General features: G+C 35.3%; 7 protein-coding genes across 11 annotated transcripts; 3 read left to right on the forward strand and 4 right to left on the reverse strand.

Moving 5' to 3' along the window:
* The first annotated feature begins 18,331 nt into the window (after window positions 1–18,331).
* On the forward strand, window positions 18,332–23,323 carry LOC140863219 (homeobox-leucine zipper protein GLABRA 2). Of its 2 annotated transcripts, none has more exons than XM_073266496.1 (11): window positions 18,332–18,625; window positions 18,744–19,018; window positions 20,111–20,228; window positions 20,430–20,627; window positions 20,718–21,101; window positions 21,185–21,286; window positions 21,449–21,661; window positions 21,830–22,004; window positions 22,088–22,359; window positions 22,557–22,643; window positions 22,735–23,323. In XM_073266496.1, the coding sequence occupies exons 1-11, from the start codon at window positions 18,557–18,559 to the stop codon at window positions 23,110–23,112; spliced, it is 2,271 nt and encodes a 756-aa protein (XP_073122597.1). In that variant the 5' UTR covers window positions 18,332–18,556; the 3' UTR covers window positions 23,113–23,323. The 2 variants fall into 2 exon arrangements, with proteins under 2 accessions (XP_073122597.1, XP_073122598.1); XM_073266497.1 differs by having other exon boundaries at window positions 18,334–18,625; window positions 21,452–21,661.
* A 738-nt stretch (window positions 23,324–24,061) lies between these two features.
* Window positions 24,062–24,709, reverse strand: LOC140866661 (small ribosomal subunit protein uS17c). The gene has a single exon (XM_073271693.1). It carries the CDS (start codon window positions 24,658–24,660, stop codon window positions 24,208–24,210), a length of 453 nt encoding a protein of 150 aa, XP_073127794.1. The 5' UTR covers window positions 24,661–24,709; the 3' UTR covers window positions 24,062–24,207.
* A 588-nt stretch (window positions 24,710–25,297) lies between these two features.
* On the forward strand, window positions 25,298–26,091 carry LOC140867776 (photosystem I reaction center subunit VI, chloroplastic-like). Its single transcript, XM_073272836.1, has 3 exons — window positions 25,298–25,487; window positions 25,603–25,729; window positions 25,796–26,091. Exons 1-3 carry the CDS (start codon window positions 25,360–25,362, stop codon window positions 25,973–25,975), a joined length of 435 nt encoding a protein of 144 aa, XP_073128937.1. The 5' UTR covers window positions 25,298–25,359; the 3' UTR covers window positions 25,976–26,091.
* Window positions 26,092–26,155: 64 nt separating this feature from the next.
* LOC140867773 (rop guanine nucleotide exchange factor 12) lies at window positions 26,156–28,896 on the reverse strand. The gene is made up of 7 exons (XM_073272833.1): window positions 28,422–28,896; window positions 28,218–28,334; window positions 27,854–28,008; window positions 27,694–27,768; window positions 27,322–27,585; window positions 26,906–27,226; window positions 26,156–26,812 (listed from the first exon to the last, which is right to left on the reverse strand). The coding sequence occupies exons 1-7, from the start codon at window positions 28,726–28,728 to the stop codon at window positions 26,396–26,398; spliced, it is 1,656 nt and encodes a 551-aa protein (XP_073128934.1). The 5' UTR covers window positions 28,729–28,896; the 3' UTR covers window positions 26,156–26,395.
* Window positions 28,897–29,503: 607 nt separating this feature from the next.
* Window positions 29,504–31,723, forward strand: LOC140867775 (hydroxyphenylpyruvate reductase). Its single transcript, XM_073272835.1, has 2 exons — window positions 29,504–30,076; window positions 30,987–31,723. Exons 1-2 carry the CDS (start codon window positions 29,654–29,656, stop codon window positions 31,503–31,505), a joined length of 942 nt encoding a protein of 313 aa, XP_073128936.1. The 5' UTR covers window positions 29,504–29,653; the 3' UTR covers window positions 31,506–31,723.
* A 223-nt stretch (window positions 31,724–31,946) lies between these two features.
* LOC140867777 (dynein light chain 1, cytoplasmic-like) lies at window positions 31,947–33,000 on the reverse strand. The gene is made up of 2 exons (XM_073272837.1): window positions 32,626–33,000; window positions 31,947–32,260 (listed from the first exon to the last, which is right to left on the reverse strand). The coding sequence occupies exons 1-2, from the start codon at window positions 32,761–32,763 to the stop codon at window positions 32,105–32,107; spliced, it is 294 nt and encodes a 97-aa protein (XP_073128938.1). The 5' UTR covers window positions 32,764–33,000; the 3' UTR covers window positions 31,947–32,104.
* A 1,754-nt stretch (window positions 33,001–34,754) lies between these two features.
* LOC140863797 (sulfite exporter TauE/SafE family protein 3-like) lies at window positions 34,755–37,763 on the reverse strand. Of its 4 annotated transcripts, none has more exons than XM_073267473.1 (13): window positions 37,623–37,763; window positions 37,148–37,370; window positions 36,875–37,034; window positions 36,503–36,703; window positions 36,363–36,427; window positions 36,234–36,264; window positions 36,053–36,144; window positions 35,890–35,976; window positions 35,764–35,814; window positions 35,453–35,674; window positions 35,268–35,361; window positions 35,027–35,167; window positions 34,755–34,915 (listed from the first exon to the last, which is right to left on the reverse strand). In XM_073267473.1, the coding sequence occupies exons 2-13, from the start codon at window positions 37,334–37,336 to the stop codon at window positions 34,830–34,832; spliced, it is 1,419 nt and encodes a 472-aa protein (XP_073123574.1). In that variant the 5' UTR covers window positions 37,337–37,370; window positions 37,623–37,763; the 3' UTR covers window positions 34,755–34,829. The 4 variants fall into 4 exon arrangements, with proteins under 4 accessions (XP_073123574.1, XP_073123572.1, XP_073123571.1 ...); XM_073267471.1 differs by having other exon boundaries at window positions 37,490–37,763; XM_073267470.1 differs by having other exon boundaries at window positions 37,148–37,387; window positions 37,490–37,763.
* Window positions 37,764–54,174: the final 16,411 nt, after the last annotated feature.

Raw genomic sequence — 54,174 nt, forward strand, 5'->3', positions numbered from 1 at the left:
GATGGACAGTCAGAGCGAGCTATCCAGACGTTAGAGGATATGCTGCGAGCGGTAGTGCTAGACTTTGGCACTAGTTGGCAGGATTCTTTGCCTCTTGTCGAGTTTTCTTACAACAACAGCTTCCAAGCGAGTATCGGTATGGCGCCTTTTGAGGCTTTGTATGGTAGAAAGTGCCGATCTCCGTTGTTTTGTGATGATTTGTCTGAGTCACCAGATTTGGGACCAAAGATGCTTAGAGATATGGCAGAGCAGGTTAAGATCATTCAGACCAGAATGAAGTCAGCTCAAGATAGACAGGCAAAGTATGCGAATGTCAGGCGTAGACCTCTGAGTTTTGATCAGGGAGACCGAGTCTTTCTGATGATTTCTCCGTTCAGAGGCACTGTCAGATTCGGTAAGAGAGGGAAGTTATCTCCGAGATTCATCGGGCCGTACGAGATTCTCGAGAAGATAGGCGATCTTGCCTACAGACTTGCACTTCCTCCATCTTTATCTGGTATTCACGACGTTTTTCACGTCTCTATGCTGCGAAAGTATCATCCAGATCCTTCTCATATTCTTCAGCCTGACGAAGCCGAGTTAGACGAGACTCTGAGCTACTTTGAGCGACCGATTCAGATCCTTGATCGGAAGGAGAAACAACTCAGAACCAAGTTGATTTCATTGGTGAAAGTGCAGTGGAGCCGTCACGGTATCGAGGAAGCGACTTGGGAGACAGAATCTGACATGAGACAGCGATTTCCGGAGTTATTCGGATGACGTGAGTTCTTCTTACTGTCTTTAGTTCTTTATTCTATCTTATGAGTTGTGGTTCTCGTTGATTTCGAGGACGAAATCTCTTATTAGTGGGGGAGAATTGTAACGCCCCATTTTTATCTTAAATGAGTTTATTTGAGTTAATCGGAGATTGCAGAGTTCAAGAGCCGAATTGATTTTGATCAGGGTCCTTTTTGCAAATTTTGGAATTTCAGGGACTAAAACGCAATTTTGGAGTTTAATATATTATCTACACTTGAGACTAGTCTTCATTTCTCCTCATATTCTCCCTTGGGCGTGAACCTCCATTGTAGACGCCACTTTGAGCTTTTGAGCTTTGGGATTTTAGTCCGAGCTCGATCCAGCCGTTGAAATTTATTTCTGAAGGCAGTTTAGCGATCACTGCAGCGAGAGCTCCGTTATATCGTAAGTTTTTCTACGATCAGATGCATTCTAATTTTTGGATGTTGTTAGAATCGTTCGAGATTCGAGTATGTTGTTCTAGACAGAATTCTGATCGTTTATTATCTGTCGATTTTGAATTAGAGCGACGTTCGGATTTGTTATGATTTTTGGAAGCCATTTTTGAAAACTTGGATTTTTGAGATTGATGGGTTTGCTTTGTTATTGTTGTTTTGGGCATTGATATGAGGTTATATCGGTATTGAACTGCTGTCTGCATTTTCGATTTGTTCAGTTTATAGCCGTTATGCCGTCGGTTTGAGTTTTGGAGATTTCAAACCATTTTTGTATTGATTGAAGCTTTGGCTTGTGAGTGATCATGGTTGTTGATCAAATCTTGTATTCGTACAGATTCGTTGGAGTTGTCGAGCCCTGTGTTAGCAGCATTGTTCGTCGAGAGTTGGACGAAAAACGGTAAAGAGATTTCCTTGAACCGTTGTTTGTTGTTTAGGTTGTATAGTTGTTGATACAATATTTTGTTGTAGCTTGTCCGGAGTTGGATCTACGACATTGAAAGGTAAAAGCAGTCATCGTAGCGGGATAGCATACTCGGGACAGTTGGTTCTCGAGTTTCCCTTTCAAATCACATATTGCATCTACACTTGTTCTAGCCTGAGGAACTTGTGTCTTGTTGATTGATTTTGCTTTTGACTATGTGGCTTATGTTTTATGTTTCTGTTATGCATTTATCTTGAGCCTACGTTGATTCAGCGGGCAGAACCGCCCTTTTTGTTTGGACGTTTGGGAACTATGATTAAGTGGCCTAGGTCGTAGTCGTATCGCCTAGTGCTAGCATACTCATTATGGTTTCTCAAAGTCTAGAGGAGTGAGATATGTGGCATCACCTCGATTGGGAGAGTCGGTGAGTCGTCACATGATCTCATCCTCGGGATCCCAAAAGCACAGCAGCAATCCTTCGTTTATCAGATTTGATATCCCGGTTTAAAGACATGCATTTCATTACGTTGCTATTGATTGTGTTGTTGTCTTGAAAGCATGTTTATTGTTGTATTACTTGATATGTTGCTTTTACTGGGATTATCATTCTCACCGGTTTATCCGGCTGTTGCTTTGTTTTGTATGTGTACTTGGCAACAGGAAGGGCAGGATCAAGTCAGCATAGACCTGGTTAGCGTCAAGAGAAAGAGATAGAAGTGAGACTCGTTTAGAAGTCGAATCAGCATGTCAACCTAGTTATATTTTGCGAACATGTTTAGTCATTCAAACTTCTCGTATTTGTTTTGTAAGCAAGAAATGATGTAGGTACTACCGAATTGAATGTTTCTCTTTCCTAAACCTTACTTGTATTGTTATTGGCATGTCAAATACTTTTAATGCAAGTGTTTAGGTTTTGTTGAGTTTATTTCGGTGCCTTAATTTTTCTGGGCGAGAAGACGGCGCTGGCGCGGGCGCGCGGCCTCTTTGCGAGGTAAGGGCGCGGGCACTCTTACTTAGAGCGCGGGCGCGCTGGTTTTTGCGCAGCATCGGCGCGGGCGCGTTGCCTTAGGCGCGGGCGCGCTAGTTTTAGCGAAGCTTAGGCGCGGGCGCGCGAGACTTCTTTTTAAAAAAAATATATATAATTGGTTGCTTCTAATCTTGGTTTTTTGTTTACTTATCGGTTGTTTGTCCGAGATTAGTTGATTAGAAACGAGGTCTCGCACTTAATGTGAGACCCCGTTTTCTAATCATCTATTCAGCGACTAATCAAACAAAGCATCATAAACAAAAGCCAAAAGAAAGGAAATTTTTTTTTTTGATGAACAGTGCTGCGATCGATCGCACGCCAAAAGCCAAAGTTCTGCCCGAGAACATGAGGGCTGCGCTCGATCGCACTAAACTCGTGCGATCGATCCACAGAACCGAAAAGAGGCTAAACAAAACTATTCCATTCAAAGCTTCATTACAAATACATGCACTACGAATTCCACATGCATAATACAATACAGTACAAGTCGAAATACAAACTAAGTTCGACGATAGGGTTCGTTCGACTAATCAAAACAATACAAGTTCAACGACACGACCCTACAAAACATGGTGTTTCACTTCTATCAATTTTCACCCCGAGCTAACCCAAACGACTCGATCCAGCTCCTGATCCTCCTGTTGTCAAGTACACATACAAACAAAAACAACAGCCGGATAAACCGATTAGAAATATAATTTCTAAGTAAAAGGGACAGGCATACAATACCAGTTAAACATCTCATATCGAAATGTAACAATCATCAATAACTCAAAAGAGAGTGAATGTATGCATGACTTCAAAAGCTCGGGACTATCAAGTCAGATAATCGAAATATCAATCGGTACTCAGTTGGGATCCCGGGGCCAAGTCTTCACAACAACTCACCGACACACCCATTCAGGGTGGATGTCGTTCAACTCAACCCCTAGACATTCAGAGCAACTATAAGAAGTATTCTGGCACTTGGAAAATCTCGAAATCCAAGACCACTTCAATATAGCTCACTAAATCGTCTAAATTCAAAACGAATCGAATAGTAGGCTCAATATGAATGCAAGTGTAAATAAAATATCAATCAAATTCACACAAGAAAATAAACATGCTGTAACGCCCATAAATTCGTCACGTAAATTCGCATGCATAACTAGGGGATTTTATAATTTTATAATAATGTGAAAATGTGTTAAATTATTTTTATGAGTGATTATTTAAATTAATTGATTTATTTGCATGTTTTAAATATTGTTTCGGCATTTAAATCTGTATGATGTGATTTATGAATTTATTTGAGAAAGTTTATTTTATGATCGCGTAGGCGGGACCGTGGACGGACGAGATGTTGTTTTCACCCAAAATGTTTTATGAGATTTTTAAGAGCCTTAAAATATTATTTTAAGGTTAGATTTTAATAAAATTATGGTATTTATATATATGTGAATTTATGTGTCCATTTTTATCCAAAATAAGTCATTTTAATGACTTTTAATAACTTTTAAAATTACATTTAATTATTATTACGGGATTTTCATTATGTTACCTAATCTATATTTTTATTTATGAGTTTTAAATATATTTTATGGTATAATTATCTACTTAGCTTAATTAGTGTAATTTAATTTATTCTAACCTAAAAACTCACCCTATCTCACGCCAAAACTCTCTTAGCCGCCTCCATAAATCTTTTGAAAATTTTCCATCGTCAAGAACGCATCACACAATTTTCTCGAGGTTTTTGGGCAAGGATTTTCAAGTCGTTCGTCCCGGCGAGCCCGATACGCGTTGATTTCTTTGTTTTGGTCCAAATCTTCAACAAGGCACATTTCGAATCCATTCTTGGCCACCATTTAAATCATATAAACTGTTTTTAAGCATGATTGATCTGTTTATGCATGAGTTTTTCAGATTTGAAGGAGATTTTTCATTGTGCATGCATGTTTCACGATTTTGAGTTAGATACCCCAAGTTTGATGTGATTTCTGTTCATGGCTTGTTCGAGTCTGCTGCCAATCGATTCTTGGTTCTAAGAGGGTCCCTTAGGGTCGTTTTGGGATGATGGTTAGGTCCTAGGAGTGGCTGGTCATGGCTAGAACCCCTGCTGTTGCATGGGTGATGGGCTGCACATTGTTTGAGTAAGATGGGATCGGGTGCAGCATCAGGGAGTTTATGGCTGAGCCAAGCCGGGTCCTATGGTTGTATTGGGACCCTGGGGTGGTTCAGGTGTCGGAGCTCCGTCCATTGGTGGCCGGAGCTGGGCGAAAAGTGCATGAGTTCAGGGGCTGCTCATGGGGGAGGGTTGCGCAGGTTGGAAGGGGGGAAAAACCAGCCATGGCCGAGCCATGCACTTCATGGTTCGAACCATGGATGGACCAGGAAGGACCCACAGGACCATGGGGTGGTCCTGTGGGCGGGGCTCCAGCTAGGGGCGGCCGGAGCAGGGCGGTCTAAGGCTAAAGTGAGGAGCTGCCGCATGGGGTTGGGGATTAGTGTAGGATCGGCAGTTTCGGGATTCCCGAATCGTGTGTCGCTAGGGCGGTGTAGGGATCGGTTCAAGGTGAGGCTTGGCTCGTTGGAACCACCCAGACGTGGGTTACGTTTGGGTGGTGAAGTTTTGGTCATTCGGCGGCCGGAGCTGGCCGGCAGAAGGCCATAAAGCCTGCTGCTACATGGCCGAGAACTTAGGGGGGGAAGTCTGTACGTGGGTTGGAAAATTGGGTTTATGTTTTTTTTATTATTATTATTTCGGGTTATGGGTTTTTAGGTGGGCCGGGCTTGGGTTTTGGGTCTTGGGTCTTGGGTCCGGGTCCGGGTCCGGTCACGTCACGTCTTGATGGATCAAATTAATTTTAGTCCGGGTCTAAATTTTTAATAATTAGGCTTGTATATTTTATTTTAATTAATTAAGAGTTCAAGTTAATAAATTATGGGTTGGGCTTGACTAATCAATTGGACTAAATTAATGGGCTTTAATAATTATATTGAGGTGAGCCCACTAATTTGTCATGGCCATGTGATCCATGAGAATTATTGGGCCAAGTTGAGTCGGGTTAATAATTTTATCGGTCTAATTTATAGTAATGGTTAGTTAATAATTTTATTAATTTAACTTTAAATTAATGAGTTAATGGGCCTAAATTATGTTTTAAGCGAGCTCATTAGTTTTCATGGGTCTGGGGCCCATGAAACTTAATGGGCCAGGTCAGGTTTGGGCTTTTGAGTTTTTAAGTCAGTCTAGGAATTTTTGGGTTTAAGTGAAGTGGTCAGCAGCTCGAACAAATCCTTGAAAAAATAAATGTCCGTAAATATATATTTAATTCATGCATGCATTTTTATTAGATATATAAGTATGATTTTTTTAAGAAAATAAATTAAATATATATTTACGGGCGAATTTTCATGAAAATAAAGAAATATGTGAGAATTTTCAAGTTCATGCATCATGTAAGAATTTTTATGATAAGTTTAAATGTATGTTAAAAAAATATTTTTTTTTTTTATGGAAGTTGAAGTGAAGGTGGAAAGTGATGTGGTTGGAGGCCGGGATACCTGGGCCCGGTAACCTTTCTAATGATGTATAAGTATGATGAGCTTATGGATCCAGCTGAGAGGGCTGGTGAAGTGGCAGCACAGAGGTGGAAACCCCACCGCCGCGTATGTTGGTTTATAGATTGATCAATCGCTTAGTATGATGCCACCGACATGGATACGACCTATTGAGAACTAAGAAATCATGATAAGTTATTTTATGAGATTTATTAAGTATGATGATATATGTTTAGCATTATGATAATTCAGTATAATTATTTTATTTCAAGTTTATATGCATATAATTTTAAGATCATGCACGTATAATTATTATTCACGTATTTTATATGATGTGTGCTTGTGTGTGGTTTTATTTTGTTATGTAAGGATAGAACGTGCTGAGCCTCTAGGCTCACTAGATTTAAATGGTGCAGGTGAGAAAAATGTCAATAAGGATAATGTGTTCCCGACCGGCGGCGGGGGCGTATGAGTATCCAGGCGGCTAGTGCCCGTGACCATCGCTCTATTATGAATTTTATGTTGAGACTAGAACATTTATTTCCGCATAGGTTTTATTATTATAGATTTTTAGTATATGCATGGATTTTAGATTTAAGTACTTATTTTCTAAGTTTTTATGAATTTTTGTGAAAGAAATATTATTTAGGAGTTTTATTATGGCATTCTTATAAATTATTATTTAGTAATTATTTTTAAGTATTTAATTGCATGCGTGTACTTTTATTGTATCTTTTGTGTATTTGTATTTTAAATTAAGTAAAGTTATTTTTAAGTACGATATATATATGTATGGACATATATATATTTATATTCATTATTTCATCGTTAGAGAGTTTTAAAAAAAAAATTCCAGTAGAAGTTCTAGGACGTTTCACATGCAGTATGTGAATTTCGGGGCTCGAGAGTCAATCGAACTCGAGTATTCAACCCCATTAGAATCAATGTCATCTTTTACCTTTCAAGTCCGTTGAGGATTCAAATCTGAAAATAACAACGAACTCAAATAAATAATCAATCGAATCACAACAAATCGAAACAAAGAAATTCAATCAATATACCGTCTCCAACTCTCGATTCGATTCAACTTCCAAGTTCAATCCAAACCCGAAACTCCAATCCAAATCTAAAAATGAAGAATATATGGATTCGATATCAATCTACCAAGTCAATCAAACCCGGAAATCAAACCGAAACTAAACAACCGATAATCCAAACTCGATTTCGACGGCATAACGGCTATAAACGGTCAAACCAAAAATCTCCAACAACAACAAATAATCCCAAACCATCCATATCATCTTCTAAACCAACAAAACAATCCAAAATCAATCAAATCCATCAAAATCCAACAACCCCATTTTCGAATTAATACTCCAAAAATCATATAAAATCCAAACTTCGATTTTTTTCCAAACCGACTTCGAATACACGATCTAAGCTAGCTCAAGAATAACATACTCCAAGATTATCAAATTTTGACAACCCAACAAAAATCAAAGTTCGAGGATCGTAGCAAAACTTACGTCAAAACAAAGCCTTCATTGCAGTGATCGTGAATCTCAACTCGGAATGAAAATCTAACGGTCGGATCTTGCGAATCGGACGGAAAAAAAGCTTAAGATGTCGTCTTCCATGGCTTCTGATCGGTACGCACGGATGGAGAAGAGAAGGAGAGGGAGTGATGTGATGTAGGAGCCAACTTGCATGATATAATATATATAAAATCCCATTTTTGCATTTCGGTTCCTCAATTCTTCAAAGTTTACAAAATGACCCCCTGCGAATTATCAAACGGCCCTCAAATACTGAAAATCCTGATTATCTCAATTAAACTCAAATATCATAAAATCGGGGCATTACACCTTGATTGAATGAGTCTTGGTTTTGAGCAGAGGCCAAATCTTTGCTTTCTCTTAACGATCACTTGATCAACTGGTACTTGCTCTATGGATTTTCAGGTTTACTCTAACCATGAATCTTCAATGGTTGGCTTCCAACCTTATTCTCCTTACGCCCTGCTTGTTTAGTTATTAGCCATAAGGCTTAATTTTGTTTCTGATTTTATGTTTCTTAGTTTCTGATAGTTTTCATACGTCTTGTATGAACCAGATTGTAAGAAACTTAAGAAGAGAGAGATACTCAAACTTCACCTGTTCATTTACAACACAAACGTCTCCTTTTATGGGCGTGGAGAAACGCATACAAACTTTTAAAATAAAGGAAGAGGGGGACCACCCGACACTACATAATGGAAAACAGCTCATTTTACATCTGAGTGGATGCCTTTCACATGTGGTGTGGTCCACGATTTCTTTTGTTTTTACATTGTGTCACTATCTGAATCACTGTCATATTCAGACCATTTTTTTATTGATTTGTCCTCTTTGACAGCTGCTTCTTTTGTCTGAATTGGTTGGCAATGTCCACATTTGTGAGTGGAAATTATTGTTTTTAGTCTTTGACATAGCATTTGTTGAGTTTCTCTGGTCATGTCAACTCTTGCTTCGTAGATCGGAGCTTTGAATTGAGCTAACAGGGCTTGATCTTTCTTTTGGATTGTCTCCTTGTGTCCAGTGGTTAATAAAATTTTACTGGTTGCAAAATTTATTTTAACCTTTGAGTTTCCATCAATCTTTCCCGTCTTTGAGATCATGTCAATCAATGTCTTTATTCTTATCTCAGGAAGTGTTGAGATATCCATTACTGGTTTTTCTTCATTTGATCCTTCGAATAAGAACTTGTCTTTTTGTTTTCGACATTGAATATATACCATTGGTTGATAGAATTTGTTATTATCCCAATCTGGAAGGGTTGAGTGAATACTCAATGTTAATACTGGATCGTCCTTAAAGACTGCTTTCTTGAACTGGATGATACTATTTCTTAATTGATATGGAAATAGTTCTATTTCTTGATTGTTGGGACTGACTTCCAATCCGCTTAATAATCCATTTGAAAAGAATCTTGCGACTTCATGCGCTGGAACACCTTGCAGTGTTCTTGCTCTCGATATGCTCTATGTGTCACAAGTTTGTAGCCAGGATCCTGCAGATGGTTTGACCATTCTCAAATAGTTTAATGTTTTAAAGAATTCAGTCCTGTATTTTTCTGAAAAATTTGTTTTTTCAAAAATTGGATTTTGTGGTCGTAAATTGACCATCTTTCTTTCTTTTTTTTCAAGGGAGCTTTTAAAAGTCCTTTCTTATTTTTTATTTTTCTCGGTGCTGGCTGTGACCACCGATTCTTTTCCATTTTCTTTTTCTTTTTCTTTTTCAGTGTTGGCTGTGACCACTGACTGCTTTTCTTTTATCTTTATTATTTTGTCGAATGGAGTTGCCATTTTGATTGGTGTTCTTGGTCAGGATGATGATGATGAAGTTGTCATCTTTTCTTCTGTCCTTTGAATTTTTCTACTCAAATTCTTTTCTTTGAGTTGAAGAATTTGAATTTCTTCCTGTAATTCAATCAATTGTTCTTTTAATTGACTTAGTTGCTCCATCTTGATTATATTCTGCACAAGAAAACATATTTATATATATAATGGTTAGTAAAATAACTCTTTTCGTAAGTAATTCGGATAATTTTATTATGCGTATCATTGCTTTTATAGATTCTTTTACAAGAATCGAATCTTTACTCATAGAGTAATTTATGTATCTGAATATAAATCTCATCTCATCAATTTATATTCCCCATGTTTTCTGAGGCATGTTCGGATGACTTTATAGTCATAAAATAATTCATGTTTCTGAATATAAATCTCTTTTCATCAATTTATATTCCCCATGCTTTCTAAGGCATGTTCGGATGACTCAAGGTCATTGTCTGGATCTCTTAGGATCTCTTTTATTATTCCGTTACTACGGATAGTATAATTTGGATGAAGTTATCTGGTTAATGCGTCGGGTAATGAATTATCCGTTCCTTTGACATGCTGGATCTCGAACTGATAATGGTTCAATTCCAATTTCCATCTAATTAACCTTGATGCATTTCTCCCTGCATTTCTTGATATTTTTCTTGTCTTGAAATATGTTAAATTCATATTATCCGTTCTTACTAAAAACGGTTTAGAAATAAGATAAATTTCATAAGTCCTAATTGTGAATATTAAAGCTAAAAATTCTTTTTCATTTGAATGATAATGTAATTGTGCACCTTGAAAAGTTCCTGATGTATAATTACATAATTCTTCATTATTCCTTGTAGCTTTTTTAGTAAGTTCTTCTAAATTTCTTTCTCCTGTATAAGCTTTCAAACATGCTCCCAAGTATTCATCTGAAGCGTCTGTTTCAATTATTATTATGTCTTTATTTGAAGGAAAATATAATTCGGGAAGATTATTAATTATCTTCTTTTTAATAGTGTCAATATAATTAGTATCTTCTTTAGACCATTTCCACTTATAGTCTTATTTAAGTTTTACTTGTAGAGGTTTTCTTAACTCTGCAAGTTTCTTAATATAATTTCCAGAATATGTTAATAATCCTAGAAATCTTTTTAATTGATCTTTATCTTTGATTTCACTAGGAAAGTCATGAATTTTCTTGAGTATATGTTGTTGTAAACAATGTTTTTCGTTTTCTATTTGTAATCCTAGATAATTTATTTTTGTTTTAAACAATTGTGCTTTCTTTTCAGAAAGTATAATTCCATCCTTATGACATATATCTAATACTGTCATGAGGTCTTTATAATGCTGATCCAATGTTTTTGAGTAAATTAATATGTCATCTATGCAAACACAACAAAAATCTACATAAAGTTTAAAAGATTCATCCATGTATCTTTGGAAAATACCTGGAGCTTGTTTAAGTCCGAAATGTAATACAGTCCATTGATATTGTCTTTTTGGACAACTGAATGCTGTAAGTAATTGTGTTTGTGATTCTAGCTGAATTTGCCAGAATCCTGATTTACAATCTAGACGGGAGAAATATTTCATTCCTCCTATATATAAGATAGTAAATCATTCTTGTTTGGGATATAGTATCCATCCATAATTGTTGCATTATTCATTTTTCGATAATCAATTACCATTTTTTTCTTATCAATATCTTTCTTACTGACATAAAAGGCTGGTGAAGAGTGTGGACTTTTACTAGGGATGATTATCTTAAGTTTTAATAACTCTTGAACCTCTTTTTCAAATATTTTTACATCATCCATATTACATCTTCTTGGTGCTTCACGAATTGTGATATTAGGGTCATTGAGTTTTATTGAAGCAATGAATTATTTTCTTTTCTTAATTTTGTCCTGAGGATTTTCAGAACAAATATCATGAAATTTTTTCATGATTTTTTTTTCAAGATTAATCATTAAAATATTTTCTATTTTTAGTTCTATTGGATTTGTTTTGTTTTTAGATTCCATTCTCTCATCCTTTTTTTATTTTATTATTATTATTATTATTGGATTTTGTATTTTAATAGTGATTAGAGTGAAAGATAATGAAAAAGGGTAAAAGTGGTATTTTTAAACAAAATTTTCTCTCTCCAGGGAATAAAAAATAAGTTTTAATGTAGTAGGTATTAAAATGTAAGTGAATAATAAGTTTAGGTATTGATTTGAAATTTACCCAATTTCTAATATGGCCTATGTTTAGTTTAATTTTTATTGGTTATCATACCATACTGGTGAATCCAATCCGTGCAAACAACTTTAGCATTTATTCATAAAAGTTAAATGAATGAAATGTGCATACTCTAAATAGCATCCTTCTAAATAATGGACCCGGTTACCCTTTCATTTCATTTATTTCTTGACCATATATGTCCCATTTAGTTCTTTTCACCTAATTTATTGATATTCCCAATTTTCAAGAAGTTGACAAGAGACCAATTCTAAAATATTAAAAATTTATATGTATAAAAACACATCCAATTTCATACAATTTAAATAATTATATCAATATATAAGGGGATACCATTTTTTCGATAAAAATATTAGATGAAAAATGAAATTTCATTTATCGGTTAATTAATCACGACCTATTGCCTTCTATTTTTCCGACTATTCTCGTAATAATTGAAGCGATTTCACTATCTTTCAGTAACATTTGATTGGTGAGCCGTGAGATAAAATAATAATAACATAAAACAAGTATGATAAATTAAATATATGAATAAAAAATTATGTATAAAGTAAATTGTTATTGAATTCGAGTCAATTATATTGATTGGAACAAGGATATACACAAATTCAATGATTTATAATCTGGCTATAAAATAGATAATACATAAATGTAATAAAAACAAAATAGCATCCCAGTATAATTTTTAGAATCTCAATTTATTTTCCTTTTTTCATGAAAAAAATCCATTTATGTAAGAAAAAAATCTAAAAAACTTATTAAAAATATAAAATTTTAAATTTTCATTTTTTTAATAAGACTACATATATATATATATATATATATATATAAATAAAGTTATAACTAGCATATTCACAACGCATGAATGTTTTTTTATGACGTGGAAACCCGCAACCGCTATCTTTCGGTGCGCATTGGGTAAACCCCTGAATTAACGCAAGAACCTGCACACATACTGGGCCTGGAAAAAAAACATACATATATATATACATATACACAAAAATTGGACAAAAAAATAAACAAATTGTTTTTCTTTATAATTTTTAGACAAAAATTTTAGACTGTAATTATTACTACCAGATACACAGTCTATAATCTTTTTGCACAATGTTTTCTTTTCACGAATCATTCATATTCTCTATGAATAACTATTCAAATTCATATTATTTATGTTTCATATTTCCTATTCTCTACAAAATCCAAATTTTCACCAAATTTTTAAGTTCACCTTTTTTCTTTCAATGTTCGTTGATCATTCAATTATTTTTATATTGTGTGCCTTCTTTGTAATCAGGAATTAATTCATGCTTATTTTTCGAATGTAGAATTTATATTTTTTGTTTGATTACTGATATTTTATATGCATTGTTCTTCGTCATTTTTTGAAGTTTTTCCGTCAATATTTAACAAGTGCCTCTGGCCGTGTAGCTTATGTTCGAATCTTAGAACAAATTATTTCTGTCGGTTTACTAACTTGTGGCTTTTTTTTCGCTTGATTAATTATAGTACATCGCTGCCTATACTAAACCGAGATCCTATATCCGTCTCTGTTTTTTACACAAAAAATATCAATGTTTATCGCAAATATAAGCCGCAAATATAAGCCGAGTTGATCAATCTCATCTCATGAATATAAACATGCCAGATAAGACTTATTTCGTGTAATATACAGTAAAATGTCACTTGTCCAAGTAGCTGTGCTCTAATGCTCCACCGCTGCACCGCCGTACACCACCGGCCTCCTCCACCACACAAACAGCGGTCCTCTGCCTACCAAAGTCGTACTCCTCAATTTGCATGCAAACAACAAAGCTTTACAACTCATTCTTCATCACTCTTGTACGTTCAATGGCCCCCACCAATTATTTATATATTTATATATATATATATATATATATATATATATATATATATAGTTTTTTTATGGTTCTCAACATTATATTCCCACTTCATGCCCACCATGTATAATAGATGAGTTGACCGGTACAATAGATGAGTTGACTTGTACATGGTGGGCATGAAGTGGGCATATAGTGTTGGGCACCATAAAAAAACTCTATATACATATATATATATATATAACATTAATTATTTCCAATTTTTCTATTTTGTTTCATTGTTATTGTTTCCAACTTTATATACATTGATAGCTAGAATATGATTGATCGATGTCTATTTTTATATTAAATTCCAAATTAAATACGTACAATACCGTTTATCCATAAAAGGAGAAACATTCTTGAAATTACGAGGCACTCGATGGGTACGGGCTGAGATTTTGATTTATATAAGAATTATTCAACCAGGAATATATATAACATAAAATTATATTATCGAAATCTCGTTTTTTATCATGAAAAAAAAAATATCCTAATGATATATCTAAGGCGAGTTTCATCACTCTCTCGATCGAGTCGAAAAGGCCACCGGCTGCCAATGCTGTGGGTGATATTCTAGTGGTCACCGAAGCTATAGAATGAGTCTTCAAAAGTTCGGAATTACTAGGGTACCACATTGGAGTTTGGTAATACATTATATATGTAAAGAAAGAAAAAATAATAATAACGATAATTGGCCTTATACATGCATTTCTCGTGGTGCAAATAAAAATTATTTAAATCGAATACATAGATTAATAATTCATATAATTTAATTTCCTCTCATTGTCAATACGTCATGCATTATTCTCAAGAAGTAAACACCGCAAATACAAAATCGACGAAATGTTTCAATATATCATTTCTCTCTTCGATGCACACAAAACCTAAGTTAAACAAAATCCCAAAACTCACGAAACATTGTTATGAAATATTTTAAAAAATAATATGTTAAAAAATTATAATATTTTGATTATAAATAATTGAAAGTCGAATATGTATCCCGGCGCGTTTGGCTCTCGATCGGGAGATGTTGCATGTATTATGATATCCGAGAGTTATAAATTTACTCAATGTCATATAGGTTCATCGTTTTATACACACACACATATAGACATAATATATATATATATATGTGTGTGTGTATATATATATATATATATATATGTATGTATGTATGCAGGTTGGACTTTGGAGGAAACTTTTGATTGATTGGAGCCGATATATAATATATATATATATATATATATATATATATATCATAATAAATGTTTTTAACTAATTTCATTTCAAAAAATTAAATGATTGATAAAAAAAAAAAAAATCAAAAGATATAGAGGTCCCATATGCATCATTTGCTGTTTCTCAAATATAAGCAATTCTCCGACTTATTTTTTTTTTTTCCCATTTTAATAATTTATATGAGTTGCGCAGTTCGGATACATACGTTATTGATATTCGTCGTTATGTCTAGGGTTGGGTACGGTACGATATACCTTACCAAACCATGTATACCGTACCAAACCATGGTATCATATACTGTACCGTATCGGTATGAAGAATTTCATACCGGTGTTATACCGAAAATTCGGTATGCCGAATTTTTGGTATGGAGAATTTTTATACCGGATACCGTACCGGCAATAAAAAAAATTCGGTATACCGAAATTTGTCGGTATACCGAAAAAAAACTCGGTATACCGAAAAAAATTTCAGTATACCTTTCGGTACGGTATCATACCGTACCGAAATTTTCGGTATACCAATTTTTCGGTATATTCGGTAAATTTTTCGGTACGGTATGACGGTATTTTCTGCATTTCGGTATTTTTTCCCAGCCCTAGTTATGTCATCATACATCATTAATTTTCAATTTCATGTCAATACTCAAATGAAAAAATATTAATACCGAAAAAATTACAAATTAGTGGATCAAGATTGTAAATTGACCGATCACATGAGAAAAAAATGAAAAATATGCGCAGCAAGTTTATCGAGCTTTTAAATGTGAAAATTATTTTCAAAGATTTTAAAGATATTGTGACCAACGTCCGACGAATTCAATAATCGCTGTACATGATTTTTGGAAGAGCTGAATTTTTGAATCAATGTGGAATGAGAAATAAAAACCCCATCTTGGAAAAATGCACGTTTTTGTTGCATGTTTTTGAGGTAAAACTAAAATTTATGGAGCTTAAAAAATAAAATCGAGCTTTTAAATGTGAAAATTATCTCAATACATAGGTTTGAGAGAATTAATTGCAGCATTCTCTTTTGTGAAAATTCCAAAAGACAAAAAACCTCTTAAAAAATATTAATATATATTTATTTTTTGTAAAAATCAAAGACATATTAATTATTAATTATCCCATGTTAAAAAACTCAATCACATTTACCTTTGTAATAAGAGTTTTTTTTTTGTGTTATGGTTAAAAACACGATATTTTTCGAACTTTTGGAAGGGTGTCGATGTAATTTAACCTAGTAGATTTTAAAGAAATTGTGACAAAAGGTCCCATGAATGCGAGGCTGATTTTTTGAATGAATGTGGAATAAAATTAAACTTCGTCTTAAGAAATATCAGGGTAAAAAAAATGCACGTTTTTGTTGCATGTTTTGAGAAATTAATCTACATAGATTGTATTTAATGAATCCATGTAATAATGTCCACAGAAGCGATTCCAGCCAAGATCCTTGAAAAGTTCAACTCTTATCTTCTTTTGTTTTTATATCCTTAATTTTTAAGACACCCCACATCTGTCACACATAGTACCATACAATTATTACTCTCTTTCAATACATATATATATATATATATATATATATATATATATATATATATATGAAGATTACTATCTTTTCAATAATTCGGTTGAGACAAAAGGAGACAAAAGGTACTTGAATGTATTTTTTTAATTTATTATTATTAATTGGAATGTCAATTACCTTTAATATTATTTATTTATGTTTAATTACGATTATTCTTATTTTTATTAATTTATTTGTTATTAAGTGTTCCTACTTATTTTTTTAATTAAAATCAATTTTTTTTTTTAAATTTAGCGTAGTAGCTTAATTTACAAGAGCTGATGTGAGGAAAACTTCAACTTGAAGCGACCAATTTAATAATCTTTCAAATCCCCAAATCATATCAATAGATTAATTTCAAAAGTCAATTATAATTTTTTCCACTTTACTCGTCTTAAATAATATATTTTTACGTCATGGGAATTTTATTTTCGTATAAACCTTGGCATGTACATTAATTTTTTAAATTCAAATATACTTTTACATATAATGAAATTTAATGAAAAGTTAATTATGTTGGACTATTTTTTTTTTACAGAAAGTATTTTTATAAGAATCGGTTGGTATATATATAATTTAATTAGGGCAATTTTCATTAAACACCCCATTAAAATATCGAAAAACACATAAAACTCTATAAAATTTAAGTTGTTTCCAAATCCCACCCACCCCCACCCCCACCCCCACCCCCACCCCCCACCTTTTTTTTTTTTTTTTTTAATAGATAAGATGTCAAATGCTTATAGGATTGCTCGTGGGACGACTGCTAATTAAATAAAAGTTGTGGGCAAGAATGCATGTTGCCAATGAATAAGACCTCAAATGAATTGTTAATTCTATCAGTTATAACTAAATTAAAGTTTCATATACAAACAAATAATTTTTTAAAATGCGAAATATATTTTTAAATGTACTTAAAATCGTCTCTTTTATCAAAATAATGATAAGGAGTTAAATCAAGCTATACATTTAATGATTAAAATGTGGGGTATCGTATTTGTGTGGCCATGCTAATTAATCGACAATAACATCTTTGTTCGCACATTAAAAGCATGATTCAAATTTGGTTGAATTTCATTATCTAATGGATCGATTAGGATTTGGCTCGAATGGGGCTAAAGACAATATATATCTCCATTCTAATTATATTCTATCGCATCTTTAGTAGTCAAGATTAAGTTTAAGAACACCTTTTTAATGGATAAATATATGAATTTTTTTAACAAGGTCACAAAGTTGGTCTACCTTTTTTACTTTCTTTTTCGGTTTTTTTTTCCCCATGATATGAAAGCTCGCAATTGCTATATATTTCAGTGTGCACAAAGAAAACATCTAGCCAATGCAATAGTCATAAAACCAAGCTAACCAATTAATTAAACCACATTGAATACAGCTTGTACGATATATAAAGTTTGTTTGAGAAGACGTAATTGCAAGATGAATCGAAATTATGAACGTTAATCAAACGCTCACATATTTCGCCAATTCAAACACTCTTTAAGAGATGTCGGTCCGCCTTTCTTAACATTATCGTCTGTGTCTTAACACATTCAATAGCTAAACTGACAATTATAACCCACTCTTTCTCCCAACTCAGAAAAAAAATCTTATATATAGATCTGATAAAAAAATTTGTCTTTTTGAACGAAACTTATATCTTCCATGATAAATCATATCTATAGATTTATTACCCGACCCTTTTAAGGATGAATGATATATCGGATGAAGATCACCCGGCCCTTTTAACACATAAATATCTCTATAAAACTTTAATGATATTGGGTGGTAACTTTTAGAAGTTTGAGAAGCAGTAGTCTGGTTTTCCCCACAAGGGAAAAACGAGCCTTTTCCTTTTGTTCCATACTCTTAATTACAAGACCCCACACCCTGTTGTCATTTTCTTTCAACACCAATATCTCTACAACGTAACCAACAGTCGTCTAATAATAATATATACAAACCTTAAAAAAAAAAAGGATACTAAATAAAACACCAAATGCCTTCAAGAAACACAAACACAAATCCACATAAACTTTGAGATCAACCATGTCCGATTCTCCCAACTCTCATCGTGCCAGAGATTTTCTTTCCACTCCACACCTCTCCCTTTCTCTTGTATATATATATATGTGCTCTTCCATTTTTCCTTCTTGTTCTTTAATTTTTTGCATGAAGCTCATGTTTTTGCTTCTATATATATATGACCCTTTAATTTTTCTTGTTTGTGAAAAAGGCTGGGATTTTCAGGGATGCTGGAGCGGCGGCGGAGGAAACAGGGGAGAGGGAGGAAAGGGGCGGCGGAGGGCGGAGGGAGGAGACGGTGGAGATAAGCAGCGAGAATTCCGGCCCCGGAGGGAACGATGATTTCGAAATGGCGGAAGGAGAGCAGCAGCAGCATCATGTTGAAGATGATGAAGATGAAGAAGAAGAAGAAGAAGATGAAAGCAAGGAGAAGAAGAGGAAGAAATATCACAGGCACACTCCCAGCCAAATCAGAGAAATGGAAGCGTATGTTTTATTTTCCCTACCAACAAATACAACCACCAGTCTTCGCATGATATCATCATACACGTCAGCACATAAAAAAAATTTGTATGTAAAAAAATACTTCAAAATTAGGAAAAAATGACTTTTTTTTTTAAAAAAATAAAAATTAAAAAATTACGAAGTTTGAGGTGCAAGAGAAATAGAGAATGGATTACTTTCTGAAATTTAACATTTTTTAGGATAAGAAAATATCTAGCTGGTAGAAGTTTTGGTTAAATTTGTAGCCATAAATCTAGTGCTACCGACAAACTTATTATACTTTCTTTATCTTCAAAGAAAAAATGTTATATACACATAATGTGAATTATATTATATACGGGTACGTATTGTTTTGAGCATACAAAACTATCCAAATACATTTTTTTAATTAAAATACATTTGAGATGATTTTGTAATCTAAAAAACAACGTGTAACCGTGTCCTCAAAATAGTAGAATTTTATTTAATTCCTCACAGGCTAGCTAGCTCCTAGAACAAAATGAAGTTTAGTTTTTTTTTTTTTTTAAAAAAAAAAAAAAAACTCAAAATAGAAGTAAATTTCAAAACAAAAAGAGAAGTGCGGCCTAAAACGACGTTTCTACGTATGTAACTATGTGTATTATATCACATTCTGAAATATTTATATTAGCACATTTTTCTTGTTTATTATATTATATTATTATATAAGCTGATTTTTCTTAAATGCTAGAAGCTAAGGTACTACGTGTGCCATGAATTATTGAATCTCTACTTGTCCATTATTGAATGAATGAAAGATGACACGTTTATAGGTTGGTTATAAGTATTAACTTATAAATTAGGTCCATTAGTATATGATATCCGATATGTTAAATATTTTTAATAACACATGTTTAATACAACCTGTTTAAACTTAAAACACATATCGAAACGTAGTGTTACGTTTGATTCGTTAGATCCTTCGGATAATTATATGCATAATATTTTGTTGACATTATTTAGCTTAATATTTATGAGATCAGACGAAAATAACGACTATTTTACGATACTTTCCACTGTTAAATGACAAAATTAGTTGCATGTAATAATTTGTAGTTTGTTCAAAGAATCGCCTCATCCAGATGAGAAGCAAAGGCTCCATCTAAGCAAGCACTTGGGACTTCATCCTAGGCAGGTCAAGTTCTGGTTTCAAAACCGTAGAACACAAATCAAGGTAAATTCCTTGTATCTTTTCTTCTCACAAATTCTAACAAATGATTGAGTAGCTTAGGCATGGAACCAGGTCACGACATTTCGGGCTAAAATTATTTTGTCTTGATAGTTCACGTCCTTATAAACAAACTCAAGAAGGGCTGTTCGAGCTTGAGTTTGAGCGTTGTTTGATAGAGCTTGATGATTGATTCGGGACTTGCAGGCCATACAGGAACGCCACGAAAGTTCTTTATTAAAGACAGAAATCGAAAAACTTCGACAAGAAACAAAGGCATTACGAGAAGCCGTCAAAAAGACATCTTGTCCTAACTGTGGATTCTCCAACTCCGCAAAGGATGCCGTGACATCAACAGGAGAAGACCAGAAACTAAGACTCGAAAATGCTAAACTCAAAGCTGAGGTTCCAAATAAACCGATGATTATCGAATCACTAGTTATAGGTTATGATACATTTGCCTAAAGTTGTTGCAAACATGACTGTGATATGTAGGTTGAAAGGCTTATGACTATGATGGGGAAATACTATGGTGGGACGTCTCCGAACAGCTCTTCGCATACTTCCGAAAATGATCAAGGAAACAGAAGCTCTTTGGAGTTCTACAAGGGTATTTTTGGCTCTGAGAAATCAAGAATTGTGGATGCTGCCAATCAGGCGATGGATGAGTTGCGAAAAATGGCTACTTATGGAGAACCGTTGTGGGTTAGAAGCTATGAATCGGGGCGTGAGATGCTTAATTACGATGAGTACAGGAAACAGATTTGTGCCGAAAGCTCCAGCAGCAAAATGCAGGCGAAAAAATCAGTAGAGGCATCAAGGGACAGTGGGGTTGTGTTTGTTGATCTCCCATGGCTGGTTCAGAGTTTTATGGATGCTGTAAGAATATTCGTTTTGTAGATTATGATTTCTTGATATCCAAATTATATATTTGTCAATGTCATTCTATTCATTAATGGCAGAATCAATGGAAAGAGTTGTTTCCTAACTTGATCTCTAAGGCAGTCACAGTGGACATTATCTGCCATGGAGAAGGTGCCAACAAAGATGGTGCAGTTCACTTGGTAAGATGAATTATCATTTTGCTTTATGCCTTAATTTCTATCTCCGACCGAGCCCTGAAACCAGCAAAATGCAACTTTAAAAGTTCGACTACTTGAACAATTAGAAGTTTCACAAAACTTCCCTTTTCTTTCCTTTCATATTTAATATTTGAATTACTATAGCAGATTTTTGCAGAGATCCAAATATTGACACCAATGGTGGCCACTAGAGAAATGTATTTCATTCGATACTGCAAACAGTTGAGCGCTCACCAATGGGCTATTACGGACGTCTCTATAGACAAAGTTGAAGACAATACAGACACCTCTGTACTGAAATGCAGAAAATGCCCATCTGGCTGCATCATTGAGGATAATTTCAACGGCCACTGTAAGGTTGTACTTGAATATCTAAAGTTCACAAATTCTTGTTAATAATTTCATGATTTTATCAGTTATTTTGATCCTCGGCTGCCAATACTATACATACGCAGAAAGATATATCCTGATTAATTGAACATTTCAAGAAAAAAAATTACTAACCTGTTTGATTTTCATTTTCAGGTGATTTGGGTAGAGCATTTGGAATGCCAGAAAAGCACCGTCAATTCTCTGTATCGTTCCATAGTTAACAGCGGCCAAGCGTTTGGTGCAAAGCATTGGATTTCAACGCTACAACAGCAATGTGAGCGACATGTGTTCTATATGGCCACAAATGTTCCCACAAAGGATTCGAGTGGTATTAATCCTTTAAACTTCTGTGCTTCTAAATATCTTCTCAAATATGTCAAATCAAGATTAAAAAGAGGCTTAACAAAACAGGTGTTACGACACTTGCTGGAAGAAAAAGCATGCTTAAATTGGCACAAAGAATGACGGCGAGTTATTGTAGAGCATTGAGCACATCTAGCTATAACTCATGGAACAAGATAGCTAGTAAAACAGGTGATGATATTCGGGTGGCTTCCAGGAAGAATGTTAATGATCCTGGAGAACCTAATGGGGTAATCTTATGTGCGGCTACTAGTGTGTGGTTACCTGTGGCTCACCATGTGTTATTCGACTACTTGAGAGACGAAAATCAGAGGAAAGAGGTCTGTTAAACATGCTCTCTCCTATATACAACACACTACCTTGTTATGTTAATGGATAGATCCTATTTGTAGACTTTAATACCATATTTTTTGTCAGGGAGCAATAATTGCTCCCTTTATCCTCTGGCACTCCTGTATGGTAACAACAATAAACCCTTTTCCCTCATTTTCACTCATTTTCTTGCATGAAATTGCAGTGGGATATCATGTTTAATGGAAGCCCAGTACAATCAGTTGCAAACATAGCCAAAGGACAGGACCGAGGAAATGCCGTAACAGTCCTGGTAAGTTCTACCCTGCCAAAACTGAGCATAATTCACCAAAATCTTTAAACTTGCATTTTCAAATTCTCAGTTCTTTTTAACCCGAATACAGGCAATGAAAGGTGATGAACACAACATGTGGGTACTTCAAGATAGCAATACAAATGCATATGAATCAACAGTAATTTACGCCCCGGTGGACATCAATGGCATGCAATCAGTAATGACAGGATGTGACTCAAGCAACATAGCTATCTTACCTTCTGGTTTTTCAATTATTGCTGATGGGATTGAATCTAGGCCTTCGGTAATCACTTTCATGCCAGAGGAAAAGTGCACAGAAGGTGGATCGTTACTAACAATTGCCTTTCAAATCCTATTAAGAAACTCTCCCACAGTGAAACTTTCGGCAGAATCCGTAGAATCAGTTAACACCCTGATATCTTGCACATTGCAGAACATAAAAGGAAGTCTGCAGTGTGAAGATTAATAACATTATCGTTTAGATATAGGTTCAAAGACTTTATTTGTGCTGTAAGCATTCTTTTTTTTTTTTTCCCCTCTAAAAAATTTAAAGTAGTGGGAATATAGGTGGTGAAGCATCAGTTTCTTTGCCATATTTTTACTGGGCAAAGAGAATGTAATATTTTGATAACATTATTACATTTGTATTTGTTATGCAGCATGGCCATTGATTGAAATATAGAGGATACGTTTAAACTTGGAAAGTTTGACGATGAATCCAGAGTGGTCAGCAAAGTATAAGCCAGAGATGCATACATTCACTAAAAGCACATCATCCTTTACGATCGATTAACATGAAAGAGGGCAAGGCTTTAAAGTTTCATAAGCGAAAAATGATCGGACAGAAAATTATAATAAATCTTCATTATCTTAATCTCTCTCATGTCATGAGATCTTGACAAATGCTGTAACTCATATGAAGTAGTAGTGCTATGGCTTCAGGCATTTACAACACCACGTAAATTTGTCTGCAAGGAACCGAGGAACACTGAATATTTCGAATACTTTATATGTTCAATCTCATGGTTGAGTTAGAGTCGAACATAACAACACAGACTATCGAGCTAAGACTAGGTATTGGGTGCTCGAGCTAAGGCAGCTATCTTCCAATATAATAACATAGACCGACGAGTTAGGCGTGTGTGCTCGAGCAAAGGCCGCTCGTGCTCATCTACTATTCAAACATAGAAAACATGTACTGATGAAGTTCACAGTCAATATGCTTTGGAGCAATCTAGTTTGTCCCTCCCAAATTCGACATAAGATAATTTCAAAGATGTTTGAACTCGGGTTAGGCTCGGCAAGCATAATTCGAGTTCGAGCTGGAGGTTTTGCACCTGAATAGTATCGCATGCTAAGATTAAATTGTATGACACATTCACATTCCACAACTATCCCCAAATCAAGATTATGACTTTATGCAGTGAAATCACATACACTAATGAACCATAAACAGTAACCAAATCTGTGGCCATGAACCATATAAAACAAAATTATCAGTATCACAATGGACGCAACAAATCAATTCAAAATACCAAAAAAACCACACTTTTTACTTTCTTCAACTCTCAGACTCCAATGGGATCCCCAGCTCCTGCGGCACTTCGGCACCATCTTTGGGCCTAGAGCGACCGGGCGCAGGGACGGCCCAGAACGTCTTGTTCTTGCTAACGGGGCGGCCTTTTTCCAGCTGAACAAAGTCCCCAACTTGGAACTGGTTCAACGGGTCATGGGCCTGGAATGTCTTCTTCTTCCTCACACGGCGCTTGTACTTTGGGTGTGGGGCTAAACGTAGAACCTCCACGCCCACGGTCTTGTCATTGGTGTTGCAGACGACTTTCCCTTGCATCGTCCTCATGGCTCTGATTACAGGCAGCACGGCGGCGGAAGGTTGAACGGAGGACGAAGAGCTGGGATTTCTGCCAAGGTGGGTGGTCGTGGCGGCGGCGCCATGGAGGAAGGGGGTAAGGGAGAGGGATTTGATTTGGAGAACCGGCGGAGAGATCAGAGACATTTTGTATTGAGGTGAGTTTTCGGATAAGACGATGTTGCTAGTGAGTATATTGCACTAGTACTGTGGGTTCAAGTTGTAGTCGCGTTTGAGTAGTGCGATTATAGTGCTCAATTTCAGAATTTATATTTTTTGAAATGAAGATTTTGTTTTTTTTAATCACTTATAATTTTTTATGCAAATGTGAAATGCCTTAATCTATGGATGAGTGTGAGGTACCTACAATTTAACCCAAAAAAAACTCACTAAGTTTAATGTAAACTTTTTATTAACCATTAAATCAAATAATGCGCATTTGAGGTAATATTTTTCAAAAACATTAATGTTTTTTTTATTTGTAAACATTTTTTCGAACGAACTTATCGTATATAACTTATTCAATATAATTTATTTGACTAACGTTATTTAATTATCGTGTTAGTCGACATTTTCCCAATATAAAGTGTAACGTTCCCTTCCCATTAAAACAAATATAAAAGATCGAATTTACAATATATAACTATGCACAATAATGCATATGATAAAAGGAGAAGTGTTATGGTGATAAGAGTTATCAACATGATCCCATGTGGCATCTTCTAATTGGATATAACATCGCCCGAAGAGAAATAACATTCCACGTGGCAGGCCAAGAACATCAAGAAACTCAATCAAGAATTTTCGGAGCCTGTGAACTGAAAGAATACTGTACTAAATTGCAAAATGGCATCCATCGCAAACTTTGTTGTGGCCCACCCCACCGCCGCTAATGGCCTCGCCGGTAGCTCTCTGACCGGGACCAAGCTCCATCTCCGGCAACCTCGTCTCAAATTCCGGCCCACTAACTACAGGTGACTTCACTAATCTGTCAATTTGATTGGCTTTTTCATGATATAAAAATGTTTGAAATTGAATGTTTGTTTACTTGGTACCATTTTCTTGAATGAGTTCCTATGTGCTGCATAGGGGTGGTGCGGTGATTGCAAAATATGGTGAGAAAAGTGTGTACTTCGACTTGGATGATATCGGCAACACCACAGGCCAATGGGATGTGTATGGATCCGACGCACCTTCGCCATACAACTCCCTTCAGGTATCAAATTATCGCAATGAAAACCGCGGGCGAGAGTTTATGCTAATGTAATTTTCGTAAATGCAGAGCAAATTCTTCGAGACATTTGCTGCGCCATTCACCAAGAGAGGTTTGCTGCTCAAGTTCTTGATAGTGGGAGGTGGCTCTACACTTGCTTTTGTGAGCTCCCAAGCAACCGGGGACGTTCTACCGATCGTTAAAGGTCCTCAACTTCCTCCCAAACCCGGGCCCCGTGGCAGAATCTAAGTCCTAGCTTCGCATCTGTGCATATTTTTTAAAACCTTTTATCGTGCTTGATTGATGTATTGTGCTGGCAAGTAACAATCTTTAGCAAGTATATGGAATTCCGAGTTGTTTCGTCCCGTTATTTGTCCCCGACACACGGTGGTTTGGAATATGATCCATGTACTGAAGAAGATAAATTAGTTAGTGAATAATTCGACTAGTAAAATAGCAGAAATGTTCTGAGTACAATGAACTAAGAGCTACTACTCTGCGGGGAAGTAATTTAATTTATGGGAAATACGGTATATATCTAAAAGGCCTTCCTGTTACAATAGAAGCTAGAAACGTGCATGTATAACTCTGATAAGAAACTCTAAGATATGACCATTTTGTATGTACATCCAGGCTTGGGTTCTTGCAAAATTTTGTGCAATGGACGTGCTAGTGTCGTGCTCGTGGGCTCCTTGAACCGCCTAGATTCTCTAGCCGTTCTATGTAGGATACTTTCTTGTTTGTGTTTATTGGTTTGATGGGGTTGTCTGAATCAGCATCTCTGTTAATCCTATCGGCAGAATCTTTTCTTGTATCCGTCTCTCCTTGATCCATATTCCATCCCATGAAATCCAACAGTGTCATTGATGACGGTGCTTCTGATGAATTCAACTTCTCTAATTCTTCCTGAGCATTAGGGAATTTCTCTTGGACTGAGTGATCTTTTAAAGGGCATCTTTCGAGTTCTGCGTCAGGGTTTCTTGCAAGGGAGTCAGCATGCATTACATCTTCTATTCTTGATAACACTGTGAATGCTAGGCTCTCTATGATTCTTGAATAACTTTCTAAGATTGCCTGCCCCACATCCTGCAACATAAAAAAGGTTTGGGTTTAGCCTCAAAACTATTTGATCCAGCATATAAAAAATATTGTTTGATCTCAAGAAATTGAACTTTATACTATGTTGTATTGGATCTTGCTGATGTCTAAACCAGATTGAGGAATCCCGGGAAATCGATGCTTCAAGATCAGAAGAATAGTTTCTGCTCTATCTTCAAAAAGTTCCCTCTTCTCCATGCTCACAGCTGAACCCCAAGAAGATTTGATGTCTTTAGAATTCATTTTCCTTTTCCATATCACTACTGATGCCTCGATCTTATTTTTAAGGTCAAGAATCTTGTGTTCTGAGGACAAGTCCAGAGTTGAGAGAAGGAAATTGGGATCAAAGTGTTCGTCTGTGATACTCTTGTAAATCGAGTCTCCAAGGCTAGCTCTACCATTCTGTCATAATAAAATCGACGATAGATTTTCAGAACTTGGAAATGAAAAGAATTCCAGAACATGGGGATGAATGCTTTTTCCGAGTTTCATCGTACCTTAGGGAGAGACTCGATGTAATTTTCAGGAATCTCCATTTCAGATAAGACCTGAGCATTGATAGCCATAGCTGCTTTGAGCACTTGATTAACAGAATCCTTCTGAAACTGCAGCCATTTTCTTGTAACTTCGGACAATCCGTTTGGTGGAACTTTTGGCGTTGGAATCCACCATTTATCATCTTGTCTAGCTTTATCAGAATCATCATCGTTCTTGGACGTGTAGTAGAACTCATTTTGGTCTTTAAAGTTCTCCAGACAATCCTTTTGGCCAAATATGGGAAAACATGTCAGCATTGTAGAATGAAATGAACCCTTTAGACTCTAACCAAGAACCAAGAATCTTTTTAAAAAATGACATGTTGCCCTTACAAGGAGCATTGCGTCGAGTTTTCTAAGTGCTGGAATGTTCATATGGAGATCGGTTCTCTGATTCGTCACCATTATCTAATAAAGTACACAAGCTCTTGTTAAAAATCGATCAAACACAAGCTTCATTTATCTGAAGCAGCTAGGAATATAGAAGTTTTACCTCCATATTGGTTCCATCTTTGGATTTTTGGTTTGAAGGGACAAATTCAACAATGTGGTCTGTGACAGATAACAGCCAATCAATCTCTTTTCTCCATCTTGCTTTGGTCTCTGCTGCCATTGGCTCTAATCTCTTTTGTTCTCCAAATGCGGAAGCTTCATTATTAGAGGGGAAAAAAGATGAAATTTTAACATCTGAAATAGCTAAACACACATAATGTTGAAGCTCAAAGAATCTGATATTCGTAAATTTCTCAAGTTCTTTTTCTCAAAACATAATAACAGAAAAAAAAAAAAAAAAAAAAAGAAAGAAAGAAATATAACTTTGAGCATCATGCAAAATACTAATGAAAAAATTGATATACCTGCAAGATTTGTAATGGCATTTGACAGAGCCAGAGCAGATGATACACCTTTCCCCCCACCAGACATATCCTCTCCCAGAAGCAACTTTGTAAATTTCTCCTTCATAAGTTCCAAATCTAAACATCATAAAAAACAAAAACAAAGGCTTAAAAACCCGAAATGACACAAGAAAATTAAAGATCGTTTCTTCACTGGTTTCTTGCCTGAATGTTGCCTGTCTCTAGCATTAGCATTGGGCACACTTCCATCCATGGACAATCTGGACGTGATATTCTCGGTCCTATTAAGAGCACAACCAATCTTAAGCTGTTGATCCGAAGGCTGGTGATCATTCAAAGGAATGGAAGCATGACTTCTTGACATCACCCTGTCGTGATCAGCGTGTGACAACGAATCATCTTTTTCGAGGATCAAACTCCGTGTCTGTCTCCCTACATTCTCGTGCATTCCCTTGAAATGTCCTAGCCGGGATTTGTAGATTTCTTGTTCTTCTTCCAGGGCTCGAACCATTGTTTTTTATATGATTCGAAGCTAGATACAAGATATTATGCGATGGAAATGGGAGAAAAACTCAGTCTATGGAGATGGATTAATAATTTCTTTCCTCCCTTTCCAATGATTTCTTCAATGGAAAGAGATGAGGGAAGATGAAAATCGGAGACTATGGATTTGTGTCTGGTTAATAATTAATCTTTCATCAAATCTATTAGTTGCCTTGGTTTGTGAACAAAAGATGGAATGTTGGAGGAACGTGGGGTGCATGTTAGGGATTGAAACAGAGACATCGTGTAATGATATTTGTATGGCTATTAATCATTTCAAATTTATGTACTTATGTGTGAGCACTATTGTATTAATAAACACAAATCTTCATCTCAACTAATTGACAAGAACACAAAAACTCTTGTGAGACGATCTCACACCTCAATTTTATAAGACGAATCTTTTATTTAGGTCAACCATAAAAAAATATTACTTTTCATATCAAAAATATTATTTTTTATTGTATAATATTAGTTGCATTGACATGTCTCACGGATTGTTTCACACGAGATCTGCTCCAAATAAAATCCAAACAGAATCGATGATTGTAGATCAAATAGTCACAATTTTAATTTATAGGTTGAACTTTTTGTACCAAGCTTGTCTAACTTGATTTATTTAATTAACATGATTATTATATTTTCGAGTGAGTATACGAAAGTGACACGAAAAATAGTGGTTATGGGGTGAAAAAAATAAATAATCCATAAATATAAATTGTTTGTGTGAAAAGAGAATCTTGGAAAAAGAATTGCACAGATTCCTCGTTTGTCGCTGAGTCGCATCGCTGCCGTCCATCGTCGAGCTCTCATTTCTATAAGTAAAAGATCCAATTTTTCTCCTCCACCACTCGAAATCCACCCTCCTCCTCCACCGCCGCCTTGTTCATAAGATGGAGGCGATCGGAGTTCTGCTAATGTGCCCGGTGAGCAATTACTTGGAGCAAGAGCTCGACAGGCGATTCAATCTCTTCCGGTACTGGAATCAGCCTCGGCCACGCGAGTTCCTGGCTCAGAACTCCGATTCCATCCGCGCGGTGGTCGGGAACGCCTCCGCCGGCGCCGACGCGGAGCTTATTGACGCGTTGCCGAAGCTGGAAATAGTTTCCAGCTTCAGCGTGGGGTTGGATAAGATCGATTTGAACAGGTGCAGGGAGAAGGGGATTAGGGTTACCAACACCCCGGATGTGCTGACGGATGACGTGGCTGATCTGGCGATCGGGTTGATGCTGGCGGTCTTGAGGAGGATTTGTATGTGTGATAAACATGTGAGGTCGGGAGGTTGGAAATTTGGTGACTTCAAGTTGACGACTAGGGTATGCTGGTGTCTTTTTTACTTTGAATTTTTTTATTTGTGGAATCTCTGTTTCGATTTTATGGTGATTTATTGGCAAATGGTTCACTAGTGTTGCTCATCGTATAGCTCATTCAAAGCACAGAGAGAGAACTTTTTAATGGTACAAAGTCTCTTCCTTTCATGTTTGATACTTTGGGTGTATCATCAAAGGGGGGGATTGACTGGGGTAGACTAATGAGCTTCCTCATAGCCAATCTCAATAAGAATTTTATCTTATATACCAGGGTTGAGTGGGGTAAGCAAGAAACACCTAGCAGAGATGGCCCTATATTTTCTTTCCATTCTTCTAGAGTTGCTTCTTCCAGCTGACCATTTGGAATTAGCTCATACTCTTTTAGACCTTGTAGGCTTCAAACTGCGTGCCACATGAACTGTCAAGACTCCCATCATTTATTTTGCCTTCCCTTTTTTTACATGTTTAGAGAACTATTTTGCTCTCCCATCCCCATTTCAGTGTGATTATCTGGAAGAATGCTGATACCTTCTTGTGTTGAACACTTTTTTGCGCCTTTTTATAGTTTCAAATTTGCCAATCATTGGTCCCCGACTCCCTAACTTTTGCTTGTCTAGCAGTGTCTTATTTTTTGTTAGGAGTGAGTGCTATGATTAGAAAAGTGAGATATAACATTCTTTGCGCCAGTACAAGTGGACCAGACAACTGGACGGGTAAATAGGATAGGTGGGGGTATTCAACTTTTGAAAGGGAGAATATGTGCTCAAATTTTAGTGAAGTAAATGTCTTTTGGTATTTGAAGTCGAATGTATATTTGGTGCTCCAGGATGAAAGTACCAAATGCGAAGTATTATTCTTGAATTATTTTGCAACGTCTCCTTAACTCTCTTTTTTGTTCCCCTTTTTTTCCTTGTAGTTCAGCGGCAAGAGAGTGGGCATTATAGGATTGGGCAGAATTGGGTTGGCAGTCGCCAAGAGAGCGGAGGCATTTGATTGCCCCATTAGTTATTACTCAAGATCCAAGAAACCAGATACAAACTACCAGTACTATTCTACTGTTGTTAACTTGGCTTCAAACTGTGATATCCTAGTCGTGGCGTGTGCTCTGACTCCCGAAACGACTCATGTTATCAATCGAGAAGTGATGAATGCATTAGGCCCCAAGGGAGTTCTCATCAACATTGCAAGAGGCCCACATGTTGATGAAGCCGAATTGGTCTCAGCTCTTGTGGAGGGCCGTCTTGGTGGTGCTGGACTTGATGTATTCGAAAAGGAACCCCACGTTCCAGAAGAGCTCTTTGGCCTGGAAAATGTTGTCCTGCTGCCTCATGTAGGGAGTGGCACAGTGGAAACACGGACGGCCATGGCCGACCTTGTTCTTGGGAATTTGGAAGCTTATTTCGCAAACAAGCCGCTATTGACTCAGGTCGTTTGACAACGTTTATACTGTATGAAATCTGTGAATACAGATCATTTCACATCGAATGCTGCTCCCGAGTTCCGCAAAATATTCCATACAGAAGGGTCAAGGAAAGACTGTCTTACATTTTCTTTGTTGCTTCGTCTATTTACTTTATAATAATTAAAACAGATATTGGCGATCGCCATTTCACATGCATTCTTTTTATGCATAAGATAGAAGCTCCAATAATCCGATAGGCTTCGAGAGTGATCTTCTGGAAGCTTTGTTTCTTGGAATTACACGGCGTTTAAATTCATTGCAGTGATTTTATCTCGTCTTGTTCCATTACCAAAATTCTTGCACCAGCTTAAAAATTATGACTTGATCGAGTGCATTTGCTTCGTGCACTTATTTTGTAACACGCATTTTAATCTCCCCATGTAAGTAATATATCTTGTTGTTTTATCTTGTTATCATAGAATTTTAAAATATGACAAATTGTACATGATTTAAAATACAAGAAACTCATAACCAACATTTATTTATAGACTATAACAGTGAAAATGAAAAAGTGAAGGGGAGAACATTCACCAGCAATCACCTGATTCTTTTCCAATATACAACTTACATCTCTAGCAAGAAGGCCTTGAAGAGGCACCTTTGAAGATGAGAAAATTGAGGGTTTCTACTGTAAAATATATGAAACTCCCTTTTGTGTGTGTGAAAAAACAACCAAAGTTAGATCCCACCACGCACTGCCATCCATTCCCGTATCTTTTATCAAATTCCTGCACCCCCAACATTATATTCATTAGCTACCCCAAAGAACTAAAGATATAATACAAAGAATTTGGGTTACTTCGATTTTATCGTATATGTACATTGAGTCACATATGATTTTTCATGCACGAACAAAATACTTGGGTAGTTTCCTTAGTTTAGGATTGAGTAAAATCAAGAAAGTGACATGATCAAGTGTAATTAATCATATGTAGAATTTTTATGAAAATATCTATAATTATGATCATAGCACATGAATAATGTACATTGACTAAATCTTCTTCACTTCTCACCCACAAAAGGGCTCCTTGAAACCTCAGAAAACCATACTTAATGGCAAGAAAAATCAAGAACAGTAAACAGAAATTGCCACCTTTTTTATGTGGGCGGCGAGGGATTCGCAGTCCAAAACATCGTAAAGATCCAAAGCTTGGGAAGCAGAAGCCATAGCTTGAATCTGCATCTTCAATGGCATATCTGTGTCCTCTATCAAAGCTTTTCCTTCCAACATCTTTGACAATCAAACCTACGAAATCCCTCTTTTTCTTATATGCAAAACATGAAATTTTGAGGAACTAAAAAGGAGAATTTGGTTCTGTCTTTTGCTCTCTTGCCAAGAAAAGGATAGATATTGGAATGGAATGCAAAAGGAGCCAAGGAGTGTAGTTCGAAGGATGTGCTTACAAAATCTACGTAGGCAATACGTGAATGTGTTAGGAGTCCTCCATGTGTAGAGGAGTCATTTGGCATTCCGCTTTCCTTCTTGGCCTTTGCCACTTATTTATGCTCACTTATTTATATTCACGAACCAGAGTTATGCTACACGTACAATAAAAATTATATGTGTATGATATAACGATTATATGTTATTTTTTAAAATTACAAAACTATCATAGCTGAGGAACGTGTAATCGTGTATAACCTTCCTTTGATATAGATTTTTTACACACACAACAAATTATTTCAAATATTAGTAATATATTCTCATCACTAAAATTTACTTCTCGGGTTGTGCTCATCGTGATTTCCAGATATGGACGATTATTATATTCAATTATAATAATATTGTATATATCTGAAATCTAAATTTGCAAATATTTTCTCAGAAACGATAGATTTTATATTAATGTAGTAATAATGCAAAGCCGTAATTCTTTATATTTAAAGAAAAACAGATTTTCGTTCAATAACTTTTTTATCCAAATACACTTAAAACTTATGCAGTGTTTGCAAACACTAACTTTTATTTTCACTTATTTTTAGAGGTTAATTATTCAACATTTCATTTCCTAGGTGAAATGGTATATTACTTTTATTTTTTTTAATGGAAAAATGGTATATTACTTTTAATTATTACACTATTTCTATTTTTTTGATATTATTTTTCACTTAGGATTTTAGAAACATATAATATATTTGTATGTGGGGCAACGGCGTTCCGATTTCGTCATGTTATGAGGATAAACTTTGTTTAGGATAAAGCTGGTGAGGCCTAAAATAATCCAACCACAAATTTGCATGAATTTTGGTTGTCATTTTGCTTCCCAAATGTTACAAAAAGCTTACTATAAAGTTCCTTGATCCAAACAAAAAGGAACGTATCCACCAAAATGACATTTACATTTCAAAATCTATATATATACATATAATATATTAGAGATTACCAAAACTAAAATATTTAATATTATATTATATAAACCAAATTAAATATTCAACATTAATTTGCAGAATATTTTGAAAAGTCTTCGTCAAATAACAAGTTTTTTGCATCCATCCTCCAATTATAATATGCAAGGGACGTAGATTGTCAAATCAAATCAAATATTTAAATACACAAGATCCAAGTGATTAAAAAAAGGTGTTGATAAAATAAATCGAATTTTGATGTATGATCAAGTGTTCATTTATTCCGTCAACTATGACATTTTTTGGACTATGTTGGTTATTAATTATTAGTATTTGAAGTGGTATTTGACTATCCACGTCTATTATTTTAAGAGATTAATTAAATGGATCAGATTCTTTTTTGGGCAAAATAGAAAAAAGAAGAAAAATAAGGATCTTTTTTGCCAACTCATCAGTTGTCCTCTTCTCAATGTGAGAAAAGTATTTAGCACGTTAGGTGATTGAAAATAACTTGAGATATTTTTTGAAAAGTTTAATGTATTCATCCAATTTTTCATATGGACGAAAAGGACTCAATTGTTTTAAGGTAATCTATGAAAATATTGAGTATTCAAAAGAACTAATTTTCTAGTTAAATTTAAATAAATTTATTATAATTTTATTCAACAATCAGGAGATATGGATGAATATAAATATAAACAAAAATTTGAAATCCCAGCATTCTTTGGCCAAAGAAGAATGAATTGATTTCAATACTGAAAGATCTTTCACAAAATTTTGTTTCATCCCCATGATCATACAGGTATACAAGATCGACGCCAACTCGAAAGCGAGGTTTAAATAATTACATCGGAGAATTTTATGGACAGCATTGAATAGGCAAAACATCACAGTTTCATTACCAAAATGCAGAAGCCTATCGTATACTCTCAAAGAAATGCTTCAAATAATCTATGGCACATATTCACAGATGTTGTAGAACCACAAGTGTTCATCTCCTTGCACTTTCCCAATTATGTTCTCTATGCCAACCCAACCTGTAGCCAAAGCAAAGACGATGATTTCGCGACCGGATAATTGGTGACTGAAAATACTATATCTGAAAGCAGTGTAGAAACCAGAAATATTGGTCCAACACTATTACTTACCTAGAAAAATCGCGCTTATAAAGATGGTGAAAGCCAAAATGAAGATGATCAAAGACGCCCTACGGAATAGACTAATCATCTTCCTCACCACGTACTGACCGACCAATGCAGCAATGGTGGCCACAGCAACAAAATAAAGGGCTGACAGAAAAGAAAATCACATAACATGTCATCAGAAGTATATTGCCCAAAATCTAGTACTTCTTCATGCAACTGGGGAGGAATGGTGAGGTAACGATACCGTATGATGGGGGAAAGCGTTTTAATAGGTAATACTGTATGACAGACATGGATGATGAAAATGCCATGACGAATGTAGCTGTGGCACTTGACACCTGTTGTTGGATATGTCCGAACAAAACAATGCATTATACTTAAAATACATGACGATCTTCTTGATGTTGTTTCGCGAAGAAAGAAATGCACCTGGGGTGGAATTCCGAGTTCTAGTAACAATGGACCCATAATGAATCCTCCACCAAGACCTAGCAGCCCACCTACAATGCCAGACAACATTCCACAGATACAACAAAGAATTAACTTAGGCACTGTCCATTCAATTTTTGTGTCTCCTGTAGATTCGACAACTTTACGCCCCTGGTATAAGCAGACGGCCTGGTATCCGAATGCTCCAATGGCAACAGGTATCTAACAAACAATGAAATTATGTAAAATCGTCACCTGTGTCGAAAACTACAAGCTTGTATTTTAAACAATGAGAGGTGGAAAATTGTAACCTGCAATAAGGTCACTATCCAGTATGTTGCTGAACATAGACCTGCGAAATCCTGGAAAAACGTGATGATAGTAAAGTCCCTAACATAGAAGAAATGGAGATTTAGCAGTGGGTATTAAAGATAAACCTTGCTAATGTGCAGTACGAGGATGACGGTCCAGACAGCAAAGAGGATTCCAACTTCCTTCCAGAGGACATTGTTGATAATTGAAACCTGTAAAGACTTATGAATCAGTCTTGGAAACTACTTGTTGTCTTAAACTGTTGGGCGAGGGCGAATAACTTGTTACCTTCGATGGTTTGACTTCGTTGACATGCATTCTGGTTTCATTAGTCGAACCTCCGGGAAGAAGCTTGTACCCCAGCTCTTCATTTCCAGTATCTGTTGTTTTTGTATCATTAAAATAACCTATGATTGTATAGAACTTTTCATATTATTCCCTGAGATTAAGTAGAGATCAGCTTACGCACAATCAGAAGCCGAGCGCCTTGCAGCCAGCTCCTAGATCCGGAACATAGAGGGTAAATATAGCAGATCAAACACTTCCAAATTGAATGTGAAAAAAAAATGGTACTGAAATTAGTAAATGTTTAGACCACCTTCTTTAAAATGGTTTCTTTCTTCCAAGTTTCAACACCCTTGAAGAATGCCTTAGTAGAAGTTACTGCAGATTCACAATTCAGTAAATAGACGTTTCTAGGAGATAACAGCAGCAAATGGTAATCAAGATTTCTGTTACCAATGAAAAGAACTATCAGCAAAACTGTAACCATCCATTCCGCGAAAATAATGTTGAAAAAGACTCCGATACTGATCCCAAGAACAAGCATTGGTTGGAAAAGAAGAGCTAGATTGTAATCAATGATGGGAAGATCAAGCGTAGGATGCCGGAGCTTAAGATTGTAATAGACACTAGCTAGAGCAGCACCGGTTATCATACCTGCAGCGCGTAAAAAAACTAGCTAAAACTAATTGCACACAGAGCCAAGATTCAGTTCATTTATCCTTTCCACAAATATGTAAGATCAGGGATCAGAAAAATGATGCTATCTCCTAAGTTTTTGTCCAAAACCCACATTCGGAATCTTGAAAAAGATGAAATCTTTAGTACATTTTGATACCGCAGTGGATGATTTGGGATCGAACCCAATGATAAGAGTGAGCATGGGAACGAAAATGCCGCCCCCGCCAACGCCACCCACACTCCCCAGTGCAGCACCAAGGAACCCAATCACTGTCCCCAACACAATCCTCCAGCCAAATTCCATATCCTGTTCGATCAATTTTCAAGAAACAGAGAAATTTCCCCCTTTTATTCGCAAACTGCTCGAAAAGAACAAAGCTTTATGTATACAAACAGTTTCGAAATTCAAATTTCACTCACAGGCCAGATATGTGGGAAAACCATGTCTCGACTTCGCTGCAAGAAACTGATTATCCTGGTTAAGTAACCAGATTCGATTTTTTCCCCGAGGAGCCCCGAACCCTCTTCTGCGGCGACAAATAAGCAAGCTAGAAGAAGCAAACTGGTAAGAATCAAAGTCCTGTTGCATTCTGCTCCAATGTTGGCCATCGAAAATTCTTCAAGCCCCACTAGTTATTCACTCCTGAACAAGATCGGAAACTGCTCACATGTCATCTTAGGAATTCAAGAATCCTAGTAATTTTAAAAAAAAAAAAAAAAAGAAAACATCGAATTCATACAAGAATGAACGCACAAAATCACCTGAAAATGTTTCCCTTTACCCCAAACTCTCGTGCTTTTAGTATTCCCACTTGGGTTATTACATTTAAGCGATGATTGAAGCAAGAATAACAAGAAAAGAGACCAGGAGTTAAAAGGACGAGTTACAGCGTACCCAAAATTTCAAGATTAAAGATTCCATTTGCAGCTAGCAAACATGATTGTTGAAGAAAAAAGATTTAATGCCATATTTACTTGGAACAGGGAATTATTGGATCAAATGGCCCAAAACACGTGATTGAATGATTGATACGATGCATGCATTATAAGTAAATACATTGAAATTGATAAGCTTTGAAATACCTATATCGCTAAATATGGTTCGTTTTTTGAAAAATGACTCTAAAAATTCTGATCCGAGTGAGTATAATTAATTTTATCAAACAAAAATATTGAAGATTTTCTTTTATCTTTAACATGACAAGAAGATTAAATAATGCTATTGATCACAAATTTATAAATATTTAGAATTTTTGTTCATTTTACGCATTACCAAAACATTTTCGATAATTTGACGATTACTTGAAACTCATCTGACACTAAAATTTTAAATTTGAGACGATGTATTGAGTTCAAGACTCAATTGTAACAATCGTCATCTCGTAGAAAAAAAAAATCCATTTGCAAACCTTGAAAATTATCTTAGTTCCTACTTCCTACCATGATTCCTTTAGCTAATCTCTGATGTGCTTCGACAAGTTCTGGTGAACTTCGAGCAAGTATTTGTAAATTTAATTTAAACATTTTAGGCGTCACTTTTTATTTATACTAGCAATCGATCTACACGCTCTACATGTACATAAACGCTTTGCGTGTACATAAATAATTTAATATCTAGTTAAAATTATAATAAATACGAAATTTTAATAATTTACAAATTATATGTTATTAAACTAAATTGCAATGAAATTCCTTAAATGAAATAAATCTTTAATTTTAGCAACACATAGATAGATAGTGGATGATTTTTAATGATGAGAGTGAAAAATGTAACCGTGAGTTTTTACCATTTTATCCAATAATCTAGATCTATATGAAGTATATAAGAAAAATTGATTTTTTTTTTAAGGCAAAAATTGATTATTCTAGTCCATTTCAAAGTCACAATTTCAAAAATAGCCTTCTTTACTACACATTTTGCATTATGTCATATATAATTTAAAAAAATCCTAAAATACCCTTTTTCTATTATAAAAATCCAAAATTCTAAATGAAAATATATAGTAGGATGCGTTTCAATTTCGAGCTCTTTATATATGTGACAAAGTATGCTTGTCGCCAGTTGGAAAAATTAAAAGTTATCGAATTTTTTTTTAAAAAAATTAACTTTTATCCCTTTTTCATTTACTATATATAGATTTTTGCTATGCTGTCTACCAACCGTATCAAACCTTGTGCTCACCATGTATAAAACACTCAACTATTGCACATGGTGGGCACAGAGATTGACACGGTTGATGGGCAGCATAACAAAACTAACTAACTATATATATATATATATATATATATATATATATATTTTATATTTTGAGTTTTCTGACTATACGTGTTCTTTTTTCGTAATTCATCTGTTTAATTAAGAGTAGTATATTGTATCATATCAAAAATCATATACCGTATATGATACCGAGAATAACAATATAAGAAAATATATAAAGATAACGTAACGAATATTTCGGTGTACCAAAATTTTACACACATTTCCGTAATTATACTTCCTCAACCGTAATGAATTGCAAATTGTCCACTTATTTCAAATTCAAAATATTCATAATTAAAAAAATTAAACTTACAAATTGTGAAAAAAACCATGACAATAATCAAGTCAGAAATAAAAAAATTAAAAAAATTAAAATTAAAGTAATTAATTTGAGTCACAATATTCTAACGATTTGGCAGAAATAAAATCAAAAACAAAAGGATTTTCCATAATCCATATGCCTATGCGAGTATGATTTGACATAAACAAAATTGAAAACAAAACGAATTTGCCATAACCATACACTTATGCATACACAGTAATAAAAATAAAAATCAATAATATTCTGTGTAAAAAAAATAAGCGGACAAAAAAAATGAAATACATAATTGCTCGAAGAAATAGGATTAATGTGCTTTAAAGCTTCCTTACGCTTGGAATTGATGAGAGAATAAAATATAGAGTTTGAGATGGAGAAATTGATGGTGAATAGGGTTTGAAGGATAAATATGTTTGTAATTTGATATAATAAAAAGATTATTTTGGTAATTTAATTTAACTAAAGACTAAACTTGATTATAGTAATTGAGTGGAGACTATTTAAGAAAATCATCTCTCGAAGTATAATGTATATTTGAAAGTTAAAATTGTAAATTTGTATTGGTGTCATCAAATGGTTAAAACAATTTTTAAATGGATTTCAACTTTTATATAATAGTATATATATATTAATATATTAATTAATTTTTCATCCACTCCATATCGATCGATTTTGATGAGAAATAAAAACAAACCACGATTTATCTTTTATCATCAACTTTGTACTCACAATCCCAGCTACACACTATATTTACCACGAACAATTGAAAAAGAAAAAAAGAAAAAAAAAAAAAAAAAGAAGGTTGTATCGTGATGGAATTATTTGAATAGATACGATTTTAAATTCATATTTCAAATCCATTACATGCATTTTACTCAAAATTAGAATGAAAGATTGTGTCACACGTGCAAATTTCTGTTTTTGCATCGATTTCAAATCCATCTAATAATTCGAAATCTTTTGAACTTACAATCAATGTATAATATTAAATCCAAAATAAAACGAAGTAAATCAAACATATTTTATCCAAAACGTGCCATGTTTTACAATAACTAAACCCACGAATCATTCAACTTTTTCTATATTCTCTATTCGACATATCACAAGATTCATTCAAAAAATAATGACATGGAGGACCCCAAGAATAAGTTCAAGCAGTGTGGTGGTCGATGAAATGGGCGTAGCAACAATCTCTGATAAGATAATATCAATGTCCCTTTCAGTGTCTAGTTTATTCAATCATGTAAGCAAGAAGTCATCATAAAATTCTCCTAGCTAGCTCTAGAGCGAAAAAATAAAATCTCTACTCGCCAATCTTGTTGTTACTCGAATATTTAATAAAATGAACTCCGTTTGATCATTACTTTAAAATATATCGCCTTTATATATATATGGGAATAATGAAATAAAAAATTATAGTCATTTGGATGTGACACATGAATTATTTCCTCATTGTGGTACATCCCTTGATTCGATCATTTTCTCGAGAGAGAATGGAAACAAATTCTTTCCACATGCTTTAATTTGTATGCATATATATATATATATATATATAGATGTATTAGTTTAGATTTTATATCTAATGGTTTTGTTTCTGGAAATTTTCATTTGTTTTCATTTGTATTAGAGTTCATTATATTTCCCATTACAGTTGCCTTTTTATTATTCAAGCCTAAGCTTAATTAAACATTGGTGTATCCATGCACGCATTGCGTACTTGTATAATAATGTTGTCATTAATTTGATTTATATTAAATAAGAGTAATATCATAGTTTAAAAATTATCGAGAGACAAAACTGTAATTTGAAATGTCGATTTTTTTAATTAAAAAAAAGCAAAAAAATATAATATTGTTATAAATATATTATTATTTATAGATGATTATCTTATTAAAGATATGTGATCAAGATAAATATGTAAAGATAATATTTGTAAAGATTTGTATCTTGTAATCTTTTCCTATAAATAGGGTGTGTGGGAACCTCGGGTTGCTAATCTCGTCTTAGGGCAACTAATGATTAATTAAACAATTAATCAAACAATTAAAAAATAATAAATCAAGAGCAGAATTTTTTTTTTTTTTAAATTCGGAGCCTTGCTCGATGGGGCAAAATCAGCCGATCGAGCGAGCAAGAAAAATCATGCTCTCGGGTCTGCATCACTTTTGGCCTCGCTCGATCGGGCAAAAGCAGCCGATCGAGCGAGCAAGAAATTTCATATTTTCTGTCCAAGAAAACAGGCCTCGCTCGATCGGTGATATTCACCCGATCGAGCGGGCTCTTCTTCTTCAGAAAACTGCAGAATTCATTTTGCTGTCAAAACTAGAACCAAATCATATATTCTCAATAAAAATTGATCAAAAGCATGCTACAATATCTAGGAACATGCATATAATCATATATAATGACTTGAGCATATAATCATGCAATTCTTACATCAAACAGATAACGTAAAAGACATTAAATCACAAGCTACACCAAAGTCATAAGTGAGCTTCAAGTCTCAAGTCTTCTACTAGATTTGATGTACTCTAATACATATTCGTTCAGCTATAAACTCGAGTCCTCACGTGCTAAATCTCGCTCCCAAGCTGTCAATGTCATCTCAGACCAGCTCCTGCCCCATCTGTTGTGATGCACATATACAAAACAAAACAACAGCCGAATAAACTCCGGTGAGAAATCATTCTCAGTATAATCGACATATAAATGCGTTAAATAAATTCATATCTACTCTAAACATGTCAACTCAAGAATAGAGTAAAAATAACGCATATATCGACTCAAATTTCAAATCAAGACTTCAATTTATATAGCGCGCTTATCTCAAGAATTGATTCTTATCACTTCATTGCCATCAAGATTCGTATCCGATCTTGACATGGATATCCATCTATCGTAGTCATTCCGGGCTAGAAAATAAGATTAACCGCAACCTTGACATAGAATCAATTCAATATATAATCATATCGACTCAAACTCAAAGATCCACTACCTGAGATGGATCGACAACATCAAACATAAATAAAAACATATCAAGTATGTGATTTTTGCGGGCCAACTCAAGAATAGTCGTTCTTGAGTTTCAAAGTCTCTAACTCGTGATGTCGTCATTATACCTTTCATTCTCGAGTTTGCAATGTTCCACATCTAGATAAGAAGTATAACAACTCATAGCAAATCTGCTCATTCAAATAACCTTCAATCTTCAAGGTAGAACAACTTCAACCATCTAGCTGATCTTAATCGATTCCAGGTTTGCATTCTCGAGCTCATCAAGCTTCAAACCAATTCTGGAAAATGGATTATAACAAGCTATAACATCAGCTTTTAACTCATGTTAACATATCTTAATCAAAAGACATCAAAAATAGCTTCAATCATAACTTCTTCTTCTTCGGTTCAAATTCTAAGTTCTTGATTGTTAGCCTTCAAAACTAGTCTGAAACTGAGAAATAAATCGCTATATAATCAATAACATCTAGACGAATATCTTATCTCAGTTATAGGCTATCAAAACGGTCCAAAAACATGAATCGACGGCATAGCGATTAAAAATCGATAACCGACGAAATATCGAATTCGAAGCTAACTTCTTTAACTTCATATGAAAATCATACGTGCATCTAAATCATTCATACATCATTCTAATCCTCATAACAGCAGCTAAATATATCAAATACAAGCTGGACATCATAACAAGTTCATTCCTGAATTTATTTGCAATCCGGCTTCGATATCGAACGGCATACAACTCAAGAACACAAACATAAATTCATAATCTTATCTCTGCCAAGTCTCGATTCTTAAAACATGCCGAAATAATCAGTAACTTACATTAGATCGAAGCACTCATCTCAAATATTCCAGAACATCTTTCGGAATTGAAATCGGACGAGCGGATCAAAAGTTACGGCGATTTAAACCATCGGAATCAAAAGGAAATGAAGAGAAGCTCGGCTCCTATTCTCACAATTCTGACTTCAATATCAATAATACACGTATGAAGTCTGATTCATCTTAATCACATCGGATATGTATTGCATAAATTGCAATTTAGTCCCTCAAGTCTTTATTAATTGCAATTCAGTCCTCGATCTTCGTTTTAATTCAATTTCAATCCAAAATAATTTAAGAATATTAGAATTAAAATCGAAACTCTAAATATTCCCAAATTAAATATACTCGGATTAAAATTAAATAAATGCGGATTAATTCTATTAATCCCGGCTTTTTGCACTTCAGCCCTCGAAACTTCGATATTCTCAAATCAGTCTCTGATCGGGTTTCATCGTCAAAATCAATATTCTTTAATTCCCAAAACATGGAATTTAATCTTAAATTCCATAAATAGTCAAATCGAATATTTATTCTTTTAATTTAAGAATTCACGGAATTTAATTCTCAAACTCCGTAAATTCTCAAATTAAATATTTTCGGCTCAAAAATTAAATCTATCATTTTCATAACTGCTCAAATCAATATTAGCCCATAATATGGAATTTAATTCTCAAATCCCATAATTAATAATTTAATATTTTCGGGCCTTACAATTCCTCCCCTCTAAGAAATGATTTCGTCCTCGAAATCACATTCAATCGAACTATTCAATCTCATAGACTGAATAATTATCTGAAGTTATTAGCACTTCAATCATATAGCTCTGAACTTCGTATCTCATCCTTCATCTCTTCTCAGATTCTTTCTTCGAATCTGCATTCTATTCTCTTGTCTTTGGTATCTATTCAGTTGTACTTTAAATCATTGAAAAGAATTCGTTCTGAGCTGTTTCTTTCTTCAATCAAAGATTTGTCGACTAATCGGCTTAACTCAAAATCTTTTCGACATCTATCTCAACTAATTAAAGTACATCGGAAGAATCTTATGATACTTCCTTCTCTTATTCACATGGAACAAATCAGATCCATCATATCAAGTGAAAGAGTGGGTGTCCGGTTAGCCAACTTGTGGCTAAGGGCTTTTATGACTCTATGTAAAACAATCTTTTGTTTAATATAATTTACACTTTTATAATGGCATTGACTTTATCTTTCTTCATAATGTTATATTATGATATACTATTGTTGTTTTGATAAAAACCTTGAATATACTATAGTGTATGTAAGATGTGGTAGCACATGGGGATGGCTATCATGAAACACATCTTATAGTCACTGTATATTCTAAACAGTTCTTAGTCAATTGAGCCGTCCGCAAATAAGGATAAGGATCGCTCGAGATTGAGACTAGCATTTGCGATGCCGAGTACCACGTTTCATTGGTATGGAACATAGAGATGTTCAAAGCATGCAAATTGATATTCATATGATGAATGATCGAACTACCCTATTCAGACTTTCCAAGTGGTTATCACTTATCGAGTGGATAAAGTCCGCGGTTTTGGTTGTACACCATTAGTCCTTATTACTTGAAACATCATTGAGACTCTATATGCTAGTACTGTACTTTGACTCGTTTACCGACTCTATTGGGGTCATCAGGTGTCGGGGTTGGGTACAATTACGACACATATAGGAGTCGATGCTTTGTTGTCAAGGATTCACCACATACTTGCGAGTGTGGATATCCTATGCGATCTGAGGAGATATTAGTGTGACGAATCTCTGGCCAGAGTACATGATGTGTTTTAGGTTACTTGGTGTTCCTAGTAACACATGCGATGTCACTAATAGATCTCCAAGATGTTATGCATAGTTATCGAATCTCGAACGACTCTCGATGCACCAATGGTTGTTGATTCGATCGGGATATTTGGTTGAAGGGACCGTACTGTACGCTAACTAAAATCTACTGGTTCTTGCAGGCACTATCAATAATACCTAGAGAATCATGAGGCGATGTTGCTAGGCGCTCTTACCATGATTCGATGGGTAAGTCGGAAATTGTTGTTCCGAGTCACAAGAAGTTGTGAGCCCACGGCTAGCTGTATTCCTAAACCATTGAGGGTTACACAAGTAATGGATTACTAAAACCCCGTAGAGATAGTTAAATTTAAAGAGTTAAATTTAATGAAAGAGAAGTTGGATTTCTTAATTAAAAGGGAGTGGGATTTCCTAAAATGACATAGGGATGGGCATTTTTGGAAATCACTGAATTCGGATTCAGAAAAATTATCTTGGCTTTAAAATATGCAGAAATGGTTTTTGTGCACATTGGTAAAATCAGTTTATCAATCGGAGTCACGATGAATTTTATATTAATTTCTAGAACAACGGGCTTGGCTTGTTGGGCTTAAGTTATGGATTGTGGGCCCTAAGCAGTTAGAGTCCTAATGCAATTATAACTTAATCTAGTCTGGAAATTATCTATAAATATATGTACTGTGTTCTAAAATTACACAAGATTTCAGTCTAGCAATTTTCGAAAATCAGTCTATATTATTCAAGAGGTTTTTCGAAAATTCCTCTGTCCCTTTTGGAGAAAATTCGACTTGTGATTTTTGTGAAAAATTACAAATTGAATTAACAGATCATATCTGTTTATTCTCTACGTAAAACTTCTGATTGATTTCTAGTGCAGTCAATCAGAGGGTTTCTGTTTTTCATTCGTGGACCTAATTCCGGAGTTAGATCGTGACTATCATCGGTTCCCGGGATTTACAAGAAGAGCAGATTAAATTCTGTTGGAGTCCACGATCAAGCCTTTGCTTGACGAGGTAAAAATTTAACTGTGTTTTTATTTTTACTTGAACAAATTTAATCGTAAAAGTTTTGATACCCATATATGAAATCGTTCCATATAATAAAATAAAAATTTTAAACTTCCGCTGCACCGGGTATCAATTCTTAATTGATCTGAACACGTTTTCCAACAGTGGTATTAGAGCCAGGTTGCTCAGATCAAACGATTAAATTAATCGATTGTACAAAATTTTTAAGCCTCGGTTTTTGAAACAAAACGAAAATTTTAAAATTGAATTTTAATGGGAAAATCGAGCAGCAACGGGCTGCCCTGCCCGGGCCCCTCTTTGGGGCGCGGGCTGCCCGGGATTGTCCCGGGCAGCCCGGAAAAATTATTTTTAATTTTTAGTTAAAATTTTATTTTTTTTGAAATTCTAGTTTTTGATCCGATCGAAAATTGTTTTTGATTGGTTCACGAGGCATCGGATCGAATTGTTCGAGTCCGAAAATTTTAAAATTGATTTTTGGATAAATTTGAATTTTTGGAAAATTTATAAATTTTATCCGTTAAATTAAATTTTATAAAATTAATTATTTTGGTACAATTGATGATAAGATATGATCTTATGGATGGATAAGATAAAATATGATTTTATATTTTAAATTATGATGTCTTTGCATGTTTATCCAATTATTTAATTATTGAATTAATTATTGGATAAAGGATGATCGATTGCCATGACCAATGTTTTAGGTGTATGTTAGGTAATTTACATTTGTCTTATTGTTGTTGGATTTTATTAATGGGCTTGGTTTATAGCCCAATATGATTGTCATATGTAATAAAAGTGGGCCTGGTTTATGGCCTGTTCCCACCCCTAAAAATGTATCCCATATTTGTCATCGAAATTTATTGTAAATTTATTAGACTTAGTGGGAGACAAAGATTTGAAGAAATGGTGGGCCCAGCAGACAATGAAGACCGAAGAAATGTAAATTGGAAGCTCAATGTAATAGGATTGCATTGCATACTTGCATATCACCTAGGATTGGACTTAGACTCGTGATTGGCAACCACGGGTCGAATAGTTAATGGGATCGATCATCCTTAAATAATATATGATATTATTGATGTATGCATGTTTAGACTAAATTGTATGAATCCCGCAAGCATACATAAATTGCATGATGAGACAAATTTTCAAAATTAAAAATCCCTCATTTTAAATATGATTTAAAATTGATATCAAGATTAATAAAAAGGGAATTTAAATATTGTTTAAATATTCCTACCTTCCATCAACGATCAATGTATGAGATGCTACCCGCGGATACGGTCCGGCTCATATTATTGGGGGGGGGGGGGGGGGGGGGGGGGGGGGGTCGGAAAGCTGTACATTGGATCGACACATGTTGTAAGTTGGGTGGAACTCCCATGGGATTGGCTCATATTATTGGGGATCCACATGGCGACCGTCCATCACAACTTAATATTGATGGGTTATCTTGACATGTCACAATAAACGGCGTCATATTATTGGGCCCTTATTGGACATGAGGTAAAAACATGGGGGTTACTTTGAAAGTAATTGGGCTCTACCTTTTGAAAATTATGGTTGGCTGATATTATTCGGGATCATGATTTGTCAATTGGACTCCATGTTTTCACTAAGGAAAACAGTTTTCCGTTTTCACTAGAGGGTAGTGAAATCGTTAAAATAGTGGGAGTGTAATTCATAAAATTAAAATTCGCCATATTTTATGTCTTAGTAAATTAATTAAACAATCATTGATTATTGTCTGTTTCCTTTTCAGTATACTATTACAATGACTTTTTGTAATCCACTGTTTTCAATTCTCGAACAAAACAAATTGACTGGCGCAAACTATACGGAATGGTTCCGTAAGTTGAAAATTATTCTTACTTCGGAAAAAGCTTTCTACGTGTTAGAGAAGCCGCCTCCGAAGGAAGCCCAGGCTAATACAAGTCCGGAAGAGTTGGCCAAACTTGATTTATGGTGGGACCATGATATCAAGGCCAAATGCTACATGCAGGCTTCGATGTCTGATGAGCTTCAAAGGAGATTCGAGGATACCGTGAATGCTGCTGACATTCACAAGAACCTCAAGGAACTCTTTGGAGCTCAGTCAAGGTCGAAGAGGTATGCCACCGTTAGAGAGCTCATGACGAGCCGCATGCGAGATGGGACTTCGGTCCGTGAGCATGGGGTGCGCATGATTGGGCTCATTGAAAAGTTGGTAACACTCGACTTGACTTTGGAGCATGAACTTAGCGCGGACTTGTTGCTTCTATCACTTCCTTTATCGTTTGACGGTTTTGTGATGAACTTCAATATGAACAAGATAGAGGCCACCCTTGAAGAGATGGTCAATATGCTTGTCACATATGAAGCCACACTAAAGAAGGATAAACCGGTACTCTTGGTTGGCTCCTCTTCTAACTCTAAGAAAGGACCAAGTGGAAAGGGTAAGAAACGTTCTGCCCCGCCCAAGAAGATTGTACCAAATAAGAAGGGAAAGGCCAAGGCTTCAATTGGGATAAAAGATGAAAACGTTTGCCATTACTGCAAGAAACCCGGTCATTGGAAACGTAACTGCAAGGAATACCTCGAACAGTTGCGAACTGCAAAGGGTATGTTTTACATTGAAATAAATGTTTCGCTTAATACTTCTTCTTGGGTATTGGATACCGGATGTGGATCTCACATTTGCAATGATTTGCAGGTGATGACAAGAAGTCGTAAGCTAAGGATGGGTGAGACCCAGCTAAGGCTCGGGAATGGTTCTAGAGTCGAAGCCAAAGCTATAGGAGACATTTATTTAGTTTTGCAGAACAATTTTAAGTTATTTTTGAGAGATGTTTTATATGTTCCGGATTTGGTCAAAAACATTATATCTATTTCTATGCTTGATAGAGATGGTTTTTCTTGCAATTTTGTGAATGAGATTTGCAATATTTACAAGAATGAATGTTTGATTGGAAATGGACAACTTGAAAACGATCTATATAGCTTAAAATTAAAAGACGTTCCAATTAATTATGTTGATAAACCGGTAACAACAATTAAAAGGAAAAACGATAGTCAAAACCCGGCAAACCTTTGGCATGCTAGGCTAGGTCATATTTCCTCAAGGAGGATGAACAAGCTAGTGGGAGAGGGCATGTTTGATATGTCTGATATTAACTCTCTACCTACTTGTGAGTCCTGCCTAAAGGAAAAAATGACTAAATCTCCTTTCAAAGGGAAACCTGAGCGTAGTCAAAATCTGTTGGATTTGATCCATACAGATGTTTGCGGTCCATTTAGGATTGGTACTAAATGTGGCAACACCTACTTCATTACCTTTACCGATGATCATTCTAGGTATGGGTATTTATATTTAATGAAATATAAGTCTGAAGCATTTGAAAGGTTCAAAGAATTCAAGGCTGAAGTAGAAAACAAATTAGGTAAAAGTATTAAGGCACTTCGATCGGATCGAGGTGGAGAATACTTAAGTACCGAGTTTTTGGACTATCTAAAAGAGAATGGGATTCTCTCTCAGTGGACTCCTCCGATGAAACCTCAGCTGAATGGTGTTTCGGAGCGTCTCAATCGAACTTTGTTGGACATGGTTCGATCTATGTTGAGCTTCACTGAGCTCCCACCTTCGTTTTGGGGCTACGCGCTTGAAACGGCGGTATTGTTGTTAAACAACATCCACACTAAAGCAGTAGATAAAACACCATACGAGTTATGGAATGGCAAAGCTCCTAAGTATTCGTACTTGAGGATTTGGGGATGTCCTTCTTACGTGAAACACACAGTGGGAGATAAGTTGGATAGTCGATCCACCTTATGTTATTTTGTAGGGTATCCGAAGAATTCAATCGGATATTATTTCTATCATCCTGCTGAAACAAAAGTGTTTGTTTCAAGGAATGCCACCTTCTTGGAGAAGGAGTTCTTATTGGATAAGAAAGGCAAGATGATGGAACTCGAAGAAATTCGAGAAGAACCCGAGATACAAAATAGCGATCCTACACCTCAAGAATCATCACAAGACACGCCTATTACTAGGAGATCCGAGAGGACTTCTAGGCCTCCTATTAGATATGGTCTTCTTCTTGAAGGGGATCAAAGTGAACCCGACATTGGATGTGATCCAAGAAACTTCAAGGAAGCAATTTCTGATGCGGATTCGAATTTATGGCTTGAAGCTATGCAATCGGAAATAGACTCGATGCATTCTAACCAAGTTTGGTCTTTAGTAGATCCTCCCGATGGAATTGTTCCAATTGGGTGCAAATGGATCTACAAGAGAAAGCTTGGGCCTGATGGAAAGGTATTGACCTACAAGGTACGATTGGTGGCTAAAGGTTATACTCAAAGACAAGGAGTTGACTATGATGAAACCTTTTCACCAGTCGCAATGTTCAAGTCCATAAGAATCCTTATTGCCATAGCAGCATGGTATGACTATGAGATATGACAAATGGATGTAAAGACTGTATTTCTTAATGGAAACATTAAGGAAGAGATCTATATGATGCAGCCTGAGGGATACACATCCATGGGAAGCGAGCATAAGGTATGCAAGCTTCAGAGATCAATCTATAGTCTCAAACAAGCATCAAGAAGTTGGAACCAGAAATTTGATGAAACGATAAAGGATTTTGGTTTTATCAAGAACCCGGAGGAACCATGCGTGTACAAGAAAGTAGTTAAAAATGTGGTAACATTCTTAGTACTTTATGTTGATGACATCCTACTCATGGGGAATGATGTAGGGATGTTGCTGTCAACAAAGATATGGTTATCAGGTAGATTCTCGATGAAGGATTTAGGTGAGGTATCCTATATTCTAGGAATTCAGATCTATAGAGATAGATCTAAAAGAATGATAGGACTCACTCAATCAACCTACATTGACACCATATTGAAAAGGTTTTTAATGGATGGGTCCAAGAGAGGACATCTACCTATGTATTATGGAGTTTCTCTATCCAAGTCTGTGTCCCAAGACTGACGAAGAGATAGAGAAAATGACACACGTGCCATATGCATCAGTCATAGGTAGTATCATGTATGGGATGATATCTACCAGACCGGATGTGGCCTATGCTCTGAGCGTCACGAGCAGATACCAAGCCAATCCCGATCAAATGCATTGAAAAGCCGTGAAGGATATTCTTAAGTACTTGCGAAGGACTAAGAATTTATTCATGGTTTATGGAGGGAGAGAATTGAAGTTGGAAGGCTATACCGACTCTAGCTTCCAATGTGACGTGGATGACTCGAAATCAACCTCTGGATTTGTATTCGTGCTCAATGGCGGTACTGTCTCTTGGAAGAGTTCCAAGCAGGACACCACAGCGGATTCCACCACTGAGGCAGAATACATTGCAGCATCAGCTGCTGCTAAAGAGGCGGTTTGGATAAGGAAATTCATCCAAGAATTGGGTGTAATTCCTGAAGCTGTTGGTCCAGTCCCGGTGTACTGTGACAACACGGGTGCCGTTGCTCAGGCAAAGGAACCAAGGTCTCATCAGAAGTCCAAACACGTACTGAGGAAATACCACATCATCCGGGAGATCGTGGAAAGAGAAGACATCAGTGTCGAGAGAGTGGCCACTACAGACAATATCGCTGATCCGCTTACTAAGCCCTTGCCAGGACCATTGTTTGACAAACATCGCGAAGCAATGGGATTACGTAGTATGACTAGTTGGCTTTAGGGCAAGTGGGAGATTGAAAGAGTGGGTGCCTGGTTAGCCAACTTGTGGCTAAGGGCTTTTATGACTCTATGTAAAACAATCTTTTGTTTAATATAATTTACACTTTTATAATGGCATTGACTTTATCTTTCTTCATAATGTTATATTATGATATACTATTGTTGTTTTGATAAAGACCTTGAATATACTATAGTGTATGTAAGATGTGGTAGCACATGGGGATGGCTATCATGAAACACATCTTATAGTCACTGTATATTCTAAACAGTTCCTAGTCAATTGAGCCGTCCGCAAATAAGGATAAGGATCGCTCGAGATTGAGACTAGCATTTGCGATGCCGAGTACCACGTTTCATTGGTATGGAACATAGAGATGTTCAAAGCATGCAAATGGATATTCATATGATGAATGATCGAACTATCCTATTCGGACTTTCCAAGTGGTTATCACTTATCGAATGGATAAAGTCCGCGGTTTTGGTTGTACACCATTAGTCCTTATTACTTGAAATATCATTGAGACTCTATATGCTAGTACTGTACTTTGACTCGTTTACCGACTCTATTGGGGTCATCAGGTGTCGGGATTGGGTACAGTTACGACACATATAGGAGTCGATGCTTTGTTTTCAAGGATTCACCACATACTTGCGAGTGTGGATATCCTATGCGATCTGAGGAGATATTAGTGTGACGAATCTCTGGCCAGAGTACATGATGTGTTTTAGGTTACTTGGTGTTCCTAGTAACACATGCGATGTCACTAATAGATCTCCAAGATGTTATGCATAGTTATCGAATCTCGAACGACTCTCGATGCACCAATGGTTGTTGATTCGATCGGGATATTTGGTTGAAGGGACCATACTGTACGCTAACTAAAATCTACTGGTTCTTGCAGGCACTATCAGTAATACCTAGGGAATCATGGGGCGATGTTGCTAGGCGCTCTTACCATGATTCGATGGGTAAGTCAGAAATTGTTGTTCCGAGTCACAAGGAGTTGTGAGCCCACGGCTAGCTGTATTCCTGAACCATTGAGGGTTACACAAGTAATGGATTACTAAAACCCCGTAGAGATAGTTAAATTTAAAGAGTTAAATTTAATGAAAGAGAAGTTGGACTTCTTAATTAAAAGGGAGTGGGATTTCCTAAAATGACATAGAGATGGGCATTTTTGGAAATCACTGAATTCGGATTCAGAAAAATTATCTTGACTTTAAAAGATGCAGAAATGGTTTCTGTGCACATTGGTAAAATCAGTTTATCAATCGGAGTCACGATGAATTTTATATTAATTTCTAGAACAACGGGCTTGACTTTTTGGGTTTAAGTTATGGATTGTGGGCCCTAAGCAGTTAGAGTCCTAATGCAATTATAACTTAATCTAGTCTGGAAATTATCTATAAATATATGTACTGTGTTCGAAAATTACACAAGATTTCAGTCTAGCAATTTTCGAAAATCAGTCTATATTATTCAAGAGGTTTTTCGAAAATTCCTCTGTCCCTTTTGGAGAAAATTCGACTTGTGATTTTTGTGAAAAATTACAAATTGAATTAACAGATCATATCTGTTTATTCTCTACGTAAAACTTCTGATTGATTTCTAGTGCAGTCAATCAGAGGGTTTCTGTTTTTCATTCGTGGACCTAATTCCGGAGTTAGATCGTGACTGTCATCGGTTCTCGGGATTTACAAGAAGAGCAGATTAAATTCTGTTGGAGTCCACGATCAAGCCTTTGCTTGACGAGGTAAAAATTTAGCTGTGTTTTTATTTTTACTTGAACAAATTTAATCGTAAAAGTTTTGATACCCATATATGGAATCGTTCCATATAATAAAATAAAAATTTTAAACTTTCGCTGCACCGGGTATCAATTCTTAATTGATCTGAACACATTTTCCAACAATCAAGCTGATCCAGAAAAGCATTAATTCTGTCTAACCTCTCAGTCAGTGTAGTTCAGTATTGGTGTTGACCTGTTTCTTTCTCTATATTATTCCATGCTCTGCATAGAACATATATCAAGTCTACACTGTCATTCTGTTCATTGCTTCAAAATCAGTATTCAATTTCATATTATGAATCTGTAAATTCAACTCTACTCTTTCTCTATTCTGAATTGAATGATGTTTCAAGAATAACTTTTCCGCTTAACTAATCAGTTTCAGCTTCAAAATTTATATCTATCATTCAATTACTAATTCTGTTTCTTCTTCTCTGTTTTCATTTCGTACAGATTCATCTTCAAAATCTTTGTGTGTCTCAAATCAAATCTGATCTGATATTGACAAATCATGTCTGATCTGATGTTATATACTTTGGTAGTATCATTTCAACACAAAGAAATCGAATTTCTTTTCATCATATCATCATAGCATTATCTCAAAATCGGCTTAATAGCGGTTACATGAATTATAATCATTAAGTGGCAACACATCAAGTCAAGTAATACCAAATCAGGTATTAAAGTTCTGAGAATAT

The sequence above is a fragment of the Henckelia pumila genome, chromosome 4 (assembly GCF_033568475.1).
Source record: "Henckelia pumila isolate YLH828 chromosome 4, ASM3356847v2, whole genome shotgun sequence".
NCBI lineage: Eukaryota > Viridiplantae > Streptophyta > Magnoliopsida > Lamiales > Gesneriaceae > Henckelia > Henckelia pumila.

What these genes read in the sequence shown, in the direction of transcription:
- LOC140863797 (XM_073267473.1), bottom strand. Translation starts at nt 37,336, where the DNA reads ATGGCCAACATTGGAGCAGAATGCAACAGGACTTTGATTCTTACCAGT. An exon ending in GGATAGTGACCTTATTGCAG is followed by an intron (nt 35,675 to 35,763) that starts GTTACAATTTTC and finishes ATTGTTTGTTAG; the next exon opens with ATACCTGTTGCCATTGGAGC. An exon ending in TATAAGCGCGATTTTTCTAG is followed by an intron (nt 34,916 to 35,026) that starts GTAAGTAATAGT and finishes CTTTGGCTACAG; the next exon opens with GTTGGGTTGGCATAGAGAAC.
- LOC140867777 (XM_073272837.1), bottom strand. Translation starts at nt 32,763, where the DNA reads ATGTTGGAAGGAAAAGCTTTGATAGAGGACACAGATATGCCATTGAAG. An exon ending in TCGCCGCCCACATAAAAAAG is followed by an intron (nt 32,261 to 32,625) that starts GTGGCAATTTCT and finishes TTGGGGGTGCAG; the next exon opens with GAATTTGATAAAAGATACGG.
- LOC140867773 (XM_073272833.1), bottom strand. Translation starts at nt 28,728, where the DNA reads ATGGTTCGAGCCCTGGAAGAAGAACAAGAAATCTACAAATCCCGGCTA. An exon ending in AAGATGGAACCAATATGGAG is followed by an intron (nt 27,769 to 27,853) that starts GTAAAACTTCTA and finishes GTACTTTATTAG; the next exon opens with ATAATGGTGACGAATCAGAG. An exon ending in ACATCGAGTCTCTCCCTAAG is followed by an intron (nt 27,227 to 27,321) that starts GTACGATGAAAC and finishes TTATTATGACAG; the next exon opens with AATGGTAGAGCTAGCCTTGG.
- LOC140867775 (XM_073272835.1), top strand. Translation starts at nt 29,654, where the DNA reads ATGGAGGCGATCGGAGTTCTGCTAATGTGCCCGGTGAGCAATTACTTG. An exon ending in ACTTCAAGTTGACGACTAGG is followed by an intron (nt 30,077 to 30,986) that starts GTATGCTGGTGT and finishes TTTTCCTTGTAG; the next exon opens with TTCAGCGGCAAGAGAGTGGG.
- LOC140866661 (XM_073271693.1), bottom strand. Translation starts at nt 24,660, where the DNA reads ATGTCTCTGATCTCTCCGCCGGTTCTCCAAATCAAATCCCTCTCCCTT.
- LOC140867776 (XM_073272836.1), top strand. Translation starts at nt 25,360, where the DNA reads ATGGCATCCATCGCAAACTTTGTTGTGGCCCACCCCACCGCCGCTAAT. An exon ending in TTCCGGCCCACTAACTACAG is followed by an intron (nt 25,488 to 25,602) that starts GTGACTTCACTA and finishes TGTGCTGCATAG; the next exon opens with GGGTGGTGCGGTGATTGCAA. An exon ending in CGCCATACAACTCCCTTCAG is followed by an intron (nt 25,730 to 25,795) that starts GTATCAAATTAT and finishes TCGTAAATGCAG; the next exon opens with AGCAAATTCTTCGAGACATT.
- LOC140863219 (XM_073266496.1), top strand. Translation starts at nt 18,557, where the DNA reads ATGTCCGATTCTCCCAACTCTCATCGTGCCAGAGATTTTCTTTCCACT. An exon ending in ATGCTAAACTCAAAGCTGAG is followed by an intron (nt 20,628 to 20,717) that starts GTTCCAAATAAA and finishes TGTGATATGTAG; the next exon opens with GTTGAAAGGCTTATGACTAT. An exon ending in TTCAGAGTTTTATGGATGCT is followed by an intron (nt 21,102 to 21,184) that starts GTAAGAATATTC and finishes CATTAATGGCAG; the next exon opens with AATCAATGGAAAGAGTTGTT.